Source organism: Chenopodium album, chromosome 23 (assembly GCF_948465745.1).
Source record: "Chenopodium album chromosome 23, dcCheAlbu1.1, whole genome shotgun sequence".
In the NCBI taxonomy this organism is placed as follows: domain Eukaryota; kingdom Viridiplantae; phylum Streptophyta; class Magnoliopsida; order Caryophyllales; family Amaranthaceae; genus Chenopodium; species Chenopodium album.
Genome location: NC_137856.1, coordinates 30,414,106 through 30,475,053, shown reverse-complemented (window position 1 = coordinate 30,475,053; position 60,948 = coordinate 30,414,106). Strand labels below are relative to the sequence as shown.

The 60,948-nt window shown below is 36.5% G+C and overlaps 2 protein-coding genes and 2 pseudogenes across 2 annotated transcripts; 3 read left to right on the top strand and 1 right to left on the bottom strand.

The window, feature by feature from the left end:
• Positions 1 to 16,579: 16,579 nt before the first annotated feature.
• LOC145607349 (putative wall-associated receptor kinase-like 16 pseudogene) lies at positions 16,580 to 20,978 on the bottom strand (annotated as a pseudogene).
• An 831-nt stretch (positions 20,979 to 21,809) lies between these two features.
• Positions 21,810 to 23,627, top strand: LOC145607348 (uncharacterized). Its single transcript, XM_081663029.1, has one exon. The coding sequence runs from the start codon at positions 21,810 to 21,812 to the stop codon at positions 23,625 to 23,627; it is 1,818 nt and encodes a 605-aa protein (XP_081519155.1).
• A 19,474-nt stretch (positions 23,628 to 43,101) lies between these two features.
• LOC145607347 (uncharacterized) lies at positions 43,102 to 44,481 on the top strand. The gene has a single exon (XM_081663028.1). The coding sequence runs from the start codon at positions 43,102 to 43,104 to the stop codon at positions 44,479 to 44,481; it is 1,380 nt and encodes a 459-aa protein (XP_081519154.1).
• Positions 44,482 to 55,416: 10,935 nt separating this feature from the next.
• LOC145607346 (wall-associated receptor kinase 1 pseudogene) lies at positions 55,417 to 60,596 on the top strand (annotated as a pseudogene).
• Positions 60,597 to 60,948: the final 352 nt, after the last annotated feature.

Here is a 60,948-nt window from a genome sequence, read left to right as displayed (position 1 = left end):
AACAAATATGGTTCGGTTTTTTTTAAAGTGGTTTGGTTTCGGTTTTGAAAAACAAAATAATTCGGTTTTTGGTTCGGTTTCGGTTTGAGAAATTGAAAAACCGAAAAAACCGAACCAAACCGAAATATGAGCCCAAACCCAAAAATAACCCTAGCCCAACAAATTTACCCTAAGTATATAAATGAAAAAAACCCTAATTCTCTCATTTCCTCTTCTCTCTTCTCCGCGGCTCCACGCTTCACCCTTCTCTATCCTATTCTGATCTTCTCAGTCTTCTCACTCACTCTCCTTTCCTTTTCTCAAGTTTTCAGTTCTCACTTCTCCCCCTTCACTCTCTCTCCTTTTCTCTTCTCACTTCTCCACCTTCCATTCGCATCACCATCGACGAACCTTTCGAGGATTTTCGAACTCCATCAAGGGCATCAACTAAAGGGTTTCATGTCAAATTCGACTTTGAAACCCAAATTCGAGGGAAGGGCCGTTGTGTAGGGGTTTGGTATGACTGCTCTTTTGCCATTCTCCTACTGTTCTTGTAAAAACTTGTTCAATCTGTTGTTAAAACTTGTTTGTATGGATTGGTTGGTTTGATTTTGTTACTTTGTTGTTAAAAATTGTTTAATTATGTGTGTATGGATTGGTTTGATTTGATTTTGTTAAGTTGAAACTTGTTGAATTAGAAGTTTTAGAACTTGTTAATGATATTATGCTACTACAGTACTGCTTTGTTGATGAATGAGGCCCAAAAAATTGCAGATTATTGGCCCAAATAAATGAGGCCCAAAAAATTCGGTTTGGTTCGGTTTCTTATTATGAAACCGAAATAAATATGGTTTGGTTTGGTTCGGTTTCTAAAGTAAAGTGGTGCGGTGTGGTTTCAAAAATATGGAAACTGAATTAAAGTGGTTCGGTTTCGGTTTGGGCAAAAAACCAAACCGAAAACCGAACTTTCACCCCTAGTTTTGGGATTGTTATATTGAAGTGTTGTGTATTGAAGAATGAATTCATAGTTTTTGTTTGAGCTTGAAGAAATGACTTAACACTCTACTGTTTTAGTTATCTCAGCAAATTTGCTGAGCTTAAGGATGTTGATTCAATGCTTCCGTTATAATGATGTATTATTCTCAATCCGTGGACTTGATTTATGTATTTACGGAAGTTTGTTATTTCACAGTTCTTATCTCTTATGATCATCTTGTGTGGGGGATTAAGTTGGGGACTTGGGGACTTGGGGTAGGTGGGTAGAAAATTGTTTCATTTTATATTCAAGGCTGAATATAATTTTAGTTTATTTTTGGTTTAAGCATGGAAGGCCTGGCATGATAATTATGAAGTTTCCCACCTAGGATAACAAAGCAAACTAAGGGTTTTGACAATTGACATTCCAATAGAGTTTGACCAATGATGAACAGAAAACAACATCTTTAATCCATCACAGTGGGCAATGGGCAATGGGCAATGGCAATGATTGATGGCAATGGGCAATGGCGATGATCCCTCCCCATTCCCTCTTGAAACATTGAAATTTGGCATGCTAGTAAAACATATGAGCATAACATGTGTCATATACAAAGTCTAGCCATCATATGTGTCATTGGCTTTTCAAGTTCCAGTTTCTTTTGCTCGTAGTTCTAGATAATGTGGCTCTCAAGAAAAATTGATAAGTTTGGAATATAAGCTAAATATATTCTAAGATTTTTAATATTTAATCCATTTAATTATATAAAAAAGTACACCAAAAAATTTATTATTACATAAAAAAAAGTTTGTAAACGGTTTGATTTATAAACGGTTTGGTTCATAAACGCTTCGGTTTATAACCAGTTCGGTTTACAATCAGTTAGGTTTTTAAATGGTTCGGTGCAAACGGGTAGCAGTTTGCTAACGATTCGGTGTAAGCGGTTTTTATGCCAGTTTAAATGGTTTCGGGTTGGAACCGGTTTCGGGTTAGATACGGTTCTGTTCTTTTTCGGTTCGGTTTTCTTTCAGTTCGGTTTATATTTGGTTCGGTTCGTTAACATGTTCGGTTCTTAAACGGTTTAACATTACTTGGATTGGTTCGGTTTCGGGTTTACTAAAATGCAGTTTGGGTCGGTTTTCGGTTTAAAAAAAAACGGTTTTTAATCGGTTCGGTTTTCATTTGGGTCGGTTGGATTCGGACAGTTAAACGGTTTCGGTTTGAAATTTGACAGCACTACCGAGAACACATCTATGATCTCTTTGACTAAATTGCATACTTGTATCACCCATATTTTGCTAAGTGTTACCCACTTGCATTTACGCGGTTTGTAATCATTACTTTGACTATTAATTTCTTTTATTGTGCATTAGTAGTTTAGTACTACGTATGGAGTAATAATTATACAATGTTGATATATTAAAATTTCATATCAATATGAATCTAATAAGATCAAACATGATAATGTTTTCATATATACACAATAAGACATGGTCAAAGTCTTAAATTTTGACCTAGTGAATAGTATATGGGTAGAACTTAGGAAAGTCGATGTATGTATGTCATTTACACATGTTTAATCTAACTTAGGCTGTTGTATTAACCAACTAACTTAGGATGTATGTATGTCATATACACATACATATTTAATCTAACAGACGAAAAATCTACCGGAATTTTGAAAAAGTGGAATCTGAGTAATTTTTAAATTTAAGGGTGGTAAAATAAAAATAAAAAATTAACGGGTTGTAATTCCAAAACAGGTCTACTATTTGAATGGTAATTTACAATTTTTTCAATATATAACTTATTTATCCTAATAAAGTTATCCAAAGTTTCTCATACTAATGCTTATTTGTCGTTTAAGTGGTGTGATACTTGAACAAGTCAACAAATGTTGTCATCTTGTATGTAGCCTAGCCGCGGGTCTCAACTTTATTTACTTCGTATTATATATGATCAAATTTGGGTTTTCTTAGGTATTTCTTACTTTCAATTGGTCTTTTCGATATCCTTATGATAGTGATATTAATCGGATTTGTACTAGTTCTCAGTACCATTACTCCTCTCCCAGCTGTGTATTTTGGACTGCTGAAGTTTGGGATGGTAGGATATTGGCTTTTGTTGTAATATATATTAAGGCTATCAAAATATCAAAATACTAATACCTTTGTTGAGTTGTTCCCTTTTATAGTGCACAATTTTCTTTTTAGGCACCTTAAAATGATGTTTTCATTTTATATCTTCTATAAATGTCTTAAAATGACCAAAATAACCTCGTGTCTTTACTTTTTGAAGTACCCACACAATATTTTTTTTAAGAACGGACCTCTAGTGAGGGTAACAAGTTACAACCTCAACCTTAAGCGCTTAAGGTGTGAACCCACTAAAGCAAGCTAGCTTAACTTCGCTTGACTATTATTTTTGCTTATCAAAAAAACATATATTTATCAAGGTTTAATGGTTCCTATGTTTATGACATTAATTAATAGTATAGGGGCTAATCTTTAGGCTTGTTAGGTATTTCTTTGGCCGGCTTAAGATGATTTTTTTTTTTTTTTTTTTTTTTTTTTTTTTTTTTTTTTTTTTTTTTTTTAATAAAAGTGGATTAAATACAATTTTTGTTCTTTTCCCATTCTCATTCTCATCTAGCTCTCTTATAAATTCTTAAAGTAAAATAAATACAAACTAGTTTAATCCCCGTGCGTTGCCCGGATTAGGTAGCTATTATTTGTTTAAACAGTTGTCAATTTTATATTCGAAAAAAGTGTAATCATAATCCATTTATTATTTTGAAAGAAGCATTGTTTTTATTTAGTTTTGGAATAGATGAGGAAAAAAAAGATGATGTCAAAAATAGTTTAGGCGGGAAATTTTTTAATAAGAAATTGACATGTGTCATCTAATGATGTCAGCATGTTTTGTTTTAGTAATAGTTAATAGATATTGTTAGAGTGGGAAAAATTGTAATTGGATGTTTAATAATAATGAACATCTTGCCATTATCATCATTAATTATTGTTGCAAGTGAAGGGTTGACGGGAACAAGGTTTAGAGCAAATTTAATCTAGTTGTATAGTGATTGTCATCTTACTCTTTATACCTTTCCAATTCAATTTTCCAAATTGATCTAAGTTGTAAGAAACACCAATATTTTGACCAACTTCTAAAGTAGAAAATTGATATGGAACCTTTGGTCCCCTCTTCTAAAAAATAAAAATAAAAAAAAAGAAGCAATTTTTATTATTATTATTATTTTTTTGGTGTTTAGAGAGTCACAAATGTGGGGGTGAGAAACGATCCTGGAATCTCTAGAAATCGAGAGGTAAGTAGCAACTGTTTATTAAGTAGTGTTACAATTTTTTTAGGGGAAAAAATGATGCTAAAAAATAATCGTCGGTCTCTATTAAATGGATGATTTTATAATAATATGATGCTAACTTTTATATATCTTAGGTGTAACTTTTAATCATTTTAGGATAACGGACTTAACAATGAATCTACAATATGTCAATATCCATTGTATACCCGATTTATTTTAAAGTTTGTGACCACATATGGAATGGAGTGTCAGATAGAATATGTTTTTTTTTACACATGTTTTATTATGTTAATAAAACTAAAAGTAAATGAAGGGTAACATATGATATACTACAATTATAACTACAAAAACTCATTGTTAATAATTGTAACTAGGGATGTCAACGGGGCAGGGCGACGCTTTTCCATCTCCATTAACATTCACGCGGCGGGTCCAAAATTTATCCTAACCCCCCACTTGAATATCCATCTCCACCTAATCCCCACCCAAGACCCGCCTAATCCCCGCCTCCCAAATACTACAATTATAATTACGAAAAATCATTGTTAATAATACACCTTTTTTTAAAAAAAATATTAAAACAATTTATTATATTTATTACTCTATTATTAAAAAGTATACAATTTTATTTTAAAAATATATAAAAGTGGGTATGGAGTGGGGATAGGGCGGGTATAAAGTGGGGTGGGTGGGGCAATGCGGGATGGGGCAGGTACAACCTAAAATCCACCTCCGCCTCATCACCCATGGCGGGTATGATTTTATCCCCATCCCCGCCCCATCACCCATGACAGGTATGATTTTTATCCCCATCCAAGCCCTACCACCTGCCAAATTAGGACCCATCGCCACCCCACTAGGCAGGGATAGAGGTCATAGAGCGGGTCTCCTACTTTACCCGCCCACTAACATCTCTAGATTTCACTATTATGCATTAAGCTTACTTTAATTGATATTGTGATATTTGATATAGAACTTTTTAAACCGTGCAATAGCACGGGTATTATACTAGTCTATAATTATACTAAAATAGAGGACATTCAAGCTATACCTTGACACGTGTCACTCTGTTGTTAAGAATTTTTCCGCTTAAATTTTCACCTCTAAATATATCAACTAAATAAAATATTATATGAAATGAGATAATATAAATATTACTTACTCCTAATAAAGAATTATGAAAAAATTATGATATTGCACAATATAGAACAATCTTATAATCAATAAAATCGAAGATTAAGTTAACTAAAAATGTACTTAAGAATATTAGTCTACTAACTATTAGTCAATTTTTTTTTTATCTTTAGTCAACTAAAATATAATTAAGAATCTACATATATGTATATATTGATCTTATGTAATATTTTTGCCAAATAATATAGTTCGTAACTAATGTTAATTTTATGTGATAATTTATTGTCTAAAATAAATAAATTAAAAAATCTCATCTTAGAAAAAATTTAATCATCGACTGGTATATTTGTTATGATTTTCTGATCTAATGTGTTCAAGTTGCTATAATTTATCTAATGAAATAGTTCAATTTTTTTTTAAAAAAACCAAGATAACTAATTTCTTTTGACAAACATTCAATACTTCCCTTAATAAAAAAAATCTCAACTTATCTTAAAAAAATCTCAACTTATATTTGCACATATCTAGCGAAATCCATGTCTTTTAAAGAAGGCACCAATATCGGTGCCTTCTTTTTATTTTTTTATTTTTATTTTTTTTTGGTGTTTAGAGAGTCACAAAGGTGGGGGTGAGAACCGATCCCGGAATCTCCAGAAATCGAGAGGTAAGTAGCAACTGTTTATTAAGTAGTGTTACAAATTTTTTAAGGGAAAAAAATGATGCTAAAAAATAATCGTCGGTCTCTATTAAATGGATGAATAATATGATGCTAACTTTTATTTATCTTAGGTGTAACTTTTAATCATTTTAGGATAACAGACTTAACAATGAATCTACAATATCCATTGTATACTCGATTTATTTTAAGTTTGTGACCACATTATGGAATGGAGTGTCAGATAGAATATGTTTTTTTCTTACACATGTTTTATTATGTTGATAAAACTAAAAGTAAATGAAGGGTACGTAACATATGATATACTACAATTATAACTATAAAAACTCATTGTTAAGGGCTTTTCCATCTCCATTACCATCCCCGCGGCGGGTCCAAAATTTATCCTCATCCTCGCCACGGCGGGTACAACATAAAACCCATCCCCGCCTCACCCCCCACTTAGATATCCACCTCCACCTAATTTCCACCCAAGACCCGCCTAATCCCTGCCTCCCAAATACTACAATTATAACTACAAAAAATCATTGTTAATAATGCACTTTTTATTTATTTTTTAAATATTAGTATAAAACAATTTATTATATTTAGGAAAATTTGTCAAAAATAAAACGACCTTTGGGCGGTTTTCCCAAAATAAAACGACCTTTTGATTATTCCATAATAAAACGACCTTTGACATGCATCTGCTCAAAATAGAACAAAAAACTTTTAAACTGTTTAAAAGGTTAAACCCGAACACGTGTCATACTGTGATTGGCTAAGATTATTTTTCCAATTTTCTTTTAAAAGAATTGATTTTTAATTACAAAAATACAATTAAAAAAAAAAATTCTCTCTCCTACCCTCCCCTAACAGTCAGCCACCGCCCACAACACCACCAAAGCCTATCTCCCTTTGAACCTTACAACCCCCTAACCGCCTCTGCAGCCCCTCCCCTTCCTCCCAGCCACCGCTCAACCATCTGCAACTCCAAACCCCCATCTCGTAACCACCGTAAAACCCACCCCACATCCACGAAACCTTCCTGCAGCCACCCACGAAACCATCCCCCAGCCACCCCCGAAACCATTACCACTCCCTTAAAACCCCCTCTCCCATTCCACACACCCTAAAACCGACCTTATATCCACCCCTTCACCACCCAACCACCTTGAAACTGCCTTAAAACCACCCCGAAACAAACCCACCAACCAACCTAAACCCCCAATCGTTGAATCCCACACAAAAATGAATGGAGGTTGGAGTGCGATTCGCCAATATATGCAAGAGTTGGACTGGATTTTCGCTGTCGGCGTCAGGATTGGGGGTTGGGGTTGAGTTGGGTTCGCAATGGCGAAGGCTGGGGTTGAATTCACTGACCGTGGAAGGACTGGGTTCATGGAAGGGGTGGTGATTTTTATTTTTATTATTATTATTATTATTAAAATCATTTCTTAAAAATAAGAAATAAATTGTAAAAAAAAAAACCAACCTATCACATTGCTACACGTGTCTCATCAACCTGTTCAATAGGTTATGAGCCGGTAGCATTCTATTTTTGGCAGATGGTTATCAAAGGTCGTTTTATTACGGGATAATCAAAAGGTGGTTTTATTTTGGGAAGACCATCCAAATGTGGTGTTATTTTTGACAAATTTTCCTTATATTTATTACTCTATTATTAAAAAGTATACAATTTTATTTTAAAAATATATAAAAGTGCATATGGAGTGGGGATAGGGGGGTATAAAATGGGGTGGGTGGGGCGGTGCGAGAACAACCTAAAATCCACCCCGCCCCATCACCCATGGCAAGTATGATTTTTATCCACATCCCCGCCTCACCACCCGCCAAACCAGGACCCATCGCCGCCCCACTGGGCAGGGATGGGGCGGGTCTCCTATTTTACCCGCCCCACTAACATCTCTAGATTTTACTATTATGCATTAAGCTTACTTTAATTGATTTTGTGATATTTGATATAGAAAACCGTGCAATAGCACTGGTATTATACTAGTTTTATAACTATATTATAGAATAAATGAAGTAGCTTAGTGGTCATTTGGGCTTTTGTTAACAAGTAGTAGCGGTTCAAAACTTGTTTCTCAGGGTTCATTTGGCATCACGTACTGTGGTTTTCTGTTTTTTAATTTTTTGTTTTTAAAAAGTATATTATATATGTCACATAATGAATCAAAAAATATATAGACTACTTAATAAAACCATGATAATTTTGAAAACTGACAACAGAAAAGTGGAAACACCTTTTTCTTGTTTCCTGTTTTTGGGTTTTAGTTTTTTTTTTTAAAAAAAAACAGAAAAACCGAAAACCAAAAATGATGCCAAACAAGCCCTCAGTTTTTGGTTTCTTCATTTTTTTCCTTTATAGTTCTTTCTCATTTGACTATTTTATATTAAATTGTTGCCTCCCAAATTTATATTTAAAACATTAAAGGGAGTATTATTATAAAGTATGTAAAATAATACTACTAAAATTAAAAAGTTAACATTTTATGGCATAAAAAATAAAATACATGCTAGGTACATATGATACTCCGTAAGGCTTAATTTTTTATAGTTATAATTTTGTATGTTGATAAATTTTGTAGATTATAAGTTTTTTCTTTTTTTCTCCTTTATATCATATTCACATTAAAATTAATACTATTATGAAGTGTAGTTTTGTATGGAATTGAATGACAAATTAGTAAAATATAGCCTAATAAAAATACTCTCTATTCGCGATTTCACGATCACTTTTTAGTGTTTATCACACGTACAATTAAATTTTTAGGGCTCCTAATCGTTAGTTTACCCTTAGACCCCCAAAAAGTCAGAAACAACCCTAATAGTAAACATGTTATGTCGTATTGAGTATTGACTAACTAATAATCCAATTATACAGATTGGTGAATTAATACAAAATACACGTTAATAAAGGCAATCAAAAGAACAATGTTAAAATGTAAATTCTAAAGTTCATAAATTGAGAGAAAAAAATGTGCCATAATCCTATTTTTTTTTTATTCCAATGAGGTTACATACAAGCACTAAAAGAAAAGAAAACAAGCAAGCAAAGGAAAGGAAAGCAAAGCAAACTATAGCCTACATAAAATAAACTAACTACCTAAGGAGGAATGAGCCGTGGCAAGGCCACACCTCTTACATCTTCCTCTAAGCTACGATTAAGTTCCACCGGAATATCACTAAAATAAACCAGTTGAGAGTCCTGAATTACTCCGCGGTTGGCCAACCAATCCGCCGCTCTATTCCCTTCTCTATATACATGAACTAGCTTCATTTCCCAATTTGTAGCTTCAATTAGCTTCTTGCAATAAGTAATGTCATGTTTATTCTCACCTCTTGGCACCTGCTCTTTATTAATTGCTTGAATACATGCAACATTATCCAACTGAATCTCAAGCTTGTCAATCTGGCAATTCTTAGCCAACTCAAGGCCCCTAGTCAAGGCCATCACCTCTGCTCTAAGAGTATGTATATTGCAAATTATTGGATACCATATATATAATGCACAGTTACTTCTTGTTTATGTGTGTATAATGGACGTAAAATGACTATCTTATTGTTTTTATAAGTACTCCGTACACTAATGTTTAGAGTTGCATTTTAATTTCAAATGACGTGCACTTAATATACCACTTTTTTTTTTTTGAATAGCACTTAATATACCACATACATACACTTAAAGAAACTCTATTATGAATACATAATCACTCAAAACTATTATATTTTGTAAAAGAGTAACTTAGGCCCTGTTCTTTTCACCTTAAAAAAATAATATTAAGTAAAAATAATTTCAGTTCAGTAAAAATAAGTTCAGTTCAGTAAAATTAATTTTAGTTTAGTAAAAATAATTTCAGTTCAGTAAAAATAAGTTCAGTTCAGTAAAATTCAGTTTTCTTAAAGAAGAATTATAATAGAAAATCAGTAAAAATAATTTCAGTTCAGTAAAAATAATTTAATTTCAGTTCAGTAAAATTAAGTTCAGTTCAGTAAAAAAAAGTTCAGTTCAGTAAAAATAATTTCAGTTCAGCAAAATTAAGGTGAATCAAACAGGGCCTTAATTATAAAAACATAGATATATTGTAAACTAGGTTAGGTCCCGTGTCATGCACAGCTATTTTAATTACTCTATATGTTTTTTAATAGATTAATTTCTCCGTATTCAATGACATTTTTAATTAAGAGAGTCACAAATATTTTTTTTCTACGGTTTAATAAAATGAAAATAGCATATTATGTTGGACTATTTAATGCGTCAAAAACTGTTGGACTTTTTAATAAAAAAAAATAAATAAGAAGAGTGCAGTCCTTTTATATATTGAATTAAATTGTAATTTTTATAAATTTCTCAATTTTTATAGTATAGTAATTTCTATATAGAAAAATATAAATAAAAAATTTTGTAAATGAGTTAATGTATATTCAATTAAGATTATATTCTTAAAACTATTCCATCAGAATTACATTGTTTTACGAATGATTATTTATTTCCTTATTACTCTGTAGTTATTAATTGCATATCAACATAAGAAAGGTAAATATTTTTGCTCATATATATTGTTGACAAATACAAACTTTTTCAAAATAACTTCCTTAAAAAAAATTATTTAAAAAAAAAACTAAAGACACACCAGAATTTGACACGTGTACAACTAAATTTATTGATAAATAACATAGACATCATGATCATCAAGTGTACAACTAAATTTACATATCTATCAAGATATTAATACATACACTTAGACTAACATATTTATTTATTTATTTATTTATCTATTTGTCCCTGGCTTCCTTAGCTTATTGATGTCTTCTGTAAAAAAAAAAAAAATACTTATTGATGTCCATTATAAATTAAACCCACGGCAACACCATCTTCTTCGTTTTACTAGACTTAGGAATTGTATTATACTCCAAAACAATATTAATGAAACTACAAATGAGATTGATGATATTAATGAGGAAAGGGAAACACAATTGAGGGATTGTGTTGAAGCCGCGGTGAATCTTGATCAATGGGATAGGGAAATCCCGTATATGTACACTTTGAAGACGCAATCATGCATGGTGCCGAAGAGTTACCATCACTACATTCGGGTTCGGAGCCGCTGCCATATGAAGCTATTCGAGACCTTGATAATTTCTTACAAGTTAATATATATATATATATATATATATATATTAAAATTACTTTAAAGTTATTTAAAGCAAATAATATTAAAATCATTTATTTATTAACAAATTACGTGAAATTATATTACGTGTAACTACATAATGTACATAGTTAAGGAAACTCTAACATGAATATATATATATATAATCACACAAAACTATTATATTTTGTAAATAAGTAACTTAATTTATACAAACATAGATGATATTTTGTAATAATTAACTTTGACATTATGATCATCAAGTGTAGAAATACTATTTACACATCTTTATTTTATCAAAATATTAATACAATGTTAGATTTTCTTTATAGACTAATATACAAGTATTTATTTATTTGTACTACTAATTAGATTAAGTTGAACATCAACTTATTTACATATTAAATGTAAGATTGTATAATCCATCAGTATTTTGTTTGAAATAAAGTTAGTTAAAATAATTAATATTAAATTACTTATGTATTAACAATAACGCATGTAAAATTATTAATAAATTAACAAATTATGTACAACTACATAAATATTATATTGCATATAGTTTACAAATATAACTATTTAAATTGATATATAACTCAAGTCGCTCTTCTCAAACAACAAACATGTGCAACACTCCTCTAAAATGGCCTTCAATTTACCCTTTTTTCACCACTATCAACAGCCCCAACCACCTCGGAAGATGGCTCGAGGTCTCCTCCTCGGTAGCCACCGACCATCGCCTTACCCGGTTCCTCACCCCATCTCCACTCCAATTCTTCTTGTACCCATTATTGAGTAGGCGACACTTGAAGAAGCCTAAGGAGAGGCTGTTTTCACATCGAGTTTCTATCCCCAACAATCGATGCCAATATCCTTCTCTTACTACCGCCCATTCACCGGGGCTCGCGCCGGTTGCTCCCAAGGAGCCCATGCCGGTGGTTAGAGCAGGAGAGGAATGAGGAGGAACTTAGGGGTAATTTGACCCGTAAATAGTAGATAAAAAAATCACATAAATTGAGATTTATTGACATAGGTATACAACTCAAGTACTAGATGTGTTTAGTTATATCAATTGACTGTTTTGTAGCCACAGTGACCAACAAGATTGATAAAAATGACCAGAGAAGCATGGTCATGGACCTCATGGTAAGCATGGAATTTGGGGCTTTTGAAAGTCAAAGGATATCCATGACTGAATTTCATTAATTTTGGTCAAATTTTAGGCTTTTGGTTTATTTGAGCCAAATTTTAGGTTGGAACCATATGTCATTATGAGCCTCTTTGATTTGTGATAACTTAATCTGTTCCAAATGGATTGGTATCTTAATATATAGACCAGTTGACATGGATCAGGATTCTTTGCTTCAAAATAATGAAATAGCCCACTAGGATTGGTTAGTAAATATAGCAAATTGTTTGGGCCATCACAAAGTGAATTTGGGTTCACTTCTCACTTCAAACCTTTAAATTTATATCTTGGAAATTTTCATTTTATACAATTAATAGGACCAAAATTTACTACCTATTTTCTCTTTCATTAATCAACTTCTTATAAGATCAAAGAGGATTAGATTTTTCATAAAATTTTTAATTCGTTATATATCTATTATGTATAGTGTAGACCTCAATCAAGATGGATGAACATTATTGAACTTTAGAGATTTTTTTTGTTTAAATCATAATAATGAATTTCTTTAGATTCTTTTAACAATCTTTTTAATATTTCAATTAGTCATTTGTAAGAAAAGCCTAAAAGAGATACTTACTTATCCATAAGTTCCGCTACAACTAATCCATAAAACTTCACATTCTAAATTTTATGCACGCATCAGGTGCATATATAAAAGACTAGTACATCTATTTTTATAACATAATTTAAAGGGTTTTTCTAAGCTATGCCATTAAAGTTGTTGAGTTTTTAAAGTGTATCTATGTGTTTTTTTAAAAGTAAAATTTGTGCCCTTTAACTTAAAGTGTTTGATCAATTGTATCTTTAGATGTTAACTCAACGTTAGTAATAATACGAAAACATATATGATGTGATACGATGATGAGAAAAAAAAATGCAACATTATATTATAAGTGCACAAACTGAGGAATAATGTCCGTGCACAAACAAAGGAATAATGAAAATCAAAGTAATATAATTAACAAAGGAAAATGCAAAGAATTTTTTTTTTAAGAATTAATTACCTTAATTTGATGCTTTAAGAAATTAATGTGGCTAATTGCATCATTAGGGATGGATGGATAGTCTCTTTGCAAGGTGATAATTTATATGAAAACGGGTTAAATTAAAACTCATTCTATTGTTATTGGATATAAGATTATATTCAGTTGAGCAAGTAATGACCCATTTTAGCTAATGTGACATTGAAAATAAGATTGCAAATTCTTCTAATAGCTGGACCCATACTATACACATTCTTATATGAATGAAACGCATCTTAATTTACTTCTCCTCTTCCCACCATCTTAACTTTTTTTTTTTTTTTTTTTTTTTTCACATATTCTCTCTTTGTTTTTTTAAATTTGATCTCTTTATATTTCTTTCTCGATCTTAATTCATTTTTCTTCTTTTTTCAAATATAATTCTTATTTTTTCTCTCCTATGTTTTTTGATTTTTTTTCCCCATTAATTTTTTCCATTGTTTTTCTGCATTTAACATAATTGAAAATCGTTAAATTAACAATTAAAAAATCGAATTAAAAGTAATGCAGCTAATTAATGCTTTATCTAATAAATTAATGATCCTTAAGGACCTCAATAATAAAATTAAGGAAAATGTTATACATAGCCCTAAGAGCTATATATAAACATTAAAAATACTCTAGAAATTTGTTTAAATTTCAGAAATCATGACAAAAACACACTAATTACACTGATTTGCACGTGTTTTTATCATGAATTCCTAATTTTATACAATTTTCAAGGATATATTTAATGCTTATATGTAGCCCTTAGGGCTATATATGGCATTACCCATTATTAATTATTAATTATTAATTACTAATTACTAATTACTAATTACTAATTACTAATTACTAATTAATAATTACTAATTACTAATTATTGATTATTGATTATTGATTATTGATTATTTATTATTTATTGATTATTGATTATTTATTATTGATTATTGATTATTAATTATTAATTATTAATTATTAATTATTAATTATTAATTATTAATTATTAATTATTAATTATTAATTATTAATTATTAATTATTAATTATTAATTATTAATTATTAATTATTAATTATTAATTATTAATGATTAATTATTAATTATTAATTATTAATTATTAATTATTAATTATTAATTATTAATTACTAATTATTAATTATTAACTATTAATTACTAATTATTAACTATTAATTACTAATTATTAACTATTAATTACTAATTACTAATTATTAATTATTAATTATTAATTATTAATTATTAACTATTATTACTATTTACTAATTATTAATTATTAATTTTTAATTACTAATTATCATATATTATGACTAATTATTATTAATCAAAAGTTAGTTATGTCAACAAGCCAAAAGCCATAAGCCAAAAGCTGCTCCAACTAGCTTTTGGCTTAAAAGCCAGCTTTTTAGCCAGTTATAAAAGCTACTAACCAAACATATCTTTTGGCTGTTTGACCAACTTAAAGAAGCCAAAAGCTAGCTGAAAAGCTGGTTTCCAAACACCCCCGGCCTACTCCTGAACCTGAGCATCGCCATATTGGTATCTTGAGGAGAGTTCTGCATACTGATTTTGTTTCTCCTACTACACATGAGCAAAGGGAAAATTTGTTTCATAGTATATGCAAAGTAGGTGATAGAAGTTGCTTGTTGATCATAGATACGAGATCGTGCACCAATGTTGCATCCACTAAGTTGGTTGATACTATGAATCTTTCTACTAGGGACCATCCTACTCCTTACAAGCTTAATTGATTACATAATGGAGATGGACTACAAGTTAAAAGGCAAGCTTTGGTGAACTTTTCCATGGGTTCAAATTCTGATAGTGTGTGGTGTGATATTTTACCTATGACTGCTTGTTCTATACTATTGAGTCGTCGTTGGCAATATGATCGAGGGGTGTTATTTAATGGTGTTACAAATGTTTATTCAGCGAAGGTTGGGGACAAGAGAGTCCAATTACATCCTTTACCCCCTAAGGCGTCACCTATACAAGCTCTTTCTAGAGAGTTGTTGATTATGCCTAAGCTTGACAAAAAGGAAAGCAGGGTTAATATTTTGTCATTGAGGAACCAACATCCCTTTGAGATTGGTGATTATGTTTTTTTTCTTTAAATGCTCAAAAATCTTTAGTAATTCTAGAGGTAAGAATGAACCATTAGAGGAAGGACCTTTCAAGATTGTGCACAGGGAGAATTATGATAATTTTCAAGTACTTCTTGGAGCGAGAATTATTTGTGCTACTATGAGGGCTAGTGACTTGGTGCCTTATCTTCCGAACAAAACTTAAGGGCAAGTTTTTTTTTTTTTTTTTTTTTTAAGAGGAGAGGGAATGATGTGAATCGAGTCCCATTTCTTATAACTATCTTTATTGCTTTACTTTGGTACTCTCTTGGTTCCCTTACTCTTAAAGTGGGGGTTTTACAAGTGAGTTTTTACTTTTTAATAATGTTTTTGTTAGTAGTAGTTATGGGGCCTTGGGCTTCCAAAGTTGTGTTAATTAGTTAGTAGGGTATCTTCGTTCATTAACTAATTATTAGGAATTTTATCTAGTTTGCTTGCGGAGCAAGTTGGATAGATTTATTTTTCATATATATACCAGTTGTATGTCAATTATTTTATCAGGATGTTTTTCAATAAAAAGTTAAGTTTATTGAGCTTTTGCTGTAAGAGAACTTTGTTAAGGTTCAAACTAGTTATTAACTAGGGTTTTGGGATCGTTGCTCCTAAGATCACACTTAGTTTTCATTGCCTTCTAAGACTATCCTTTAAATTTCCACCATTAAAATCACTCAAATTCTTCCATCAAATTAAACCGTCAAAAATATGAATCAACAAATAATATTAAGTAGGAATTGCGGGCACAAATCAAACCACCACAAGCATAAAAACTAATTTACCACAATTCAATTAGTTTATCACTTAAGAGAATTTTAATATCCCATTATTTAACATGTGTGCATGTACTTGAACTTTGAACACAATTGGAAAACTAGAACTTCAAACACATTAAACATCATAACTATATAGATGCAACTAGCTAGCTAGCTAGAACTTTGTCGAACATGAAGTAGTGAACAAGCATAAAAATCATATCCCATAGTCCGATCCAAAAGCACCACCAACTACACAATTCAAGCTTGGCTACTTGAAGAGTAGTTCATGTCGTTGTTGTCATAGCCATTGTTGAAAGCATGCGCCTCACCAAGCATATTTTCACTCTCTTCTTGGAGTGGCATGTTGTTGTTTGACGAATATGGATGAGAAGAAGTAATACATGTAATCCTTTCTAGCTCTCTTGCGACCTCTTTCATTGTTGGGCGATCCTCTCCTTTAAGCTGTAGGCACGCACCTTCTTGCAAGATTAGCTACTTCCTTAAGCTGCTCGATTGCACCACCACTTACTAATTTGTCATCAAGGATCTCAAACAATCTCTCTTCCCTAAGCTTCCTAAGAAAATGTATAGCAAGGCATCTCTCACTCTCCGGCTTAGCATAACAAATCACCTTCTCTCTAGTTAGTAACTCAGCAAGAACAACACCAAAGCTATAAACATCGCTCTTATCAGTGAGCTCACCAGTTTGCATGTACTCTGGATCAAGATACCCAAATGTTCCTTGAACTATAGTTCCTAACTGCTCTTGATCTACCGGCACTAGCTTAGAAGCTCCAAAATCAACAACTTTTGCTGTGTACTTATCATCCAAGAGAATGTTTGCAGACTTAATATCTCTGTAAATTATCGGTATAGAAATTGTAGTATGCAAATAGGCCAAGACTTGAGCAACTTGTGCTGCAATTCTTAAGCGAATATCCCAAATAAAAAATTCTACTATTCTTTCATCATGCAAATGATCATGCAATGTACCATTACTTATGAACTCATAAACAAGTAATGGTACTTCTGTCTCCAAACAACAACCTAAGAGCTTTACCACATTCCTATTGTTGATTTGGGACAAGGCAATGACCTCATTTATAAATTGCTCAACTTGGGTGGAATCTACTTTGAGGGAAGAAAACATGTCACAATTTATATAGTGTGCTAAAGGATAAGGCGTACCTGAAGGAGTGTTGGATGATGGAGAGGACAGAGACGGATTATTAGCAAACACGAAGTGAGTCACATAATCTCAAAGTTTAACCGAAGTAAATTTTTCTCGATGGCCCTTACCCATGGCCTCAAACTCGGTGTTGGGCTGCTCTTCACCCTGCTGCTGCTGCGAGGAAGGCCCCTCCGTGCCCCCCCTGCGGTCTATGACAGGCCGCCGCGGGGTAGCAGTGGAGCTGGCAGCATTTGGCGACAAAACAACCTCCTCCGCAGCCCCCCTGCGGTCTGTGGCAGGCTGCCGCGGGGTGCCTGTGGAGCTGTCTGCCTGGCTGTGGGCGGACTGCCCTTGTGCGGTCTGCCTTGGCTGGGCAGTCGGGTCGGTGTCCTCGTTGGCAGCCACATGTTCTTCGACTACTATCACGGCATCGTCATTACCTACCTCACCTTCATTAGAAATCTCTACATCCTCATCAAAGACCACACACTCCGAAAAATCCTCATGAATTTCTCCATTATCATACGAAGTACAGTCTATGTTAACGTCATCCGGAGCATCAAAAGGAAACACTCCCTCAACAAATTTCACATCACGAGAAACAAAAAAAAACCTTAGATTCAAGGTCATACACTTTCCATCCTTTCTTCCCAAAGGGGTATCCTAAAAAAACACATTTTCTACTCCGACTTGCAAATTTATCACCATTGGTTTTCTGATTATGAGCAAAACACAAACATCCAAAAGTACGAATAGCATCAAAACACGGAGGTTTATTGAAGAGTATTTCAAAGGGAGTTTTATTTTGGAGCAAGGGTGTGGGAGTACGATTAATAAGATGTGCAGCGGCAAGAACACACTCACCCCAAAAATAAATAGCTAAATTGGCTTGAAATCTCAAAGCTCTCCCAACATTAAGAATATGTTTGTGTTTTCTCTCAACCCTCCCATTTTGTTGTGGAGTTCCGACACAAGAGGTTTGGAAAAGAATTCCCGAAGCAACAAAATAATCATGCAAGCAATTAAACTCAGTACCATTATCACTTTGCACAATCTTAATGGTTTGGGAAAATTGTCTATCAACCATTGCAACAAAAGCCAAGAACATTCTTAAAACCTCAGTTTTATCAACCAACAAATAAATCCAAACAGCTCTAGAATAATCATCAACTATTGTAAAAAAATAACGAGCACCACATGACGAAGCATGTCGATATGGCCCCCACAAATCACAATGTATTTTCTCAAAAATTCTAGAAGCCCTACTATCACTAGAAGGAAATTTGTCTCTAGGATGTTTAGCACGCATACATACTTCACACCCCTTATCTAGACAATCTTTATTATTACTAACATGAGGAAGCAACTTAACTACTTTTTCGGAAGGGTGCCCCATTCGACGATGCCACAACTCCAAATTTGAGGTTGCTTCACCAACGCCAACATGATGCACTGAGTCCGTATTGCTAAAATAATATAATCCGTCTCTCCTAGCTCCCGTTCCAATCAGCTCCTTCGTTTGGTCCTTTATAGCACACATATAAGAGTTATATTGGACAAAACAATTAAGCTCATTGATAAGTTGAGACACAGAAAGCAGATTACAACTTAAGTGAGGAACATAAAGAACTCCAGTTAAAATGAGTTTGTTCGACAAACGAACAGAACCAATCAAAGAAGCCGCAACAGTTTCACCATTGGGAAGTCCAACGGGACATTCAAAACTCTTAGTATCAAACAACCAAGATAAATCGCCGGTTACATGATGTGTTGCACCTGTGTCAATTATCCAAGAAGTAACATCAAACTTACCATTCAAGCGATTTTCGGAAATATTTGCATTACCAAACAAGCCCGTAATAGCTTTCCATTGTTCGCTCGAGAAAACTTGTCCTTATGATGATGAATTATCATTAGGACCTGAAACAACATTGGCCCTTACTGAGCCTTGTCCACGACCAGCAGAGAATTTCCCCCCCTGGCTGCTATCTCTCGGGGGTGGTCTTCCATGAAGCTCGAAGCACTTTGCCTCAACATGGCCACGCTTCTTGCAATAGTTGCAAGTCTTATCAGACCAAAAACTAGAGGACTCATGGCCCACTTTCTTACACTTAGCACACACCGAACCATACCCCTCTCGTCCCCGATCAGAATTCTCGGAAGGCTGTTGGTCAGATTCCTACTTTGTGGTTCGTACCCTTTCTTCTTGAACAACTAATTAATATGCTCTGTCTAGACTAGGAAGAGGATCTTGAGAAAGAATATTGGAACGAACAGTAGCATAAAAACCAGAATACAAACCCATCAAAAAATCATGTAATTTCGATTTGTATCGCCTAGCCTCATCTAATTGTCTAGCAACACATTTATCACAACAAGAGCACGAAATTAAGGGTTCATGGTGATCCAATTCTTGCCATAAAGAATGCAATTTACCAAAGTAAACAGAAACAGACATAGAACGAGTTTGTTCACACCTAGCAATTGAAGTTCGTAATTGTTGAATTCTAGGGCCGTTGGTTTGAGCAAATCGTTTCTTGAGATGCTCCCACAATAATCTAGCCTCACAAAATTTAGAAAGAGAAGACCATACCTCAGAGTCGATGGTGTTGGTAATCCAGGAGATGAGCATCGCGTTAAGGGCCGTCCAATCTGACGATATACATGGCGAAACAGGGGCAACAATCGTACCATCCAAGAAAACGAATTTGCGTCTAGCCTCCAATGCAGTTTGTATATCAGCAGCCCAGTCATCATAATTGTCAGATTTTAGACGAGAAGGAGTTATGAAATCCCCGGGTCGATCTTGCGGACCAAGGTAAAAAGGAGAATTGGGTTTAATTTCAGTCAACGGGGGTGGCAGAGGAACATCATCTGCAGCCATATTTGAGGAATTTTAGAGAGAAAAAAAAAACGAAAGAAATTCAACCTGCTCTTGATACCATGTTAAATTGCATAAAACATCAAAGCTTGATCCTCATTGATGGCTCTAATGGCCAATATATAATACAAGAACCTATATCGGATAGAAATAGGAAACTAATCAGAATATATCCCAAAAGATATTCTAGCCAAAAATATGGTCACCAAATATAATCTAATATTTCCTAAACATATCCTCAATATGATGGCAACAATTTGGTTGTTTGGTAATTTTCCTTTGAAAACCATGCCAAAACCTCCGCGACCAATGATGTTATTCTCATTATAGTTATATGTGGCCTCTTTTAGTTGTTCAATTGTGTACGGGATAATACCGACAACTCACCTATTTGGCCGATAATTGACTGTTATTAATTAGCCAGCAATTAAGCGAACCAACTTAGCATCCATAATGGCCGGTTTCTCGGCCACGTGGAGAGCAGCTTGAAACCACGCAGGCACCTGCCACCTATAAGGTCGGTGCGCCACCTATAAAGTCGGTGCGCCATCTATAAGGGCTGGTGGCACCTGCTTGGTTACTCCCTTATATATACCCAGCCACATTTTCACAATAAGGTACAATCTCTCTCTCTACACTCTTTCTCTCTCTTCAAACCTTCCTCCTCAGATTACTAACTTTGGCATCGGAGCGGTTATTCCTAGATAACCCCCGGGCTAGATTATCTGTGCTGACTGTGCAGGCATCAAATTGGACGGTAAACCTTTACCAACCCCAAGACATCTCGGTATCGGAACTCATCCGGAACAATTGGCGCTAGAAGGAGGGGAAGTAATAACTTCTATCGTCCAAAAAGACCTCCCACAGTCATGGAAGGAAATACCGAAACTACACCCATCCCAGAATCAGAAAACCGGAATTTTGATAGCGGCATCCTGGCCGCTGACGCCAACAAGGCCGTAAACACCGTACCGGAAATAACGGTGGAGGATGAAACCCACCTTCTTCATAAGGACACTGTAAACGTATCGCTAACACCAGAAAGAACTCAGGCTATCCTGGATCCCTTGGGAGAGTTCACTCCGGAAGAGTTAGAGATAACGGCCAAAGTCATGCAGGCAATGTCCCGGAAAAGGAAAGAAGCCGGGATTGCGGCCACGGAGGAACCACAGAGAAGGCCGACCCCGCCCGTAATCATCAACCTCGAAGATCAGTTCAATCAGGCCGAGCAGCAGCCTCAGCCACGACCATCACCGCGTGAAACGGTGATGCCCTCTGAACGACAGGTTACAAGAACTACGTAAAGGGGGGAATCAGAATCATACCGACAGGAGGCCAGTAGCGGGCCGCCGAGGCACTTAGCCAGAACCATCATTCGACCAAGGACGTCTCCCTTTACACAAGAGGTCCTTGATCAGCAAATGGAAAAAATAAAAATGCCGGCATGTACCTATGACGGCAAGGGTGATCCAAAGAGGTACGTAGCGGCCTTTGAAAGCCATATGCTGTTATATACCGATACTGATGCGGTGTGGTGCAAGGTTTTTCCTACAACATTGGTGGGGGCTGCCTCAGATTGGTTCACTAATCTCCCACCCGGGTCTATCGACTGTTTTGAGACCCTTGTCGAGATGTTCACAAGTCAGTATGTGAGCAACAGTGCAAGACAGAGAACCTCAGGGGAACTCATGTCTATCAGGCAAAGAAGGGACGAATCACTGAGAGATTTCGTTCGGCGTTTCAATAGTGAGGCTAATACCATTCCAAAATTACAGCAAGAAATAGCCGTCATGGCTTTGATGAGTGGTCTAGCCGACAGTGATTTTAAGAGATACATGGCGCGGAAATCCTTCCCCAACCTAGGGGTAGCATTCATCAAAGCTCATGAATATATCAAGAGCGAAGAACTTCTGAAAGCAGGCAACCAGACGGTCTCGACAGAACCGTCTCGGCGACAAAACACGTATGTACCAGTAGAAACCCCGGTGGAAGGGGTTAGAAGGCAGAACCCACAAAAAGAGAATAGACCTGCCAGAGGTCTGGGACGGTACAATAATTATACTCAACTGAACACACCAAGGGCCGCTATTTATTCAATAAATCAGCACAAGGAAGATTGGACTCGGCCAGCACCAATGATAACGAAGGGCCGAGATATAAAGAAATATTGCATGTTCCACAAAGACGTCGGCCATTATACTGAAGAGTGTATCCAGTTGAAAGAAAAAATTGAAGACCTTATTAGAAAGGGACACCTCTCCCATTATCGGTCTCAGGGGGGAACAAGCCGACAACCCGCACCATTGGCCCGACAAACAGAATATCGGAAACAAGGAGATCCGTCAACACAAGATGATACATACCGTCTAGGTCATGCTGATTCTTACCGGCAAGGTACTACACTTCTTGGACGTAAGATAACCATAGAGGTAATTACCGGGGGGCCCGTGCATGGGGGTTCCGTTAGCGGAGCAAAGAAAAGCTTGTCGGAATTCAAGCATGTTGTGAATGCTTTAGGAGTGGATGAACGGCCTCGGCCTGCGATGATGCCATGTGTATCATTCTCCGAGGACGATGCAAAGGGTATAGTCTTTCCTCATGACGACCCGTTAGTGTTGATATTGGCAATTAATGGGTGCGACGTCAAGCGCGCGTTGGTAGATGGGGGCAGCTCAGCAAACATTTTGTTCGCAAGAGTGTTTGATGCAATGATGATAGGCCGAAAGTACTTGACTCCGGTGTCGTACCCGGTTATCGGTTTTAACGGGTCAACAGTCAGACTCGAAGGAAGCATAATATTACAGGTCAGAATTGGAGAAGGATCGATGGCACGGAACGTGATGACGGAATTCCTGATTGTAGACGTGCCGTCAGCATACAACGTTATCGTTGGTAGACCATTGATTCATGATGTGCAAGCAGTGGTATCGACATATCACCTCACGATGGTTTATGTGTCTAATATCGGCAAAACAGAACGTATCCGAGGCAGCCAGACAATGGCAAGAGAATGCTATGTATCGACATTAAAGCAACCTGGCCGACAAAGTTCAATGAACTTGCATAATCAGAAAAGGGAACGATCCCCTTCTACCCAAGATTTAGCAATGACGAATTTTGACACAAGGCCCATAACCATCCCAAGACCGCTGCCGGGAGGAGAAACTATTGATGTTGAATTACAGCCCGGAGTAGCTAATCGTACGGTTAAGATTGGCTCCGATATGGATAGCGATATGTGTAGGAGTTTATAGGTACTACGCAGCGGAAATAAACATGAATCATATTCATACATTACCTAATCCAAGGATCATTGCATAACACATAAAGAACATATAATTGTACCTTTGAAGCGTGATTCCACGTGCGATCGAGCAAGAACAAAGGGAGATAAAGAACCCCAAGCGTGATTCCTCTACTTGGTCCACGGGCACAGATTAAGACCTCCACTAATGCTAGTTAGTAATGATTGAACGCTTCAATCAACCTTCAACGGAGAGGAGAGACACACTAACCAAGAACCACCACGATAACCACCACACGCGCCACCAAGGGGTGGCCGGCCGTACGGACGTGAGGGGAGGACGAGGGCCGTGAGTTGGAGAGTGGATTAAGGTTTTAGGATTGGTTGCATTGATGTCAAAATTCACAGTGTGTGAATTATGACTGCTTCCTCCAAACCCTAGGCATGGATATTATTTATAGATTTCATCTCTAAATAAGAGCCCATGTCAAAAGCCCAAAACCTAATTCCAATCTAACTATGCTAGCCCAATCCAATTCATGATTAGTTAATTGCTCATGAGGCCCATTAATGGGCCTCTTACTTGCTTAACCCAATACCCTTGTGTGTGACCAATATAGGATCCATTCTAAAGGGCTTTGGACCATTTGACTAGCCCAAAGATCATCTCTCATAGTCTAGCAATAGAGGATGACGCCCCAATAGAATGAACTTATTATCTCCATAATAGTGATCCTTGATATATCTAGTAATTGCACTTATCGAAGACATAACTCCTTCAATCTCCCACTTGTCTGAGACAAGTGCGCAATATTCAAATTCCTTAAGTCAATTTGTGCCGATTTGATAATATGATTGCATCTTATGTCGTGATCATATTAATCTACAAATCTTTCTTGAAATCTGAGTTAGAATTACAAAACAAATGGTTACAATGTAATCCATTTGAGCACGGCCATGCATTTTCTGAATTCTCCCTCTTCAAGGGGCCAAGACACATTCCTAATTAAATAGGTAGACTCTATCCAATCTTGTGGCAACCAAATCTCCCACTCAACTCATGAAGTAACTGGGAAACATCCTTTATAATCTCCAGTTACGGTAAGACGTTTGAATGTACCACAGTCAAATCAATCATTGAATGGAATCAGTGTTCCACTCATGTCAAAGGAATCCACTAATATATCCGGAAGCTCTATACTTGAACTTCAAAGTAGGTCTATAGTTCGATCATGCATCATTCATGCATATCCATGTGATTGACCGGGCATCACTACGCTCCTATAGCCCATGAAACTGCGCTATCCAATCAATCTTACATGCTAGTCCATTAAATGAAATCATTTATGTCCAGTTTAATGATTTCGAACTAGGAACTTAAATAATATATGAATTTAGTTCACCTGTGGGGTTTCATTCAAAAGGTCATTAACCTAGTGAGCCCATCAATTCATAATTATTTTGGACATTTTATTTAATCTTGAAACCACAATTAAATAAGATTGAAACTTTGTTTCAATTGATAAACATAATTCTGCAAGCTAATGTATTTACTTTTGTAACATGCTTTCTCAAAACATACACAACTAAAATTACATCACTTGCTTCAATCTAAAAACCTTAGTATAACTCTCATACCTTGGTCATGGAAGGGGTTTAGAAAGTAGAGTTCATGAGACATTCTCATAATTATGAATTTTGCAATTTCTAAATTTTATAATCATTTTCATCTCCATACAATAAGAATCTTCCTTCGCCCTTTCGCAAGGAATGAACTTAGGAATTTCTAATTTGTATTCCAACGTTACATTGGGTTTCGATTGAAATCTATCATCACTTGTTCTTAAAACACGTGAATCAAATGGATAAGTATAGTCCATGACATGCATGATGCGTCCTTTGCAAATTGCATAAGGATCATCACTCAAATTCTTAATTTCATCAACCTTTCTCAAGGTATTGAATCATTAAGCAACGTGCCATGTCACAAGGGATTGAAACTCTTTTCAATATAATGTTGAGCCTTATAAGAATCTTATCAATATAAGCTTCTTAATCAAACTCAAACATCCTTCGAGACCTATCTATATAGATCTTGAATCCCAAATGTACTCATCTTCTTCTTCAAGGTTTTTCATACAAAATGCATTACCCACCACTTGACTCTTCAAGCAATGAATAATTGCTCTTTATACTAGACCAAGAAGATTTCATAGCTCCCACTAAACATCTTGTACATACAAGACCTTTTCTTCATTTTACGAGAACATCAAACGATTTGATTAACTCACAAAATTAGGAACATTAACTCCCGGATGCTAACTTTAATCCATTATGGATCTTTTATGCATCCCTAGGATTATTGGATCTCCAAACTTTTGATTGTATCATATACAAATCTTATTTCATGAACAATTTCAAGAAAGTGTTTTGAAATCCATCTACCAAATCTTATAAGGTAGAAATCACTAAATATCTTTAATAGATCTTTGCAACATGTAAAGGTTTCATCGTAATCATAGTCATACTATGAATTTGTTAAATCCTTTAACAAGTCTTTGCTTTAGTTAGAAAACATTTTTCTTTCTTGTCTGTTTTGCTTACAATGGGTTTCACTCAATTTAGGCAAATTATTCAAGTGTCATACGCTTGCTTACAGACTTAGAATCTATTTCAGATTTCATGGTTTTAAAACCACTTGGAGTCATAACTTGTCAAATCATCTTTATTACTTGCATAATCATAATGTTCCAAAATAAATATTTTAGAACTCTTAGTCAATATGAAATCATATTTCTTTGGCTAAGTTTTAAATATGCTAGTCATCATTGTGGGTTTGATGCAACAATCGAAACTCATACAACAACTTTGTTTAGTTTTCAATGAGAAACGACAATAGAGGATGTGCACTTGGAATGTACTACCTTCGACACATGGTTATTAATCCCATTACACTTAATGAGACCACGCGTTGTCATTTGTAACATGAGGTGAATCATGCTCATATTGTTGCTTTTATTCGATAACTTCTCAAATTTCTTCGAGATTTTCGAAATCACTTTTCTTGAACTCTTTCAAGGTTCTCGAACTTTTCGAGATTCTTATACTCCCACTTGCCTTTTGAGGAGGCATATTTAGCATAGGGTGAACCAATCATGGTTTGAACCATGTTTTTTTGTTGCTTTTTCCGAACTCTTTCGAGATTTATACTACTCCCACTTGACCTTTTGGAACAATTTCCATAAGGGCACCTACTTGAGCAACAAACATTTTGTGCTAATTATGATTTGTGTAGTAGTACCCCGTGCTCTATATAGGAATGGAACGTGTATTAAACGGTTTAATACATCTTTTATTCCTTGCTTTGTAGAATGACTTTATAAGAACTTTTCTTATCCATATCACATATGAAGCCTTTGCTACATTCTGATTTGACCTATGTAATTTTTGTTTAGTTTTGTAGCTTATCTTAAAAGTATATCCCTTGAACAATGGTTGGAAGATAGGTAATTTACATCCATTATCAAAATATATCTCATATAGATTGATGGCTCCCTTCATAAACACTTCACAAGGTTTGCTTTCGGAGTTTGTTGTAAAATGATTTTATAACTCTTGGATGTTTATCGATCAATGTCTTGGCTTAAATTCTCATTATTACGATCATATCGCAATATTTCGAATGTGTTGCCAAGTACATGTCTTGACTTAAATTTTCACAATTACAATCATATTGTAATGTAATCATTTTCTTGTCAAGTTGATACTGAACTTCATACTGAACATTTTGAACTTTTCAAAATCTTCACTCTTATGCTTCAACCAAGCACAAGTAGTGATCGTATCACAAATGAAGTTTCATTGTCCATCTCTAGTCTTTGAACCTTTGGTTTTCTTACATCGATATGTATTCGACCTTGAGTTCTCATCATCATTTCTCTAAATGGTGACTTAGTCAAAATTTGAAATTAGAATGATAATTACATATATCAATGGATTCATAATCCAATGATATTGAAAGTCCATCCCTTTGGATCTTCCGCATGCAATTTTCATTTTCATTCGAATTAATTTACTTATTAGAGACAATTTATATATATATGGTTTAATTATTTCTATCATATAGAACTTTAAAACTATTTAGCAATTCAAAACACATTATGATTCAATGAAGTATAGAATAACATTTATTCCACGTTTTTGAATCTTCAATTCTTAGTCATTACTAACATTGAATGGTGTTTTGATAATGGCAAGAATAAATAACATTTATTTAATTCTATCCAATTACTAGGTAAGGTGAAATACTGGTTATACTTGTAAAGTTGCAACTTTTGCTTCCAGACTTGTAGATTCTACTTGTGAAGTAGCAACATTTGCTTCTAAACTTGTAGATTTATTCCCCTTTTAGCTAATTTCTTTTTAGTTTAACCAAATTATGCAATGAGTGAACTAAACAAGACATCATATGTTCAAGAAGTAGCAATATGCTAAATCAATTTCTATAATATAATTCTTAAATTGGAATATTTCCATTCTTTTACCTTCCAACTATATGAGGTAGTTTCTAATCAATTGGAATTAGTCCATTTAATTTGAAACATTTGTTGTTCATAACAACTTTTAGCATGTAAGTAGTTCTAGGTTTGAGAAGTAGCAACTTGTTTGCATTTCTTGGCCTATAACATCTTAATGCAATCCTCATATATTCCTAAACATTTCCCTTTGAGCCACTTAGAACATTTCTCTTAGGTTCAAAATGATACCTTGCTTAACCTTTTAAGCATATTTCATGATTCTGCTAACTCTATTCAATCATTTTTCATATTTGAGTTTAATCAAATATTAAACTCTATATGAAATGGATGAAAAATAGTGTTGATCAACTTTTGATCATAGATATTTCCAATCACTTTCTTATATTCAATCATATTGAAGATAAGAGATTTTATTGAACTTCTATACTTGTCTTTTAGAGGGTTTGTACCTCTCATCTCATCATATCCCTTGAAACACTTTTCAAAATGAGAATGTGTTGGCATTTTACTCAAACATTTTGAATAAAACTAACCTTAGACATATGACATGGGTTTCTAAAACTTGCCTTTTAGAACAATCTTAGCAAAATTGGAATATAGGTTTATGGATTATCTTTTAAACCTTTTGAGAACGTTTCTCAACTTTATTTTCAATCGAGGAGATTATATATAATAATAAAATTAGAACGACATGTTACTTATAAGTAAATGCAAAATTCAATTATGTTTATTAAATTTAAAGTACCAAAAGCGAATTAAATTGGTAACTTTAAAGAATTTCATTCAATGATAATTGATCCCAATTGAATTAAATGATTCCAAGATCCTTTATTCGTGCAATAATTAACCGGACTTTGGCCCTGCCATCAATCATTACATTTTCAAGGTGAGTAAACTCTTTACTGATTACAACTCTTGTAATTCTTGGTTGAATAATTAACCATCACATGTTTAATTATTACCCTTAGCTTCAAGGTTCTAAACTTTATCTTTAGGTAACCTTGTTGAGTATAACCAATTAAAAGTGTAGAATTTGTCCTACCCCCACTTCCCAATGAAAAATATGATGCCCAGCTTTGGCATGACCCATCATAAATGTCAAAGGTTTCATCGGGTTTTTAATTGGAAAAGTTGCCTCAATATTACTGGGACCTAGATTTATTATGTTTTGATTTAATAGTGAACTCTAGCGCATCATCACAAAACATCAATAAAATCTAACATGCATAAAATATTGAATGCATAAATAAGACATAGCATGGCCCCTAATCCTTAGAAAACTAATAAAGTAAATGCTCCCACTTGAATCATCATGGATCGCATCCACCTTGCTCCTTTGGGCCTTCACTTCATGGGCTTCTTGGATTAACTGCAACCTGTAATTCTATTCTATTCTATCTACTACTTAAATGAAATAAAATAAAATTACAAAAATACTTTATCGGTACGTAGACCGTACTAAGATTACAAAAATATATCACGATGCGCAGATCGTATTTAGCAATCTACTAGGCCATACTAGTCATTATATAGCAATAAACAATATCATATATTATAAAATTGCCACATAATAAATCACTCATCATGCTTTCCTAAACTATAACATCGAATGATCATAATTAAGGAAACATGGCATCTAAATATCTCATATTTTAATTAATGTAATTAGATAATATCATATATTATTCATGATCATCAATAAAATATCATATATTCTAAATTAGTCATGAGATAGAATCAAATCTTATTTTAATCTTAAAAGATAAATCATATTTATCCTCAAAGATTATCCTAACAAAGTTAGGAAATTCTATCCTAATTACTAGCCAATCACAATATTTTAAATCAATTATATCCAAAAATAATTATGGGATAATCACATTATTTAAATCAATTATTATCCTTTTGGAATATGCTCAGAATATCCTAACAAATCTTATCCATAATTAACCACTTTAATTTAGGATAATTACCAATTTAACAACTTAAATATGGATAATATCAAATATAACAACTTTTGAATATTTGATTTTATCCTAAAATAAAAGATTTTATCCAAATAAAACCAATTTTATCTTTTAAAATAAAAGATCATATTTTCAAAATATTTTAACTTATCCAAAATAAAACTGATTTTATCCCAAAATAATTCATAATTATTGACAGGCTAAAGTCGTATCACCTAATCAAAAGTAATTACCTAAGTCCTCTAACTAAAGTAGATAGGGAAGTAGGGTCGAATCCACAGGGAAACAAGTCTTTTTATTCCTAATTAAATAATTATAATCTAAATTATTAAGGTAACCAATATTTGTTGTGATTATAAACTATACTACGAAGATTATGAGTAAAGAGAATAGTTAGGAAGAAATCAAATCGTAAAAGGCCTAGGGCATAGGTTCACTATTAAACAATATTCCAGGGTAAAACACAATAATCAATCATCAATGCATTAATTAAACAGATCATAAAGGGCTTTCGCTACGTATTACAATCACATAATTAATTTACCGGTATTAAATCTCATCTCTCGAATCTCGACCTAACCATTTATAAATTAATCTGCCTATTGAAACTAAGCCTAAACATCAATTCTCATCTCTCGAATCTCGAATCAATATTGCTAAACTCATACAATTAAACCTGGCCAAATCTAATTGCATAACATTTAATCAATCAATACGAAATCAATTAAGCATTAATAATCAGCAATCATAAAATTACCCCTTCATATTATTTATTAGATCCCCATAAACCCTAGAAGGAAAACTACTCAGACATAATTAAAACTAAGCAAAACATAATAATTAAACAAGATATGAAGAAATTGAAGAAGAAATTACTGAGATTAATTAAGAGAGAAAACGTACCAAGACGGCGAAATTACAATTGAATTAAGTAACAAGAGAGAATAAAAGTCTAGAGAGAGAAAGTCTAAGTAGAGAGAAGGAGAATAAAAACTAGAGTAAGAGAATTATGAAGAAGTGTCTAATCTTGCCTAATAAAATTACATTTATACTAAGCAAGAAGATCTCCGCTAAAACAAAAAACAAAACGGAAAACTAAACTCCCTAAAACAACACGCGCCCGGTCGGGCAGTGGCTTGCCCGACCGGGCCCGCCTTTTTTGCCTCAAATGTCTTCTCGCGCCCGGTCGTGCGCGTGTCCGGGCGGACTGTTGTTTCGCCCCGCCCGGCCGGGCGCGCCTTCAGGCGGAGCACCTGGTCCGGGCAGCTTCTATAGAGGTTCGCCCCGCCCGGTCGGGCGCGCCTTCGGGCGGAGCACCTGGTCCGGGCAGCTTCTCTTGGGCCACCAAAACCTCGATTGGGCCTCTTTTCCTCAGCCCAATCCGAGTTTCCTCCTTGGATCTTCATACTCGAGCCCTTAATCACCGATTTGATACCTCCAATCGGTCTTGGGCTATCGAACGTGGTCGCGGTCTTTCAATACTTGTAGATGCTCCTCGAAAAACCCGGGAAAATGCTCCAAGTACGCAAATTCCTACAAAACTCAAGCAAAACTACCAAAGCACTGGAAAACACAAATTAGTAATAAAAGTGGCTCGTAGGAGCCAAAAACACTACTAATTACGACCAAGGGACGGGGATAAAAATATATATAAAATGAACACATCAAACTCCCCCAAGCCAAACCTTTGCTTGTCCCTAAGCAAAGAGCTCCTCAATGAACAATAAAAACATGCCTCACCCCAATATAAAAATCAAGCAAAAACGATTCAAGGCAAATCAAGTGAACATGCTTCAAAATCAACCAATCCTATCCATCTAATCACCCTTCCTCCCCAACAATTGTCAAGTAGAGCAAACCACAAGAGCATATAGAATTCAAGACTAGTGCTCACACACTCAACTCTCATTTATGTGGCGAGTAAAAGATGTACTCGATCGCTCTCCATCCCAACCCCTTTAATGTGAACAATGCCCTCCCAAACTCACAACACTCGTGTGTTTAAAAAGACATACACTAAACCTAATAGTCGACTCGGAATATGTCAAGTCATAACTTGCATTGATAAACAACACTTTCACATTTACACAACTCTATGCACAAGGTCGGAAGGTCTTTAAAAGCTTGTAATGTAAGGCTAGGGTAAAGGGTAAGATAAATTTGGGAATATGTGAGAGAAAAGCTATGCTAAAAGGGAGCCATATCCTAATAAACCCATGATCAAATATAATGATCATAAACATCTCCAACAAAACTAACTCCAACACAAATCCACCAAATATACTCCTATCAATATAAACAATCCCAACACTTACAAGTTCACTCATAAAAATATGATAATATGGAACAAGAGTGAATAACAAACTTTGAACTCATAACTTGAAATATTTACATTGAAACTCAACTTTTTTTTTCTTTCTTTTCTTTTGATCAACCTTCACTTAGAACATTTGAACATCAAACCCTTTTTTTTTCTTTTTGCTCTTTTTTTTTCATTTTTTTTCTCTTTTTTTTTTCTAGAAGTTCACTTTTTTTTTTTTTTTTTCTCAATTTTTTTCTTGAACTTCTTTTTTTTCTTTTTTTCTATCACACTTTTATTTTTCAAATATATACACTATAAAACTCATCAAAACAAAAATATGATCAAGAACAAATAACTTCTCAAACCCACCCAAATTGTGCAAATAATATGCACACTACAAACTCCCTTACCTCACTCACTAATAGCTCCCCCAAGCCAAGCTTGGGACTAGTAACCAATGGGGCAAACATGGCTTGTAATGTGGCTATAAACAATAAAAGGGCACAAGCAACAACATGGGTAGCAAGAAGGGAACAAATGTATCTAAATAAATCCGAAGGCTACCTAAAAGAATGAACGCCTTCGTCCTCCTCATGTGCATAATAGTGAGTTATGAAACACTACTCATAGTTGCAAACCAATACTCAAATTCATTGACATACCAGGAACTAACCACACATTCCTAACCAAATCAACTAGTCAAGCACTATATTCACATGTAGTTGGGCAAAATTGACGCATGTTTAGGAATCCAAGTAATTAAACTTCAAATCATGATCAACAAATCGACAATGCTCAAAATCAAATACCAAGAATCAACAATTTTCTCAAGTATGGGGCACAGGGAAGCATGATTTACAGTTCATTGGTTCGTATTTCTTTATTTTTTTTTTCAATTTTTTTGTATTTTTCAAATAGGGAAAGCAATAAACTAACCTAAAAAAACGAAAAAGGAAGAAGAAAATAAATACCGAATCCAAAAATCTCCCCCAAGCCAAGATCAGACAATGTCCGCATTGGCTCGAAGTTAGCCCAGCTGGCTACTCATCCTCATCCTCGTCCATCCGTGTGGACCCACCTGCTCCACCACTGGAACCTGCACCATCTGCACCAAAAGAGCTACCACCAAAATAGTTAGCATGAAAAGCCCCCCCTAGCGGTCCCCCAAAAGGAATGTCCTGACCGTACCCATGAAACGAAGAATAGTCTGTGTACATACCATGGGCAGTGGGATCCCTATTGTATCCCTGAGGTGGGGGCTGGAACCAGTCTGGGTAAACAGCATCGTCGGGAATGTTGCCCCGGCGAGCATAATCATCATAAATGGGGTAGAGTCCCCTACCCTGGTTCCTCTCTAGTTAGCCTAGCCTCTGGTCGACAGAACCGATCATCTGTCTAAACTCGGTCTGGGTCTGCTCTATGCGACCTATGGCCTGGCCAATACTCTGCAAGTCCCAAACTGGGTCAGAGTCACCATGAGGGACGGAATAGGACTGTCGGGGTGGTGATGGTGGCTGTGGAACTATAGGCTGTGGCTGGGCCTGCTGTGGATCTTCACCTCTAGCATGGGCAACTAACAGGGCATAAGTGTAGGACTCTTGCCCTGGGGGAAAGGCGGTCAGGTCTGGGTTGGGCAAAGGAAAAATGGGCAAGGGTTGTTCAGTCCCTGTCCTAATGCACCAATGGGTGACCTGGTTCTCGTCTACCCGCAACCACCCAAGCTCCTCAAGGTACCTAGAGGTAATATAAGTGTCGGGTCCCATGTTAGTCATGCGGTGGGGTCCACTCTCTACAAAACCGGCCTTCTTGATGGCTATCCTAGTGATAAGGCCACCAAGACGGATGGGGGTAGTGTGGTGGTTGCTGGTCGTAGCATGCCTACCTAGGTGGTGGATGATATACCGGGCTATGTTCAATTTCTCATACCCAAACATGTAATGGCCAATTACAGCTAATTCATTGGTCTGACAGTTATGGGGTTCATTCCTACCTAGGAAACAGACACCGGCAAATCTTTGCCACATTTTAGGGACGGGGTGGTGGATAGGCCTAGCAGTAGCATGTTGTGCAGAAACATGAGAAATGCCAGTCAGAGCAAAATAAACATCCTCCATTTTAAACTCAGCATTCCATTGCCTATTTAATTCAGGTTCCAGTTCAAACAATTTACAAAACTCCACAAAAGAAAGAGTGATATTTCTATTATTAAGCCTAAAAATTAATTTTGGACCACTTTTATGGTTTTGAATAACAAGAGAAGACAAGAATTCACAGGTTAATTCACGGTATGTCGAATAATGCATATCTACAAATTTACGCATACAAATATCGTTCAAAAATCTCTTAACAAAACCATAAATACCTAAAGCTTCTAAAGTAGGGCGGTGTAACCACCGTGAAGGGATTACCTCGCGTCCGTAGAGCACCTCCAACTTTTCTCGTTGCTCCGGTGTTGCGATCTTGATCGTTGGCCACTGAGCAAGTTGCAAAGCTGGGTTATATTGCTGAGAAGAGCCGCTCGAGCTTCCTCCTAGTAGATTTCTTGCTCTTTTAGCCGCCATTAGTGTGGTGGTCAAAATTTTAATTTGTGGAAAGTGTAATTTTTTTGAATAGGAGTGTAGAGGATGAAGAGAGGAGTAAGAATATGTGAAAAGTTTTGGATTTGGGTAAGAAATGGAGGAGAAATCTTAGAGAGAAGTTAGAGAGTTTAAGGTTTTTAGAGAGAGGAAAAATGGCGGAAATATGAAAGAAAGAAGAAAATGAGAAAGGAAGGAGGAAGAGGAAGAAGAAAAAGGGACGGAGAAGATGTCGCGCCCGGTCGAGCGTAGGGCTGCCCGATCGGGCGATCTTGTTATTAGGTTTGTATTTTTCTCGCGCCCGGTCGGGCGTTGGGCTGCCCGATCGGGCGATCTTGATCCCCCCTTCGTTCTTCTTCTCGCGCTCGGTCGGGCGGTGAATCGCCCGATCGGGCGATCTTGTTGCCCTAACCTAACCCTTTCTCGCGCCCGGTCGGGCACCATCCCACCCGATCGGGCCAATTTTAAGTCCGTATACGTCAACTCTCGCGCCCGGTCGGGCGTAGGGCTGCCCGGTCGGGCAACATTTAATCTGCGATAATCAATGCACATACGCCACCCTGTCACAGTTCTAGTGGGGATTAATTCATTTTTTTCATTTTTAACCACAGTCATCCCACCCTTCTTAGGAACCACCTGAACAGGACTTACCCATTTAGAGTCCGAAATAGGATAGATAATACCTGCATCAAGTAATTTCATAACCTCTTTCTTGACTACCTCTTGCATATTGGGATTCAACCTCCTCTAGGGTTGAATGCAGGGTTTGTAGTTGTCCTCTAAGTGTATCCTGTGCATACAAAAATCTGGGCTTATACCCTTGAGATCATCAATACCGTACCCTATTGCCCTTTTATGGGTTCTGAGAACCTCTAGAAGTTGAGAAGTTTGTGGGTCATCAAGTGCAGTACTAATGATCACAGGGTGCATTTCCTGCTTATCAAGAAAAACATATTTTAAATGAGAAGGGAGAGGTTTTAGTTCAGGTTTCTTTACCTCTGCAGGTTTCGATTCCTGAACTAATTTTACTACCTTCTTATTCTCTTTGTCATCAAGTTTTTCTATGGCAAGAGCTTTCTCTATAATATCCACCTCCTTGCTCCAGACGCTCGCATCACCTGCAGACAAATTACCACAAAGTATTTCTTCCAAGGGATCCCTTGCAAGAATCTGTGTCAAGCTATCATCACAAATATCATCCATTATATCGATAACATCGATCAAACAACAATTTTCCCCAAGCATAGGACCTTTTAAAACCTTCCCTAAATTAAAAGTAATATTATCATCACCAACAGATAGGGTTAGTTTACCATTCTTAACATCTATAATGGCTCCTGCAGTATGGAGAAAAGGCCTACCTAATATAATGGGTATTTGTGTATCCTCAACCATGTCTAAAATCACAAAATCAACAGGGATGAAAAATTTACCAACTCTAACAGGGACGTCCTCTAAAATACCTAGGGGATATTTAACAGAACGGTCTGCCATTTGCAAATTAATATTAGTAATTTTTAATTCACCCATATTCAATTTAGAACAAATAGACAATGGCATTACACTAACAGAAGCACCCAAATCACATAATGCTTTATCTATGAAGACATTACCAATATGACAAGGGATAGAAAAACTACCAGGATCCTTTAATTTCGGGGGAGATTTATTTTGTAACAATGCACTACACTCCTCAGTAAAAGCTACAGTTTCTACTTCATTAAAGGCCCTCTTCCTAGTCAAAATATCTTTCATAAATTTAGCATATGCAGGAACCTGTGTAATAAGTTCAGTAAAAGGAACCGTTACCTGCAAATTTTTAACAACCTCCAGAAACTTACCAAACTGCTTGTCCAACTTAGTCTTTAGTTGGCGATTAGGGAATGGTAATTTGATAACTGGTGGTGCTTCCCTACTCTTCCCCTGGGGTGCATCCTTCCCTGAGGTTGTACCATGCAATGAATCATCAAAAATATTAGTGTCAGGAATTTTACCCTGCAACTCTGCAGAGGAAATTGGTACAACGGAATCAGGATTAGCAATATTAATTAAATCAGGTTCATCCTCTTTGGGCATTTGGGGCCCATCGTAGTGTGAACCACTCCTTAGGGTGATTGCATTAGCATGATCCGTAGGTTGGATTCCCTGCGCTGGTAAAGCTCCCTGCTGGCGAGATTGAATGGTAGAGGACAATTGGGCTATTTGGGTGTCCATGACTTTATTATGGGCTATAATAGAGTCAATCTGTTGGTCTCTACTCTCCATATGTTTTTGCATACTGGTCAGCATTGCCCTAATTTCTGATAAAGCAGGGTCAGAAGATGTAGTAGGGGCTTGTGATAGGGGTTTCTGGTTAGCATGAGGGTGATAATATTTCTGCTGTGGAGGGGGTGCTTGTTGTGGTTGTTGTGGAGGTGGAGGATTTTGAACATTGGTGCTACGGTAAGATAGGTAGGGATGGTTCCAGTAGCCAGGATTGTAGGAATTTGAGTATGGGTTATTTTGCTTGTACGTTTGAAAAGCATTAACTTGCTCCATTGAACTCCTGCAATCTTGTTCATAATGACCTATACTTCCACAATTTTCACAGAAAGCATCATTAGCATTATTAGACATAGCAGAAATATTAGCAACAAAATTAGGATTGTTAGTAGTAAGGTTGTCTAGTTTCTGGCAAATAGAAGTAAGCTGGGCTTGCAATAAAGTTACTGAATCAACATGATGCTTGCCCTTGTTAGCATAGCCTCTAGCATTCCCATATTGGGAATTATGGATTGCCATATCTTCAATAACCTGACCTGCATCATCAACATTTAAATTCATAAATCTACCGCTAGCTGCGGAGTCTAAAATTGTCCTAGATGCATTTCCTAATCCATTGTAAAAAGCTTGAATTAGCTGCCACTTTGCCAAGTTGTGGTCGGGACACTCCCTCTGTAGATCCTTGAATCTTTCCCAAGCTTCATATAATGCTTCATCTGTCTCTTGGGCAAAATTCTGGATAGCGCTTCTCAATAAAGCTGTTTTCTCTGCAAGGTAATATTTATTATAAAAATTCAACGCAAGAGTCTCCCAGTTAGTAATACCAAGTGCAGCTCTATTCAAACCATTAAACCATAATTTAGCTTTTCCACATAAAGAAAAGGGAAAAAGAATCTCCCTGATTTGATCCTGCGTTACCCCATTCTGCCTAATAGTATTGCAGTATTGACAAAAATCTGCAATGTGAAGATTAGGATCTTCACCCTTTGCTCCAATGAATTGCTTTCTTTCTATCATCGTTATGAACTGGGGCTTGATCTCGAACTGGACTCCCTCGAGATCGGGCGTAGGAGAAAGATGTGGAAAATCCGTCAGCGATGGTTGCGAATAATCGCTAAGCTTGCGAGGTGGAGGTGGTGGTGGTGTACCCATCTCTAGTTCTGAATCAGAATAATGCTCCGAATCACTAGAAGTAGGTAATGGATTTCCAGGAATATTATTACTCCCAGAACCTGCCAGGATCTGCCTATAAAAATTATTCTGTCTATGAAACGAGCGTTCGATCTCAGGGTCGAATGGAATGTAACCTGATCTGGAACACCTGGGCATAAACAAAGAACTAAAAAGACAGATATTAGAACTACCTCAAAGAACTAATGTCCTTTGAGGCAAAAAGGAAAATAATCTAAACTACAAGAACAATTAGAAATAAAAATAGAACCGTGTCCCCGGCAACGGCGCCAAATTTTGACAGGCTAAAGTCGTATCACCTAATCAAAAGTAATTACCTAAGTCCTCTAACTAAAGTAGATAGGGAAGTAGGGTCGAATCCACAGGGAAACAAGTCTTTTTATTCCTAATTAAATAATTATAATCTAAATTATTAAGGTAACCAATATTTGTTGTGATTATAAACTATACTACGAAGATTATGAGTAAAGAGAATAGTTAGGAAGAAATCAAATCATAAAAGGCCTAGGGCATAGGTTCACTATTAAACAATATTCCAGGGTAAAACACAATAATCAATCATCAATGCATTAATTAAACAGATCATAAACGGCTTTCGCTACGTATTACAATCACATAATTAATTTACCGGTATTAAATCTCATCTCTCGAATCTCGACCTAACCATTTATAAATTAATCTGCCTATTGAAACTAAGCCTAAACATCAATTCTCATCTCTCGAATCTCGAATCAATATTGCTAAACTCATACAATTAAACCTGGCCAAATCTAATTGCATAACATTTAATCAATCAATACGAAATCAATTAAGCATTAATAATCAGCAATCATAAAATTACCCCTTCATATTATTTATTAGATCCCCATAAACCCTAGAAGGAAAACTACTCAGACATAATTAAAACTAAGCAAAACATAATAATTAAACAAGATATGAAGAAATTGAAGAAGAAATTACTGAGATTAATTAAGAGAGAAAACGTACCAAGACGGCGAAATTACAATTGAATTAAGTAACAAGAGAGAATAAAAGTCTAGAGAGAGAAAGTCTAAGTAGAGAGAAGGAGAATAAAAACTAGAGTAAGAGAATTATGAAGAAGTGTCTAATCTTGCCTAATAAAATTACATTTATACTAAGCAAGAAGATCTCCGCTAAAACAAAAAACAAAACGGAAAACTAAACTCCCTAAAACAACACGCGCCCGGTCGGGCAGTGGCTCGCCCGACCGGGCCCGCCTTTTTTGCCTCAGATGTCTTCTCGCGCCCGGTCGGGCGCGTGTCCGGGAGGACTGTTGTTTCGCCCCGCTCGGCCGGGCGCGCCTTCGGGCGGAGCACCTGGTCCGGGCAGCTTCTATAGAGGTTCGCCCCGCCCGGCCAGGCGCGCCTTCGGGCGGAGCACCTGGTCCGGGCAGCTTCTCTTGGGCCACCAAAACCTCGATTGGGCCTCTTTTCCTCAGCCCAATCCGAGTTTCCTCCTTGGATCTTCATACTCGAGCCCTTAATCACCGATTTGATACCTCCAATCGGTCTTGGGCTATCGAACGTGGTCGCGGTCTTTCAATACTTGTAGATGCTCCTCGAAAAACCCGGGAAAATGCTCCAAGTACGCAAATTCCTACAAAACTCAAGCAAAACTACCAAAGCACTGGAAAACACAAATTAGTAATAAAAGTGGCTCGTAGGAGCCAAAAACACTACTAATTACGACCAAGGGACGGGGATAAAAATATATATAAAATGAACACATCAATTATCTTGAAATAAATTTTTAAAAAACTAATTTTTTTTTTTGAAAAACGTGCGCCAACCACCGTGGTGTGGCCAGCCGAAGCCAGCCACGGTGGCCGTACACCTTGCGGTGTACGCTGCACAGCAGCGACGCAAGGGCAGCAGCAGCACACGCAACACTTGCGCGGCACTGCTGTCGCTGCTCCTGCTGTCCGAGCACCCTGCCCAGCCCCGCCCTCCCTCCTGGACCATCTGGTGCGGCAGTCGCGGTGGCAGCGCCACCCAGCCGCGGCTGCCGTACCTTAAATCCTTCCTCTTTTTTTTTTTTTCAATTTTAATCAACAACTTTTGTTAAATAAAATTCATGTGGTCCATGATAAATTAAAACATAACTTTTATGCTAATTCATGAAATTTAAAATTAAATTCACAATCTAATTTTAAAATCTAGGGTTCTTCATGAAAATAATCCCCAATTTAATTTAACTTTTAAATCAAATCATTGATCATGCAAAATTCACAATTTATACATAAAATCAACTAGATTAAATTCATGAATCATTAAACAAACGAAATCGAACAAAATCAAGCACAAAATCAGATTTTAGGGCTAATTAGGTTCGAAATTTTCGAAAAAATTAGGGTTAGGGTTCGAAAAAATTCGAATACACTAGGGCAAAATTCGGATCTCTTCATGGCTATTTTGAGCATTATTAAATCACATTTAATCAATTCCAAGAGTTAAATCACATTTAATATAATAATTGACCCATAATTAAATATTCTCCCTCCTAATTGAATTAAAATTGTGGATTATCAAAGAATTATTGGCAATATGCGTAAATGCAATAGGCTAACTGATACCACTGTAGGAGTTTATAGGTACTACGCAGCGGAAATAAACATGAATCATATTCATACAGTACCTAATCCAAGGATCATTGTATAACACATAAAGAACATATAATTGTACCTTTGAAGCGTGATTCCACGTGCGATCGAGCAAGAACAAAGGGAGATAAAGAACCCCAAGCGTGATTCCTCTACTTGGTCCACGGGCACATATTAAGACCTCCACTAATGCTAGTTAGTCATGATTGAACGCTTCAATCAACCTTCAACGGAGAGGAGAGACACACTAACCAAGAACCACCACGATAACCACCACACGCGCCACCAAGGGGTGGCCGGCCGTACGGACGTGAGGGGAGGACGAGGGCCGTGAGTTGGAGAGTGGATTAAAGTTTTGGGATTGGTTGCATTGATGTCAAAATTCACAGTGTGTGAATTATGACTGCTTCCTCCAAACCCTAGGCATGGATCTTATTTATAGATCTCATCTCTAAATAAGAGCCCATGTCAAAAGCCCAAAACCTAATTCCAATCTAACTATGCTAGCCCAATCCAATTCATGATTAGTTAATTTCTCATGAGGCCCATTAATGGGCCTCTTACTTGCTTAACCCAATACCCTTGTGTGTGACCAATATAGGATCCATTCTAAAGGGCTTTGGACCATTTGACTAGCCCAAAGATCATCTCTCATAGTCTAGCAATAGAGGATGACGCCCCAATAGAATGAACTTATTATCTCCATAATAGTGATCCTTGATATATCTAGTAATTGCACTTATCGAAGACATAACTCCTTCAATATGCATGCAGTGCCACTTGATTGAACTCCTGAGGGAGAATGCGGATGTTTTCGCGTTCTCAGCCGATGAAATGTCAGGTATTCATCCAGATATAATGGTGCACAAGTTGAATGTTGATAGGCGAGCCAGACCGGTACGACAGAAGAAAAGAAACTTCTCAACAGAAAAAATCGAAGCGATACAAGCAGAGGTGAATAAGTTGTTAGCGGCAGATTTTATAGAGCCATGCACATATCCAGAATGGTTAGCCCATGTCGTAATGGTTAGAAAACCGTCAGGAAAGTGGAGGATGTGCGTTGATTTTACGGATTTAAACAAGGCATGCCCAAAAGACTGCTACCATTGCCGAGAATAGATAGATTGGTCGACTCCACCTCAGGCCATGCACTTTTAAGTTTTATGGATGCCTTTTCTGGATATCACCAAGTCAGCCTCTATCAGCCGGATCGAAACAAAGCGGCATTTATCACAGATGCCGGAGTTTATTGCTATAAAGCCATGCCTTTTGGGCTGAGGAATGCGGGAGCAACATACCAAAAACTGGTAGATAAAGTTTTCGCCGACCAAAAAGGGAGAAATGTCGAAGTTTATGTTGACGACTCCATTGTAAAAAGTCGTCTAGCTGCAGATCATATTGAAGACTTAAGGGAGACATTCAATACTCTCCGACAATACCGGATGAAGCTGAATCCCGAGAAGTGTGTGTTTGGAGTCAAGTCCGGAAAGTTCTTGGGCTTCATGGTTAGCGAAAGAGGGATAGATGCTAATCCCGACAAAGTTGAAGCCATCCTCAGCCTTCCGCAACCGAGATCAATTAAAGATATACAAAAGTTAACGGGCCGGATGGCGGCGTTGGCAAGATTTATCAGCAAATCGGCAGACAAGGCACTACCATTTTTCGTAGTCCTACGTCAAAACAAGACTTTTGTTTGGGGGCCAGAGCAGGTCAAAGCATTAGAAGACGTTAAGAAACATCTACGATCATTACCCACAAAATGCAAGGCCAGAAACGGGGGAAACACTACAACTTTACATATCGGCATCCCCAAAAACAGTAGCGGCAGTACTATTAGTGGAACGCAAGAAGACACAGATGCCAATATATTTTGTAAGCCATGTGTTAAATGCCGCAGAACGAAGATACCCCCTGGTAGAGAAAACCGCATACGCAGTCGTAATAGCGTCAAGAAAGTTAAGACCGTACTTTGACGCACATACCATTGAGATCTTAACAAATCAACCGTTAGAAAAATCTCTGCAAAAGATGGAAACCTCTGGGCGTCTGCTGAAATGGGCAATTGAATTGTCGGAATATGCGCTGATCTATAAGCCAAGGGTGTCGATCAAGGCCCAGGCCTTGTCAGATTTTATAGTCGAGACCTCTTACAATGAAGAGGAGGAAGAAATCGACATCTGGAAAGTGTCCGTTGACGGCTCTTCAGCCGCAACACGATCCGGGGCCGGTATAATCCTGACTTCCCCACAGGGAGATATATTCGAATATGCAATAAGGTTCAAGTTTAAGGCATCCAATAATGAGGCTGAGTACGAAGCGGCACTGGCCGGGGTCCAATTATGCATAGCGGCAGAAGAAAAGAAAGTAGAGCTTTCCACAGATTCACAGTTAGTAGCAAGCCACTTTGATGGAACGTACGAAGCACGTGAGCCGAAAATGATGGCTTATCTAGAAAAACTCCGAAATGCGACAACAACACTTGATCAATTCGTGATCAATCTAATACCCCGTGGGAAAAACACTCAGGCAGATGCGTTGGCAAAGTTGGCAAGTTCTAGTTTTAATAACTTAGAACGCACAGTGATGGTTGAGGTTCTGAAACAAAAAAGTATAGATGAAAAAGAACAGAAAGAAGTAAATTGTGTGACGCAAAGCCGAGAATGGTATGACGATATTCTGGCATATAAGTTGCAGGGTGTACTTCCGACAAATAAAAGCGAGGCACAAAAGATCAAGAAGGATAGCGTCTGGTTCATTATGTTTCGGGGCATGCTGTACAAGAGAGGTTTCTCGCTGCCATTGCGTAGGTGTTTAACGGCATATGAGTCAGCGAGATTAATAGAAGAAATACACGAGGGCAATTGCGGTAATCACTCAGGCGGCAGGTCAATGTCCTTAGAAGCAATGAAAAGAGGCTATTATTGGCTGACAATGAGCTCAGATACTCTATCCTACGCCAAGAAGTGTGATAAGTGTCAGAAATTTGGTCCAGCAATAAATCAACCACCTAATGACCTAATACCGATCCTCAACCCTATCCCATTCGCCCAATGGGGAATGGATATTGTCGGACCTTTTACTTCGGCAACAGGAGGCCGTAAATTTCTGATAGTAGGAATAGACTACTTCACGAAATGGATAGAGGCGGAGCCGGTTGCGAAAATAACCGCTAATGAAGTAAAGAAGTTTATCTGGAAAAACATTTTCACCAGATTTGGGTTGCCGATAACAATGGTGTTTGATCATGGTTCGCAATTTGACTGTAATCCGTTCAAAGATTTCCTCAGTATATATAAGGTGAAGTTCGCATATGCCGCGGTTTGCCACCCTCAATCCAATGGCCAAGCTGAAGCCGCTAACAAACAAATACTAACCGCACTAAAAAAGAAGATTGACTACGCCAAATGACTTTGGGCAGACTTGGTGCCGGAAATATTATGGGCTAACAGGACGACAACAAAAGAGACGACAGGAGAATCACCTTTCAATCTGGCGTTCGGATCGGAGGCCGTTATCCCTGCAGAAGTAGGGTTACCGACATTTCGAATACAACACTTCTGCGAGGACCAAAATGACTTGCTGTTACGACATCAGTTAGATTTCTTACCAGGAGTAAGGCTAACGGCTTCCATTAAGTCTGCAGCCTATAAGAAGAGAATGAGCCAAGCCTACAACAAGCGCGTCAGCCATAGGCCATTAGAAGATGGAGACCTAGTATTGCGTAGAACAGTTGCTACGGGAAAAGGAAATGTCGATGGTAAATTCACGGCAAACTGGGAAGGTCCGTATCAAATATGCGAAATAATACGCCAAGGCTCCTATCGTCTTATGACACTAGAGGGAGCCTAGTTGAAAAATGTTTGGAATGCAGCTGTCCTGAAAAAGTACTATGCTTAGTCCTATGTAATTTGTACTAGTAGTAACTAAATTTGAAGTTCTTAGATATCGGCATAACTATTCAATATGTATTTTGTACTTATCCTTTAAAAGGACTACTTTGTACGCAAATTTTATTTTGGCGGAAAGCCGTTAATAAGAAATGCGAAACACTCAGCAATGAAAACGAGAACCATCTGCCCACTTTCGATATGGACATGCAAACGGCCTAGCTAGCCGTAGCAGCCATTCAAGTGCCGAGATGGTTGGATAACTATGCACCTAAAGGTGAGTTGAATAGACGGTCTGATCCACTGTCGTTGCTCAGCCTGCTAAAGGTCGCAACAAAAAAGTACAGATTTATTGGCAGCTAAGGGAAGTAACGGCTGTAAATTGTTCATGGACAGTATTAAGTTTCACGAATATGCACCTAAAGGTGAGTTGAATAGACGGTCTGATCCACTGTCGTTGCTCAGCCTGCTAAAGGTCGCAACAAAAAAGTACAGATTTATTGGCAGCTAAGGGAAGTAACGGCTGTAAATTGTTCATGGACAATATTAAGTTTCACGAATATGCACCTAAAGGTGAGTTGAATAGACGGTCTGATCCACTGTCGTTGCTCAGCCTGCTAAAGGTCGCAACGAAAAAGTACAGATTTATTATCAGCTAAGGGAAGTAACGGCTGTAAATTGTTCAAGGACAGTATTAAGTTTCACGAATAAATGTCAAGACATTTACTCGTCAAAACTGCGGGGCAAGCATAATATGAATAAGCATAATATGAATAAGCATAATATGAGTAAGTATAATATGAATAAGCAAAATTGGCAGCTAACAAAAACACAATCCCAATACCACAGACAATAAACATAAATTAAACATAGCCACCAAAAAAGAACAGATTATCGTTTACAGCCGATAGTAAAATGAAAAGTTTGCTGATTAAAACATAGTCAGAAAGAGGAATTAAACAGCATACATATATGAGTTTTTTCAAAAGACAAGTAATTAAACAGCTAGATGATGCCTGCCCAAAACACTTCAGTTCTTTTTAGGCTCAGACTCCTTCCCTAAACCGTCATCATGAGAAGGAGTAGCAAGAAGGGCGTCATCAAATTCTTCATCAGGAAGGCCGCGAGGATCAAGGTTCTTCATAGTTGCAAGGCTGGGAGGATCATTGAAATAATCCTTCTCGTAACTAGTAGGAGAAAGATGTCGGTCAGACCCATAAGCGTCCTCCACTGCCTGCCATTTGTCCTCGCCCCAGTCCTCGGCTTTACATACGCACCGATGTGCAGCAACCCACCCACCAGTGTAACGGTCAATCAGCTTCTGACAGTAGATATCAGATTTCAGAAATTGGTTCACGGCCCGACGTTTCAGCGCAGGCCTCTCTGACCGTGCCAGCTCAAGGTCCCTCTCTGCCGTTTCCCTCCGAGTCTCCTCGGCCTTCAGCTTCTGTTCCAAATCAGCAATTTTCTTGGACAGAGACTCCTGGTCGACCACTTTGAGCTCTAGCTGATTGATCCGAGACTGCAGACCTTCAACCTCAATCTGATGAGCTTTGTGCTCCTCATCAGCCTTCTTCAAAACCGCCTCAGCTTTATCGGCCTGCCTCTGATAATGCTTGTACATACGAACAACCTCAACAGCCGAGGTAACAGTCTGCAAAGATAAGACAGTTTCCACCCTTAACAAAAAATATATATGATATATATACACAAGAGTAAAAAAAAGAAATGTATATATATATATATATATATATATATATATATATATATATATATATATATATATATATATATATATATATATATATATATATATATATACCCTCATAAGGTTGTTCATCAGCAGACCACAAGGGGCCGTGAACCTACTACCAGTCCTATCTGCGGGGGTAGGTAAGTCCTTCAACATTCTCCAGCCAAGACTACCCCCGGATAACGGATCATCAGCGTAAATAGATTCACCCCTATTAACGTTCAGCTGAGGCCGCCAAGCCTCACTGGTATTGCCGACAGGGAAGTCCTGAAGTTCGTCAGCAATTTCTTGAGGAACCTTCACATGTGGAACCTCAATGAAGTCTGGAACCGCGGGCACAAAAGCGTTATGAATACCAGCTGTTGAGAGGCCGATTAGGACGTGAGGAGCCCCCTTAGAACAGGAATGATCCTTTCAGCTTGAACTTGGGTATCAGCCCCTTGAATTTCTTTCCCAGAGTCGTCAATTTCAATATCCTCTAAGTTTACGACGTCCGGGGCAGCAGAAGACTCCTTTCGGCCAGTAGCTGAGGTTGTTCTCTGCTTTTTCAACTGATCAAGATCAGAAGCCGAGTTAGCTCTCTTCGACCTTACGGTACCTCCACCTCGTCTAAGTGGGAGACTGGTAGCCCCAGTAGGTCTTGATTGAGAATGGGCTGTCATATCTCGCTTACTTCTTTGACGGCCTTTCTGGGCTCTGGTAGCAATTTTAGGAAGAGTGTCGAGTTTGCCCTTAGGGTTAGGTGGACACTGCTGCTTAACACGGGCGTCAGGATGAAGCCCTAATTTAGCGTTATCTAACTTATCAGGACCTGTTTTTCAATAAAAAATGTATGAATACATTTAGCGAAAAGCTACAACGGCGAAAAGTTCCAACATAAAAACACTAGTCAAAATCGAAACAATGTATAATGAGCAAGTATACTAACGGTCGCAGATACTCAACGATAAATTAAATATTACAAGAGGCCAAATAATGCACGAGAACGAATTAGTATAAAGGATAATTAACACAAACTTAAAAACGATGGCTAAATTCATACCATATTCATCAGTATGGCAGAGACCGACATGAGATAGGGGAGCGTTGCCCAGAATATAGTTACAATTGGGCAGCCACTCCCTTGGAACGACCTTTACTTTCCTACCCTCATTTACATAAAGACAATCGAAAAACCGAAAGGCTTTTCGTTCAAGAACGCCTAACTTTCTATCTCTAAGGGTGTCAAACCAAGTGTGAGGAAGGTGGAAGGTCTTCCGTAACCCAAAGTTATCAGGAACCTTCACGAAATAGAATTGATTTTGCCATTTTTTACAGCTGGTCATTTTCGGCCATACTGTAATCTTACCGGTAGTAGTAAGAAGAGACCACCAGCCTGGAGACTGACTGTCTTTTTTCAATCGATGAATTTTGCGAAACAAATTCAAAGTTAGCGGAAAGTCCATATAAATCATAGTCCAGACCAAGGCTACAACATTGCGAACCGTTGTCGGAGTTAGCTGCGCAATACAGACGTCCCAAGCTTTAAAGATCTTTTCTATGAAGGGATGAAGCGGAAAACGAAGACCAAACTCGAAATTCTTAGCATATACCGCAATATGTCCCGCCGGACAATCAAAAACGTTGTTGCCGGAAGAAGGCAGAGTAAGCACATAGTCATCGGGTAACCTGAAGAATCTCCTACCGACACCGCAGTAATTCTTCTCAATAGCAGTCTCCAACCACTTATCATCAACTTTTGTAGTCTTCACCTTTATGTCCTCGGCTAGTTCCAAAGGACGCCGATGCGCGTCATCATCATCTTCTGAATTATACTCTTCATCCAATTGCTCCTCGGCAATAATTTGTTCGCCGACATTGATGTCTTCGTTTATTTCAGAATCTGTCTTCTCGTCATCAGAGCCATTACCTTCACCCTGTTCTCCGCTACCATCAACCTCATCACCTGAGTTTTCACTCTTCTCGGAAGCTGTGCTACGCTCAGTAGACTCCACATCCTCATTAGGGATGTCGGCTGTTTCATCTTCGTGTTCTACCAAAGGCTCCTTGCTTGGACGCCTGACTGAACTCTCACCTTGGCTAGGATCATGGCTGGGACGTTTAGTTCTCGGCATTCTGGCTCTTTCAACACCAATTTTACCAAGATTAGAACCGTATTCGTTGAGGAAGATGTATGAGTCAACGTCCTCAATAACACTGACAGAATCAAGTTCAAGAAGATCAATATCTTCTAATATACCAGGATTAACAGACTGAGAAGATTTTTTAGCTTCCTTTTCTGATGCTGAGGACAAGGGTACAAACGGGTCAGCCTCACAGGCCTCACCCATAATAGAATTTTTTATAGACTTACGCATAACCAACTCAACAAATGTAGAAACATCAAAACCCACTACATACAAGTCACAAACATCGAACAAATAAATTAAAAAGAGAAATTCAGAGTATTGTTTACCTCTACACGAAGCGAAGAACTTCGACGAATCGCAAAAACAGGAGGGAGCAACCAAATCTTGAAGCGACTGAAATCCGTCCACCAGTATAAACCCAGAAGTATCTTCGCACTAGAAATCAAGCGGAAGCAAACAAGATCTATGTTTGGGAATTTCTTGAGGAATTTTTTGGGAATTTTTTGAAAAATCTTTCGCCAAACTTGAGATGAAATGAAGGAACTGTTCGTATTCCTTATTTATACCCCCAAAAACAATACTTTGATTTGACATTTGGTGCATGCCATCCAACGGTGGAGATAAGCGCACCTCTTCGTCAAGAACCGTTCGACGTTTGACACGTGCCCCACTACTTTTTACTTATTTTCAATTTTTCCCGCCCATAACAATGTCTAAACAAGAGCATGACTAAGGTTAAATAACTATCGGTACTTTGCTCATTTTGGGGACAAATCGGAGATTTTTAAATCTCCTACAGTTATTTTATATTGAGCAAAGCACTATCGGTACTTCGCTCATTTTGGGGACAAATCGGAGATTTTTAAATCTTGTACAGTTATTTTATATTGAGCAAAGCACTATCGGTACTTCGCTCATTTTGGGGACAAATCGGAGATTTTTAAATCTCCTACAATTATTTTATATTGAGCAAAGCACTATCGGTACTTCGCTCATTTTGGGGACAAATCGGAGATTTTTAAATCTCCTACAGTTATTTTATATTGAGCAAAGCACTATCGGTACTTTGCTCATTTTGGGGACAAATCGGAGATTTTTAAATCTCCTACAATTATTTTATATTGAGCAAAGCACTATCGGTACTTCGCTCATTTTGGGGACAAATCGGAGATTTTTAAATCTCCTACAGTTATTTTATATTGAGCAAAGCACTATCGGTACTTCACTCATTATGGGGACAAATCGGAGATTTTTAAATCTCCTACAGTTATTTTATATTGAGCAAAGCACTATCGGTACTTTGCTCATTTTGGGGACAAATCGGAGATTTTTAAATCTCCTACAGTTATTTTATATTGAGCAAAGCACTATCGGTACTTTGCTCATTTTGGGGACAAATCGGAGATTTTTAAATCTCCTACAGTTATTTTATATTGAGCAAAGCACTATCGGTACTTCGCTCATTTTGGGGACAAATCGGAGATTTTTAAATCTCCTACAGTTATTTTATATTGAGCAAAGCACTATCGGTACTTTGCTCATTTTGGGGACAAATCGGAGATTTTTCAATCTCCTACATCTATTTTATATTGGAATTTTTGATGGGCCCCATAACTCATTTCGATGTCATAAAGTGCGAACGATGACTTTTTGTCAACGTCCCCACTGGGGGGGCTAGTTGTACGGGATAATACCGACAACTCACCTATTTGGCCGATAATTGACTGATATTAATTAGCCAGCAATTAAGCGAACCAACTTAGCATCCATAATGGTCGGTTTCTCGGCCACGTGGAGAGCAGCTTGAAACCACGCAGGCACCTGCCACCTATAAGGTCGGTGCGCCACCTGTAAAGTCGGTGCGCCACCTATAAGGGCTGGTGGCACCTGCTTGGTTACTCCCCTATATATACCCAGCCACATTTTCACAATAAGGTACAATCTCTCTCTCTACACTCTTTCTCTCTCTTCAAACCTTCCTCCTCAGATTACTAACTTTGGCATCGGAGCGGTTATTCCTGGATAACCCCCGGGCTAGATTATCTGTGCTGACTGTGCAGGCATCAAATTGGACGGTAAACCATTACTAACAGTGGCCCTCGTTTAACACTGATAAAAGACTAATTCAACCAAAACCTTCGGCTGATAGTTGAAGCCCAAGATTGGATTATATACTCTATCACGCTCCCTCACGTGAGAGCCCTTTGGGCTTGAAGTGTGAAAAGGAAATGGATGAGATCCAAATAAACTGGTGACATATATATCATGTTGGCTCTTTATACCATGCTAATGGATTAACTCAACCAAAAACTTAAGTTGATGATTAATTGTCCAGAATTGGTTTATATATATTCTATTATACTATTTACATAAATAGATTATTTGCATAACCTATTAATAGGTACATCCAAAGCTAATGGCCCACAGTGAGCTAGCTTGTCCCCCTCACCCAGTTAGCGTGAGAATGCTAAGATCATATGACTTCCATAGCATTCTCTATGACATTTTATGATTTTTTTTGGTATGAAAATGCTAGGATCCTATATAATTATAAACGTGACATTGCCAAACAAAAACAAAAAAAGAATACAGTAGTGGAGATCAAATTTACTGGCCTAACCAACATAAAAAGGAAGAATAAAATTCAATGGAGAAGGGTGATTAAGAGTAATGATACATTAAACATCAGTTTCTTTCCTTTATCAAGCAATTTGAATAGAGTATAAATTATTCCAAGGGAGTAAGGACCTTAAAAATGCTATGAAAGATGCTCAATTTGTTTCCTTTTGTCAATTTTATGCGATGAAAGATATTCTGTCAGTTCCTTTTTTTATTCATTTGATTTTCAATTACTTTTATTTATCTGATTTATGGTATTTTATTTGAACTTAATTAATTACTCTCTCCATTTCATAATAATCGCAACACTTTTTTTTTTCATTCATTTCATAATAATTGCAACACTTCATTGTTTGGTAAGGATCCACAACTATTTTATTATTTCTCTCCTAGCTACCAACCCCACTTACACTATTACAAAACAGAGGGAGTGGAACTTTTCAGAAGTAATTAGAGCATATTTCAGTGATAAACTAAACATGTATAAGTATTTTTTTTTAAACAAAACATGTATAACTATTGATGAAAATTTATCTTTTTTTAAGATGTCGTATGGCTTTAATTAATGAAATTTTCTGTCAAAAAAAAAAAAGAAAGAAGTGAAAATAGGATAAAAAGAACATGCCTATAAATTTAACATTTGATTGGTTATATGGAGTGAAAGTAGTGTGGTTATATTTAATGATGATTATAATATAGATTTTAATTAAAAAAAAATAAAAAAACTATCTAAAAAGAAAAATTAGAAACATGATGACACTTTCAATTGATGGTACGACCGTACGATCAAATATCAACACTCCCAAGTCCCAACTCTGGTTGAACATGTCACCGAAGTTTTAATAGAATTGTCTTTGTTAGTGCTTCGAATTTAAGTATGTACTCGTAATTAGTACAATCATAGCATGAACTATGTTCCCTAAAATCATTAATAGCAGTTTATTTTGTCAACTCCAATCATCATTGCTATTGGCAGATTTTGACTTACAGTTGTATATGGCTTATATATATATTTTATTCACATCTACAAAATAATTAAATACTTCCTCTAAACTTAAATACTCCCTCAATTACTAAAGTTTGTCCTTTAACCACTAAAAAATGTAAAATCAGTAACATCTTTAATTTTTAAATCAATAATATAATACTAAAAGCGAATATGACGTGACACTTATCATGTTCTAATTAAAAATTTACCCACCACTTTTACTTATATATATATAAAGCTTCACGAATAATAATTTATATAAATATATATATCCTATAATATTTAATACAAATTTTTATTTACGGCTGGCCACACCGTGTAGCCGGGGTTACTCGTTTGATCAGGGGTTACTTGTAAGGGTTATTAATTACTCCGTAGTATGAAACTAAAATCCATGTGTAATTGGTTCCAAAAAAAAAAAATCCATGTGTAAAAAATCATTCAAGCTTACTAAAGTTACATAATCAACTTGATAACTCAAAGCAAAACTGATTGACGAGCTGAACCGACATACCATGATACCAACCAAATCAAAAATTAAGACAAAATTTAATGGAACCAATCTAATCCATACCTAAACCAAAAGCCTACTAACCAGAATTTAAATCCTACCCCACATTTACTTGAAATTGAACGACCCTATTTGCCACTTCTAATACTACATCCGTTTCGCATTATCTGCAACAAACTCCCTTTCACATTCCCCAAGACAAAATTTCTTAAACAAAGATTAGTAAAAAAAGAACATGTGATTAATTGGATGAGAGAGAGTAAACACCACCGGCACCCACCTTGTAACTCACCCTCTCACCACCACTAAGATCTAAACACCACCACACCACCACTAAGATCTGAAACACCACCACACCACCACCCAAAACCCACCTGACCAACTCACGCCACCACCAATTAGCTCGCACCACCACCCAAAAACCCACCCAACCAATCGCACCACTACCCAACCAACCCGACGTCCCGACCAGCCACCAATCAACTCACACGGTCGCATCACAACCCAACAAAACCACCCAACCAACCTGACTAGCCACCACTCAACTCCCACCACAACCTATCAAACCCACCCAACAAACCCGACCAGCCAATGAACCCACCAAACCAACCAACCCGACCACTACTAATATAGATCTAAAACCACAACTTACCACCATTCAATTTCGATTTTGAAAAGGGGCGAAGTTTGAAAAGGGGAAAAGAGGCGGCGGCGACGACTTTGATAAGGGGAAAAGAGCCGGCGGCGGCGAACTTGCGAGGTAAAATATTTGGTGGTGCGATGGATAATAGAGAAGATAGAAGAGAGAGAACAGAGAGAAGAAATGGTGTGGTGGTGGTGCGGTGGAATGGTCGGTGGTGTGGTGGATCTGGGTGGTGGTGGTGGTGCGTTGGTTGTGCGAGAAGAGAGTGGAAAGAGATGAAGGTTGGTGCTGGTGGTGGTTTACAGGGAGGAGAGAGAAAAAATGGTGATGGTGGTGGTGGATATGGTTGTGAGGGAGGAGAGAGAATGTGGGTTAGGGTTTTAATTATGGATAAATTAATTTGGGTTAAAGAGTTGATATGTTGTTTATTAAAGTTAAGTCTAATTTAGTAAGGGTATGGTGGCAATTTTACACAAAAAAATTTACTAAAAGAGGAAACTTTTTTTTTGTTGCACATAATGTGAAGCTTCCCTAAATGAAAATTGTTGCAGATAATGCGAAACGGAGGTAGTATATGTTTGTACTAAAACATACTCGTATCTATCCATAATTGTACTTCCTTTGACTTTTTTAATTAATTTATAGAGACTTTTTGCACTATTCACTTGATTTACTTCGATCAATGTTTGTGGGTACATACTTGCTGGAATCGTCTCAACGAATATATTATTAATATTCAATTGTTGTAATATATACTTATTGATAATTAAAGATATTATTAGTAGTCAAAGTTCCGTGTCGACATGTGCGCTAAGCTTTGATGAGACACTTAAAAAATAGAGGAATTAGTTATCATCCCTCCTTTTTTTTTGTTTAAATACATCACTTAGGATTTTACACTATTTTTACATCACAAACTTTCATATGTGTGTGGCTAGCCACATTTTTTTTTTTTTGAAAGAATGATCAGGGTTACTTCACTTATTTGGTCAGAGGTTACTCGGTCAGGGGTTACTCATTTAGTCAGGGATTATTTGATCAGTCAGGGGTTACTCGGTCGGTTAGGGATTACTCGGTCGTTCATGGGTTACTCGATTAGGGGTTACTTGGTCAGGGGTTACTCGGTTGGTCAGGGATTACTCGTGTGTTATTAGCTAGCACCAGCCATACACAAAAGTTGATGTTTATATCATTAGATTTTACTTCATTTTTTTTAAGAAATTGAAAAATTAGGTCGATACAAAGAAAAAAAGGTCATAATAATAAATGTAAAGCAGTTGTACAGTACCTGTACTACAATATCACTTGCCATATTTTTTTTTTTTGAAAGAATGATCGGGGTTACTTAGTCAGAGGTTACTCGGTCAGTCAGGGGTTACGTACTCATTCGGCCAAGGGTTATTCGGTCCGTTAGGGGTTACTCGGTCGGTCAGGGGTTATTCGGTTAGTGGTTACTCGGTCGGTTAGGAGTTACTCGGTCAGGGGTTACTCGTGTATTAGCTGGCCACACAGTGTGGCCAACCACACACAAAAGTTGTTTATACATTAGATTTTACTTCATTTGTTTTGTAAGAAATTGAAAAATTAGGTCGATTCAAAGAAAAAATGGCCATTATAATAAATGTAAAGCAGTTGTTTAGTACGGTAGTACATGTACTAACTAGACAAATTAAAGACCTAGTTATTTACTATTTTCTCGAGTCTTTCGAAAGGGGGTGCCATACTCTTTTTCTTGTTATATACAAGTAGTTTGTTTCAAAAATCAAGATATTCAATAGTTGATCACATAAGTTTGTCAACAAAAAAAATAAAAATGATGAGAGTAAAATTCGATTTGGCGCATACTTTACTAAATGTAGTAATAGTATTATCAATATCATCATCACCCCACGCATACACTCTGGGTGAAGATGTTGCTGCTAATACGAATACGACCACAAAAAAAATAGCTCTTCCTGGTTGTCCTGACAAATGTGGCAACGTGACGATCCCTTATCCTTTCGGAATAGGAGATAAGTGCCACTACCATCACCCCCAAGACGGCAAGTACTACAATATCACTTGCGACATCAATCGTAACCCTCCAATTCCAACTTATGGTAGTATTCAAGTCCAAAAAATCACTCTAGAAGGCGAATTTCGGGTAAGTAACAACATCTCATATACATGTTATGGTAGCGATGGTGTGCTAACCGAAGGAGTTGAAGCCTGGATTCGTATTGAGAGGTTTGCTCTTTCGAGGTCCCATAACATTGCTGGAGCCATTGGTTGCGACACCATTGGTTTATTCTCTAACCAGGGGTACACTTCCAATGAGTTTCAAACAAGATGTGTAAGTAATTGCACTAATATTACGGACGTGGGTGATGATTGCGCTGGAATAGGCTGCTGCGAGGTCCCCATTCCAGATGGAGTAACCGGCATCAGATTCATGGCTTCGACTATGAATAACCATAGCAAGGTGAACAAGTTTAACCCGTGCAGTGTCGCATTTGTTGTGGCAAATGATCTTGCGGAAGAGGATAAATTCCCCCTCAATATTCAAAACTTTCTACAACAAAACGACACTTCTTTAAGTAATTACAAAGTACCAATGGTCTACAATTGGTCGATTGGAACAAAGAATTGTACAGCAGCTAAACAAAGTAATAGTTATTACCTATGTAAGGGAAATAGTACCTGCTACGACCCGTCTGCTGGGGAATGGGGATATCGTTGCCAGTGTAACTCTGGTTACGAGGGTAATCCCTATCTTTACGCTTGTCAAGGTAATTCTATTTTTTTGGAGTAGTTTTCAATTGGATCCCAAGGAATATACTTCCTTCGGATTTTTTTTTTTTTTTTTTTTTTAATTGCACTAGAAAGACTTTTACAATATTCACATAATCATTTTTGGTGATTTGTCCATAAAAAACTCATAGTCAAAAGGGATCTATTTAGATTCATCTATAAATCTACTTTTTACTTAAAGATATTAGTGTTAAAATTAAGGAAATTTTGCAAAAAAAACACCTTTTATTAGAATTTTTTTGCAAGAAACCACCTTATAATTTTTTTTTTTTGCAATGACATACCTTAATCAATTTTTTTTGCAATGACACACCTTAATCAATTTTTTTTTTTGCAATGACACACCTTTGACCGGAAAAGAGGGTTTGACCCTGTTTTCCGGCGTTGACCTGACCTCGTGCGAGGCACGTGACCTCTTAAAACCACTCTTCAACCACGCCAACCACCAGAACGCCACCAAAACCGCCTTACCCACCCCACCAAAACCGCCATGCCCACCCCACCACCACCGAAACTACTCTCTCTGGTGGCGTTTTGGTGGGTGGCGTAGTTGGAGAGTGGTTTTAAAAGGTCAAGTGCCTCGCACGTGGTCGGGTCAACACCGAAAAATAGGGTCAAACCCTCTTTTGCGGCCAAAGGTGTGGCATTGCAAAAAAAATTTTGATTAAGGTGTGTCATTGCAAAAAAAATTATAAGGTGGTTTCTTGCAAAAAATTACTTATATAAGGTGTTTTTTTTTGCAAAATTTCCTAAAATTAATGCATTGACAAGCGTAATATATATATTTCTTAAAATGAGAAGAATGAGAAAGGTTGGGATCCAATGAGAAGTTTTTTAAAATGAGAAAGGTTGAGATCCAATGAAAAGTTTCTTAAAATTAGCAGAATGAGAAGGGTGAAATGTGCAAAAGTTTTTCACTAAATATTAAACTTTTTTAACTAAAAGTTTTTCACTAAATATTTTGACAACTCATTAATGGATAAAAAAATTCTTATATTTACATTTTAGCCATCAATGAGTTGTGTGCAATTGTAGCCACTAAATCTAATCAATCTGACGGTCTATAATGTTTCTCACGCTTCTCACATAAACCTCCCTTCTTAGATAAGAAAACCACTAATCCATTGACACATCATCATCTTGGTTTAAAATTCAAATTTCATCCTCTTTTTATTCTTAACTTTCTCATATTTTGACAATGACATGTGTTAGGATATTATTAGTTTTCTCAATTCTCATTTTAGCAATTCTCATATATTTCTCATTTCTCATATATATATATATATATATATATATATATATATATATATATATATATATCATTGTATCTAATTGAGTTATCTATGTATATATACAGATATTGACGAATGTGCAGACAGTAAAATGAATATATGTGAGAAAAAACAGTATTGTACTAACACGCCGGGAAGCTACACATGTACCTGCCCTCAAGGCTTCGTCGGCAGTGGCACAATAAATGTTGGTTGTCATTTCATTACCGCCGATCAAAGTGGTGCAATGCGAAAGAGAATGTTATTTGCAATAAAAATCATCCTTGGTGAGCACCACTAATAAATGCGCCTATATGCACTCTTTTGACAATATTATTCCCTTTTTGATGATTTGTCATTCTTTTTTTTTTTTTTTTTTTTTTTTATGTACTAGCTTTTGACATCAATTCGCAATACCTTTGCTCTCCCTTTCATTAATAAATTTCAACCACTTTTTCATCCCTAAATCTCTTTGTAACCACATATGCATATTTGTACTTTCAATTATTAGTTTTAAGAAATCTACATTTTTTTAATTTCCGTAAATAAATCCAAATAAACTAGATATATAAGCCATATACAATTTTAAGTCAAAATCTGCCAATAGTACTGATGATTGGAGTTGACAAAATAAACTGCTATTAGTGATTTTAGGGAACATAGTTCATGCTATGATTGTACTGATTACGAGTACATACTTAGAGTCTTAGAAGCACTAACAAAGACAATTCTATTAAAACTTCGGTGACATGTTCAACCAGAGTTGGGAGTATTAATATTTATTCGTACGGTCGTACCATCTATTGAAAGTGTCATCATGTGTCTAATTTTTCTTTTTAGATAGTCTTTTTAATTTAAATCCATATTATAATCACCATTAAATATAACCACTCTACTTTCACTCCATATAACCAATCAAATATTCAAGGTTATAGGCTTGTTCTTTTTATCTTATTTTCACTTATTTAATAATGAAAAATAATTAAATAGGTTCAAAAAAATAAGATAAGTTTTGATCAATAGTTAATTAGTTATACATATGTTTTGTTTCAAAAACAGTAGTTATACATGTTTAGTTTATCACTGAAATATGCTCTAATTACTTTTGATAAGTTCCTCTCCCTCTGTTGCGTAATAATTGCAACAGGGGGGTTGACACAAAGTTTTAGAAAAAATATAGGATAGGACCAAATTAAAAGGAGGATTTTTAATGTAAAATATAATTAGTGGGGATATATTTAATTGTTAGTAGAAGAGAATAACAATAATAATAAAAAATAAAATAGTGTAAGTGGGGTTGATAGCTAGGAGAGAAATAATAAAATAGTTGTGGGTCCGTCATTACCAAACAAGAAGTATTACAATTATTATGAAACAGATAAAAAAAAAAAAAAAAAAAGGTGTGTCGATTATTATGAAATGGAGGGAGTAATTAATTAAGTTCAAATAAAATACCATAAATCAGATAAATAAAAGTGATTGAAAATCAAATGAATAAAAAAGGAACTGACGTAATTGTTTTAAATACATCACTTTGATTTACACCATGTTAAGGTATATATTAAGTTGTTTTTCTCATTTAAAATCTTTTTATGAGACCAAGAAAAGTAGTTTAACACATGCAACTTATAGACACTTTGATTATAATTTGTGTGGTTTAGGTGTTGGTGCTGGAATCATTGTATCTTTGTTGGCTGGATTTTGGTTACATTGGCAACATGGAAAAAAGAAGATCCAAAAACTGAGGGAAAAATGCTTTCAACAAAATGGTGGTCATATTTTACAACAAAAACTTTCAAGACGAGATGTATCAGTTGGCAATATGGTAAAAATGTTTACAATTGAACAACTAAAAGAGGCCACAGATAACTATAATGAGAATAACATCATTGGTCGCGGAGGTTTTGGCATGGTTTTCAAAGGAAAATTACCAAACAACCAAATTGTTGCCATCAAAAGGTCACTCAAGGTAGATTCCACCCAAGTTGAGCAATTTATAAATGAGGTCATTGCCTTGTCCCAAATCAACAATAGGAATGTGGTAAAGCTCTTAGGTTGTTGTTTGGAGACAGAAGTACCATTACTTGTTTATGAGTTCATAAGTAATGGTACATTGCATGATCATTTGCATGATGAAAGAAGAGTAGAATTTTTTATTTGGGATATTCGCTTAAGAATTGCGACACAAGTTGCTCAAGTCTTGGCCTATTTGCATACTACAATTTCTATACCGATAATTCACAGAGATATTAAGTCTGCAAACATTCTCTTGGATGATAAGTACACAGCAAAAGTTGCTGATTTTGGAGCTTCTAAGCTAGTGCCGGTAGATCAAGAGCAGTTAGGAACTATAGTTCAAGGAACATGTGGGTATCTTGATCCAGAGTACATGCAAACTGGTGAGCTCACTGATAAGAGCGATGTTTATAGCTTTGGTGTTGTTCTTGCTGAGTTACTAACTAGAGAGAAGGCGATTGCATATTCTAAGCCGGAGAGTGAGAGATGCCTTGCTATACATTTTCTTAGGAAGCTTAAGGAAGATAGATTGTTTGAGATCCTTGATGACAAATTAGTAAGTGATGGTGCAATCGAGCAGCTTAAGGAAGTAGCTAATCTTGCAAGAAGGTGCCTACAGCTTAAAGGAGAGGATCGCCCAACAATGAAAGAGGTCGCAAGAGAGCTAGAAAGGATTACATGTATTACTTCTTCTCATCCATACTCGTCAAACAATAACATGCCACTCCAAGAAGAGAGTGAAAATATGCTTGGTGAGGCGCATGATTTCAACAATGGCTATGACAACAATGACATGAACTACTCTTCAAGTAGCCAAGGTTGAATTGTGTAGTTGGTGGTGCTTTTGGACTATGCATGGGAGATGATTTTTATGCTTGTTCACTACTTCATGTTCGACAAAGTTCTAGCTAGCTAGCTAGTTGCATCTATATAGTTATGATGTTTAATTTGTGCACCATATATATATAATTTAATGTGTTTAAAGTTCTAGTTTTCCGATTGTGTTCAAAGTTCAAGTACATGCACACATGTTAAATAATGGGATATTAAAATTCTCTTAAGTGATAAACTAATTGAATTGTGTTAGTTTTTTATGCTTGTGGTGGTTTGATTTGTGCCCTTAGTTCCTCCTTAATGCATTGCAAAGCAAGCTGTCTTACTCTTGTAATTTTTTTTATACAAATTTCTTTCTATTTAAAAAAAAATAAAAAAATTTAATTAAAAGTATATACTAGTATTAATTTTATTAATAGAATCTAATGATATTT

Excerpts from the sequence above, each read along its gene's own strand:
- LOC145607348 (XM_081663029.1), top strand. The coding sequence starts at position 21,810 with ATGCCGGCATGTACCTATGACGGCAAGGGTGATCCAAAGAGGTACGTA.
- LOC145607347 (XM_081663028.1), top strand. The coding sequence starts at position 43,102 with ATGGAAACCTCTGGGCGTCTGCTGAAATGGGCAATTGAATTGTCGGAA.